General features: G+C 35.8%; 8 protein-coding genes and 1 pseudogene across 8 annotated transcripts; 6 read left to right on the forward strand and 3 right to left on the reverse strand.

Moving 5' to 3' along the window:
- Positions 1-1463: 1463 nt before the first annotated feature.
- Positions 1464-2399, forward strand: LOC106001448 (olfactory receptor 5W2-like). The gene has a single exon (XM_013036540.1). The coding sequence runs from the start codon at positions 1464-1466 to the stop codon at positions 2397-2399; it is 936 nt and encodes a 311-aa protein (XP_012891994.1).
- Positions 2400-8944: 6545 nt separating this feature from the next.
- On the forward strand, positions 8945-9871 carry LOC106001444 (olfactory receptor 5W2-like). The gene has a single exon (XM_013036536.1). The coding sequence runs from the start codon at positions 8945-8947 to the stop codon at positions 9869-9871; it is 927 nt and encodes a 308-aa protein (XP_012891990.1).
- Positions 9872-13998: 4127 nt separating this feature from the next.
- Positions 13999-14931, forward strand: LOC106001436 (olfactory receptor 5W2-like). Its single transcript, XM_013036528.1, has one exon. It carries the CDS (start codon positions 13999-14001, stop codon positions 14929-14931), a length of 933 nt encoding a protein of 310 aa, XP_012891982.1.
- Positions 14932-23225: 8294 nt separating this feature from the next.
- Positions 23226-24161, forward strand: LOC106001437 (olfactory receptor 5L1-like). The gene has a single exon (XM_013036529.1). The coding sequence runs from the start codon at positions 23226-23228 to the stop codon at positions 24159-24161; it is 936 nt and encodes a 311-aa protein (XP_012891983.1).
- Positions 24162-24224: 63 nt separating this feature from the next.
- On the forward strand, positions 24225-28181 carry LOC106001438 (annotated as a pseudogene).
- Positions 28182-35192: 7011 nt separating this feature from the next.
- LOC106001439 (olfactory receptor 5I1) lies at positions 35193-36125 on the forward strand. Its single transcript, XM_013036530.1, has one exon. It carries the CDS (start codon positions 35193-35195, stop codon positions 36123-36125), a length of 933 nt encoding a protein of 310 aa, XP_012891984.1.
- A 5025-nt stretch (positions 36126-41150) lies between these two features.
- LOC106001457 (olfactory receptor 10AG1-like) lies at positions 41151-42095 on the reverse strand. The gene has a single exon (XM_013036550.1). It carries the CDS (start codon positions 42093-42095, stop codon positions 41151-41153), a length of 945 nt encoding a protein of 314 aa, XP_012892004.1.
- Positions 42096-49207: 7112 nt separating this feature from the next.
- Positions 49208-50140, reverse strand: LOC106001441 (olfactory receptor 5W2-like). Its single transcript, XM_013036532.1, has one exon. The coding sequence runs from the start codon at positions 50138-50140 to the stop codon at positions 49208-49210; it is 933 nt and encodes a 310-aa protein (XP_012891986.1).
- Positions 50141-59257: 9117 nt separating this feature from the next.
- Positions 59258-60199, reverse strand: LOC106001446 (olfactory receptor 5D18). Its single transcript, XM_013036538.1, has one exon. The coding sequence runs from the start codon at positions 60197-60199 to the stop codon at positions 59258-59260; it is 942 nt and encodes a 313-aa protein (XP_012891992.1).
- Between the last annotated feature and the right edge of the window lie 2464 nt (positions 60200-62663).

A 62663-nucleotide genomic window follows, 5' to 3' on the forward strand; every position in this document is an offset into this window, starting at 1 on the left:
TAACACAAGGATAAAGAATTAAAATTTCAACCTTTACTGAAATTGAAGCAGTATCCTCAAAGGAAAATTCTTAACCAGAAATCTAATTAATCATAGTTGAATAACACAAAACAGTAAAGGCAGTTTTCAAAGATGTAAATCCCAAGAGTAACCAGGAGCAAATAAAATGTGATTTCCATGTCATTCACAGACCAGGAATAAGACCAGAAAGACTTTTACTTCTCAGGTAAGTTTCTGAATACCTTTTGATTAAATAGTCATAGAAAATAAAATTTTATTTTAATTGGTATAATAAGGAATAAGATTGAATAATGTGTAAATTAATGATTTTGAACCTACATGCTAAATTAAAATGTCTGCAATTTATTAGCCAGTAATATTTTCTTGTTACACTTGTGTGAGATTAGCTGATAACATTTTTTAGTGTTGGTCAGGATTAATTAACTTAAGATTTTAATGAAGATTTTAAAATCACTTTGCATATGATATTGTGAAAGTAAATTTAAATGTGTTCTATTTGCATTTAAATGAGTATAGCTAACAAAATGCAAAGACAAATATATTCAAATAGTAGATCATATAAGTTAAATTCAGTTTTTAAGTCTAGGAAAAAGGACAAAATACAGATTCCCTCCTAATTTTAGTAAAACAAATGAGCAAACATCTATAGTGTCCTATATGTGCACATAAACCCAAACAGAAACATAAGGAACAGAAGATAGATCTCCCCTCAATATCTGCTGGTTGTTACCTTAGCTTAAGAAAAAAGTCAAGTAAAAGGCCAATTTTAAATAAGAATCATTGTAATAGCCTAGTTTTCTTTTCTATGACATGGGTTTAATTTCTTAAAGAAATTTGTCCATTGGAATTGAATGAGTTATACAAAGAGATTGTAAATGTGCTATAAAACAAGTGACAGAATGATATAAGAAATCAAATAAGACTTGTTTGTTTTGTCAATAAATTTTAAATACTAAAACAATAGTAGAATAATTTTCTATTATTAAACTATATGCAATGTTACTGTGTGTCAATAATGTGCAAGTTTAAGGATTATATTTACTTTTGCCTTTAACTTTGGAATTTCTGATACAATATTTTGGGTATCAACACATGTTTAGTTTACTCAGATATTCTACTTGAGAATAAATGAGAGTGACTAAGGTAAGCAGTTTCAGAAATATTTATATATATAAACAAATATACATGTGTACATATACATATAAATATACGTTTATTTGTAAATTTAGGAAAAAGTTTGATCAAAATACATTAGTCATTTGGTTTTAATTTTTAACAATAATGCTCCTTTAAGTAGGGATATATCCTTGGCCTATTTTCAGAGAGTGAATAGTATATACAATTAAGCTTATATGCACAAGCTTAAATACAGAGAGGCATTAATACTTAATTTTTCACTTTCCTGATCCTTTTGTGACAGTGTTTGAAAAGAACAAAGGAGAATGATCACTGGAAATTGCTCCTCAACATCTGAATTCCTTCTCTTGGGAATTACCAATAACCCTGCAATGAAAGTGGTTCTATTTGCTACATTCCTTGTTTTGTATCTCATCAGTTTCATGGCAAACCTTGGCATGATCACCTTAATCAGGATGGACTCCCAGCTTCACACACCTATGTACATTTTCCTCAGCCACCTCTCTTTCTCTGATCTCTGCTATTCTACAGCTGTAGGGCCCAAGATGCTGGTGGACCTGCTCACCAAGAGTGGTAAATCAGTTCCCTTTGCAGGCTGTGTCCTGCAGTTCCTCATCTTCTGCATCTTTACTGATGCAGAGTGCATGCTGCTGGCAGTGACGGCCTTTGACCGGTACAAGGCCATCAGTAACCCCCTGCTCTATGCCGTGGACATGTCCAGCAAGGTGAGCTCCCAGCTCCTGACTGCAGTTTACCTGGTGGGAATAACAGATGCTTTGGTGCATACTACATTGACATTCCGCTTATGTTTCTGTGGGTCCAATGAGATTAATCATTTCTTCTGTGATGTGCCTCCTCTCCTGCTGATCTCTTGCTCTGACACACGCATCAATGAATTAGCAATCTTCACAATTTTCGGTTTCATTGAACTGAGCACCATCTCAGGAGTCCTTATCTCTTACTGTTACATCATCTTATCAGTGATCAAGATCCGCTCTGCTGAGGGAAGGTTCAAAGCTTTCTCCACCTGTGCCTCACACTTAACCGCAGTGGCCATTTTCCAGGGGACTATGCTGTTCATGTATTTCCGGCCGAGTTCTTCCTATTCCCTGGACCAAGACAAAATGACGTCTTTGTTTTACACCCTTGTGATTCCCATGCTGAACCCTCTCATATATAGCCTAAGGAACAAAGATGTGAAACAGGCTCTTGACAAACTAAAGAATAAAATGTGCCTCTAAATAATTGTATTGTGTTTACTGGTACACATTCATCTAGTGGTTGTTTTTAGTGTAAAATTATATTGCATGATATATACAAAATATAGTTATAAATCATGTCGATTGAGGTACATCAAGCTCAGACAGACAAATGGCTATGTTTTCTTTTATGTAACTAAGCTAGACCTAAAATGTACTTGGACTCTATCCACTAACATGCAGTGACACCATTAAAGATTCTTTTAGGGAGAGAGCACAAGGCAAAGTACCTATGTGCCTCTGATCATATAAAATAATTATGAAAATGATCTCCAGGAAATAGAAATAGGTTTTCTTTGTTGCTGTTACTCTTTTCCTTTCTTTTCTTTTTATTTCTTTTGTTCCTTCAATTCTGTTTTTGGGATGATAAGGGAGGGCACAGACATGGAGGGACAAGTATCAACAAATATAGCAGTATTACTCACTGGACACTATGTTGAAAATGAGCTAGTCAGCTTGGCAGTGAGTACAAGAGGGAAAACAGCTGGGAGAGAATGGAAGGGGGGACATTGTCCAAAGAGTTGTAGTCATTACCTGACTCATGTAACTCTAAGCTTTCCATATCTCACATTTATACTAACAATAAAAGAGAAATACACTTTTACCTCATATTTTGATTTCACAAAATATGTAATTGTACTAGATGAAATTATAAGAATATATTGCAGATTTTCAAACATGCCATGCCTCGTGATTGAATTTGTTTTAATATATTTGTTCCTTCATTTTGTAAAATTTTCATGATTTAATTATATACATTTTATTTGTTTATTCTTTTATTTAATTTTAGCTATGATAAAAAAAATTAGGGAGGTACAGCAATCCCACTTTTGGGCATTTACCCAAATGCTTACAAACAAGACCACACTAAAGCTACCACCACAACTATGTTTATTGCAGCATTATTTACCATAGCTAAGATACGGAACCAACCCAGATGCCCCTCAGTAGATGAATGGATCAAGAAAACGTGGCATATATACACAATGGAATTCTATGCCTCCATCAGAAAGAATGACATTGCCCAATTGGTAAGAAAAGGAAAGACTTGGAAAAAATATATTAAGTGAAATAAGCCAAAGAAACATAGGTCTCAAGGTTTCCCTTATTTGCAATAACTAGTATATGTCTGAGACAAGGAGCAAAGGTCAGATAAGTTGATGTTAGGGAAATGAACCCTAAGATATGTACTCAGATGTTTTCTTTTTTCTATCATGCGATTGTTTCTAACACATTTATAAGATGATTTATTTGTTGCTTTGTATGTCCCTCCCCCACGGTATAACCCCTGCTTTCACTGTATTTGATGTTGGTATAATTTGTGGAGGGGAAGGCAAAAAACAAATCGTTTAGCTAGGGATACAGGAGGATCCATTGCAACAATGAGATGTACAAGTCCTTTTGTCGAAAAACGAACTTTACAACTTTGTTGGGAGGGGAGGACTGGGGGGGAGCTGGGGGAGGTTGGGAAGGGATGGGTAGGGGAAACAAAGGAGGAGGCTACAATGCTTGATAAGAAATGTACTCATTATCTTGCCATGTAATTGTAACCCCTCTGTGCAGTATTTTCACAATAAAAAATTACCATAAGACAGAAAAATTAGGGAGGTAAAAAATTAGGGAGTGTTTTCCAACACTTTTGATTTATATTCCCTGAAATTTCAGTGATTTATTTCCTACTGACATTTATGTTTCAATGAGACATATTAGGCTATGATTCCTTAAATAATTTAAAATGCATTGTTGAAAAATAATAAAGACTGTAAAATATATTCCAGGGAATGATAGTCAATTACAATGTGCCAAAGGAAGGCCTCTGCATATATTATATTAGAGGAAGCATTGGATATTAGGGAGATACATAACAAACAAATTCTTTAAGTAGACAGGTCTGTATATAGGAAATCAGGTTCAGGTCTAAAGAACGATTTAAAAGGTTCTTCTGTGTATGACAAGCTTGACCATCACTTCCTCCTGAAAATTTTCTTTTTTCTCTCATAAATTTTTGTCTCAGTCCTGGTGAAATAGTTCACCATCACCCACTTAAATCATTATTTATTGTCACCCTAATGTTTTACATCAATATCTCCAATAAGAGAATAATTAAGATTTTTTAAAAATTACTTCTTATAATTTCAGTGAAGATCCAAAATATTGTTATAAAACTTGACCACAAAATAGTCCATCAGAATACAGTGCCCTTAACATAATGACTTTAATGTTTTTCAGGTACTAATAAAAATGGGCTGAGGGGATTGTATGTTCTTTATACATACATGATTTGAACACACATACAACATATTCGCATATGCATGCCCCTCTATACACTACACTAACATTACTAATAGCAGATAGAATGGACACTCAGTAATGGATCATCAAAGACATAGAAATCAATTTCATTAATTTTAAGGAGTATGTATTTCTGTGTATATCTTAGATATTTCTTACTGTCATTTTTTTCTGTTTGAATTTCTCTGCTAGCTTAAGTGATAATTCAGCTTCTGGAGAAAACATGGAAGCAGCTATGTTTTATGCATTACAATGATAGAAACTAAAAGTCAGTTGGTTACTCAGGTTTTCTGGGGGCCAGTGTTAAATATTCTCTTCTACAAAATTTTCAAATACAAGCAACTTCTGAACATCACTCTTTCAAGTACTTGTGGTCATGCCAGAAAAAGATACCAGATGAAAATATCTATGATTTCTGGCTCTAGATAAAAAGTTCTGTAAGATTCAAACTACATACAATTTCCTCAATTAACATCCAGTCTTCCTAAACTGTACCTTAGAACCATCATTGTGATATCTTGTGCTATATTTTGAGGTCCTTACCTTGAACATGATGGTATGTTAGGATATAAGAGTCTAGGGAGGTAAAAAATTTACAAGAGAAGAACTTTTGAAAATTTAATTAATCTCCATATAAAACAGGTCCACAGAATATCAGCATGCCCTATGTACAGGAATTTAGGCTCCCACCAGATACTGAATCTGTCTGGAATTTGGGACTGTATTGAATCTGTCTGGGATTTGGGACTGTAGTCTCTAGAACTGTGAAAAACATTTTCTTGTCACTATTGCTTATATGCGAATTGATCTATAGCATTTTGTTGTAACTGCTCTGCCAGACTAAGACAAGGAACACAAGAATGCATTGACTGAAACCTGTTAACATGGAAACAAAGGAGGACTGGCCATGACTGGATTGTCCAACATTTCACGAGAGCAAATTTTCCACCCAATTGCCTTATCTTCCACTCATAAATTCACATTTAACATGGAACATATTGAAAATTAAATTATTTGCTTTGAGGAAGGAACTTAGAAAAATACAAAGTCACTCACACAAGATATCTCAGAACACTCATTTTTATTACAGCACTATTCATAATAGTCGGTGTATATAATTAGCTTAGGTAGCAATCAATCATATTATCCTAGAGTGTATAATTAAATCTTCACAATTTCTTCCTCTGTTTGTATTATTTACAGCATTAAATTATGTAAAGTGATCTACATTATTAATTTTGGTTTTAAAGTGACTGGTAGTATAGTTTTGGGGTAATAATAGATGTTACCAAGTAATATTTTGACATGTAGAGGATGTAAGTAATACACTTTATGTAATCTAACTCTGTACATTGTACTTGCTACTGTCTCTTCTAAATATATGAATGAAAGAGATGTCATGTTTGACTCTAGGTAATATACCCTCTCCTTTAATCTAATTTTTATGTTAAAGAGAGTTTTAATGTAGAGTATTTTTATGATTTTCCAAGGTGCAACTCTGTACTTCTAAAAATTATAACTCTACTATCATGAAAACTTGTAACAGTATTGAGAACAATTTGAAATATATGAGTCATTTTACATTTACAGAAAAAAAATTGAGCCACATCTCTGGTCTTTTTGATGTAATAGGAATGGCAGATAGTATCACAAGGGTAAAGAACTAAAATTCCAGCCTTTAGATAATTGCTACAGTACTCTCGAAGGAAAATTCTGAGACAGGAATCTAATTAATTATAGATGAATAACACAAAACAGTGAAGGCAGACTTCTCAGAGCTATAAATCCCAAGAGTCACAAGGAGAAAATAAAATATGATTTAAATATTGTTCAGGTACCAGAGATAAAAACAGAAAGAACTCATCTCAGGTAGGTTTCTCAAATCCTTTAATCAAATGGACATGAAAAATAAAACTATTTTATTGGAACAATGAGGAATCAGATGTTAAGTAGTGTGTAAATGAGTGATTTTCATTCTTCTTGCCAACTTAAACACTCTGCAATTTAGTAACTTTAAATTTGACTCACAAATTTTTTGTGCATCAAGGTTGATTATCTTTATAGTTTATTGAGGATTTATAAATAAATGATTTTTTAAAAAATCCCAATGCAAAAAAAAACACATGGTACATTATAAATATTAGGAACAATAGCAAGCAAGGAAAAAACCCACTTGTGTCCCTATCTTGGGGTTCAGTTCACTTAGCATCATCTTATCTGGTCATATGTACATAGCTTTTGAACTTTTCTGATTGTCCCAGACATATACTAGTAATTGCAAATAAGGGAAACTATAGGACATATGTTTCTTTGGACCTGGTTTACTTCACTTAATATAATTTTTTCCAAGACTTTCCAGTTCTTAACAAATGGGCAATGTCATTCTTTCTGATGGAGGAATAGAATTCCATTGTGTATGTGTGTGTGTGTGTGTGTGTATGTTTGTGTGTATATATATATATATATATATATATCACATTTTCTTGATTCATTGATCTACGGAGGGGCATCTGATTTGGTTCTACATCTTAGCTATGGTAAATAATGCTACAATAAACATAGTTGTACTGGTAGCTTTAGTATGGTTTTGTTTGTGATCATTTGGGTAAATGCCCAAAAGTGGGATTGCTGGATCATAGGGGAGCTGTATGTGGAGTCTTTTGAGGAAACTCCATACTGCTCTCCAAAGTGGCTGAACAAGTTTACACTCCCACCAACAGTGAAGTAGGGTTCCCTTCTGGCCACATCCACTCCAGCATCTGTTGTTATTAGTTTTCTTCATTATAGCCATTCTAACTGGGATGAGGTGGAACATTAATGTTGTCTTGATTTGCATTTCTTTTATGGCTAGAGAGGTTGAGCATTTATTCATATGTCTATTGGTCATTCTTATTTCCTCTTCAGAGAAGTTTCTCTATCAGTCTTTAGCCCACTTGTTTATCGGACAGTTATTTCTTTGAGGATTTGTTGTTGGGGGATTTAATTTTTGAGTTCCAGGTATATTTTAGATATGAGGCCCTTGTTCATTGTATGACTAGTGAAGATCTTTGTATTAATCTTGCTAGTTATGTCCTTTGCCATGCAGAAGCTCTGTAGCTTCATGCAATCCCATTTGTCCAGTCTTTTTTTGATTTGTTATGATTCTGGGTCTCTATTGAAAAATTTAGGCCTGTGCCTAGGAGAACTAGTGCTTCTCCTATTCCTTCCTGTAAGTGATATGGTAGAAGTAAATTTAAATTTGTTCTATTAACATTTAAATATTGTAGTTAACACAATATTTAATAAATGTAAACTCAGGTTCATATGGTCGCATAGTGTATTTAGATCTAGGAGAACTAACAGTTAAAAATGGCTTCTAATTTTCATAAAACAAATGGACAAACCTCGATATTGTCTGAAATATGCGCAAAAATGCAAATAGAAACACTAGACACACACAAATAAACTTCTCCAAAATATCTGTTGTTTGATTCCTTAGCTTAATATAAACTAAAAATCCAATGATATACAAGAATATTTGTTATAACCCACTTCTTCCTATGACTTGATTTTTGTGGGAAATCTCTCCACTGGAATTGGATGAGTTATACAGAGAGGTTATAAATGTACTAGAAAACCAGTGTGGCAGGAATTAATATATCAATAAGACATGCTTGATTTTTCTATAAATTCTAACCCCATAAATAGTAGAATAAAGTTTATTGAGTTAAGTGCAATGTTATTCTCAGTGTTAAAATCCATGAAACATCAAAATGAGTGTAATAAATATGAAACTTCTTGAAGAGTATGAAAGTTTCATTACTACATTTTTGGCTTTTTCTCTTTAACTTTAGTATTTGTGTCTCATCACTTTGGATTTTGAAGCAGGTTTTGTTTATACAAACATACTGAGAATGAGTGAATGTGAGTAGGAAAGGAATTTCTGCTATATATATATTATATATATATTGCATATATATATGCCTGCATTTCTGCATATATATACCTATCTATCTAGCCATATAATTTAGAAACAAGGTTGATCAAAATACATCAGGCATGTAGTTCTCATTTGTAACAAAACAATGATAATGCCCCTTAATGACATATACTTAGGGTATATTTTGAGAGTGAATAAAATAATGTATACATTTTCTCTTACATGATTAAATTTAAATATGCAAAAGTATCAATACCTAATCTGTGACTTTCCTGTTCCTTTCCGGACAGTGGGTTTCTGCAAAGAACCATAAAGAATGGACATTGGAAATTGCTCCTCAACAACTGAATTCCTTCTCTTGGGAATTACCAGTAATCCTGCAATGAAAGTGGCTCTATTTGCTACATTTCTACTGGTATATCTCATCATCGTTATTACAAATCTCGGAATGGTCACTTTAATCCATATGGACTCCCACTTTCACACACCTATGTATGTTTTCCTCAGCCATCTCTCTTTTTGTGATCTCTGCTATTCCACAGCTATAGGGCCCAAGATGCTGGTGGACCTGCTCACCAAGAATAAACCAATTCCCTTTGTTGGCTGTGCTCTGCAGTTCTTCATCTTCTGCATCTTTGCTGATGCAGAGTGCCTACTGTTGGCAGTGATGGCTTTTGACCGGTACAAGGCCATCAGTAACCCCCTGCTCTATGCTGTGGACATGTCCAGCAAGGTGTGTTCACAGCTCCTGGCTGCAGTTTACTTGGTGGGAATAACAGATGCTTTGATACATACTTCACTGACATTCCGATTATGTTTCTGTGGGTCCAATGAGATCAATCATTTCTTCTGTGATGTGCCTCCTCTCCTGCTGATCTCTTGCTCTGACACACGCATCAATGAATTAGCAATCTTCACAATTTTTGGTTTCATTGAACTGAGCACCATCTCAGGAGTCCTCATCTCTTACTGTTACATCATCTTATCAGTGATCAAGATCCGCTCTGCTGAGGGCAGGTTCAAAGCTTTCTCCACCTGCACCTCACACATAACTGCTGTGGCCATTTTCCAGGGGACCATGCTGTTCATGTATTTCCGGCCGAGTTCTTCCTATTCCCTGGACCAAGACAAAATGACGTCTCTGTTTTACACCCTTGTGATTCCCATGCTGAATCCCCTCATATATAGCCTAAGGAACAAGGATGTGAAACAGGCTCTTGAAAAACTAAAGAATAAAATCTAAATCATTGTGTTACTGGTACTCATTCTTCTAGTAGTTGTTGTTTTTTAAAATTATTTAGCACAACTTATAAGAAATAATTGCACCTTGTTGTTTGATTTAATGAGTATTTTTACTAGTCAAATTACAAGAAAATATTTCTGATCTTCAAATGTGTCATGCCACATTATGTTTTATTAATATATGTTAGTCCTTCAATATGCAAATTTTTCCTGATCTACATTGATCCAAATTTTTATTTATTCTTTCATTTAATTTCAGTCATGATAAAATTTGGTGAATGTTTTTGGATTCATTGATTTAATTGATAAATTCAGTGATCAATTTCTTAATGAAATTTTTGTTATAGTGAAAAATCATAGGCTTTAAGTGACTACTTACATACTTCAAAATGAGCCTCAAAACACTACTGAAACACAAAGACTGCAGCATATTTACCAGGTCACAACATCCAACTCCAGCATGCTAAAGAAAGGCTGTTTGGGATAGAGTGTGAATTTTCAGAACCAAGAGACACATATTTGAGAGAGGAATGTACTTTAGTCAGATGTGTGACAAGTATCAAATTCTCGAAGTAGATAGGTTCCTATATATAAAGCAAATCGGGTTAAGAATTTAAAAGATTCTGATAAACTACTGCTGTTTGATGAAATGCTTAACCATTCTTCCAGGAAAGTGTCTTTCTCTCTCCAGGTGTTCAGTTCTGGTGAAATAGTCTTATTATTTTCAGTCATCCAGTTAAATTGTTATTTAAAATGTTAGCATTTGCTTCACATCAGTAACTCCAGTAAGAAAATTATGTTTTCTTTCATTTTCTTTTCATAAATTTCAACGCTAAGACAAGCCACTGGTATAATATCTGGACCAAAAGTAGTAAAAAATAATAAAATAATAAGACAAAATGTAATAAGACAAAATATAAATATTTTTATTGTTTTTAGGTGCTAGTAAACACAAACTGCGGGTATGGTATGCTCTACATGCACACAAACACATATACACTTATTCACACACACACATGCTCATCCATACATTAGCACTACTAACAGAGTAGATAGCATGGACATTCATTAATAAATCATCAAAGAAATAGATATCAATTTTATTAAAATTAAAGAGTACACGTGTGTGTGTGTGTGTGTTTAATGTTTGCCTCTTTCAATGATTTCTGCTTGGATTTTTCTGGTGGCTTAAGAAATAGCTCTGCTTCTTGAGAAACAGCCAGGTCATATGCATTACAATTAAAGAAACTGAAAGCCCATGTGTTATCTTTGGGCATCCGGCTATCAGTGTCAAATATCCCTCTTCCACAATACTTTGAATACAAGTAAAATCCAAGAAACACTGCTTTCATGGGTCATGAGCTCATATCAGAAGAAGGCATCCAGTGGAAAACATCTATGAACCATTATTGTCTTTGATAAAAGACTCTGTGACATTCTGATTAAACACTTTCTTTTCAATCCATGCCTAATCTTTCTAAATTGTACCTCAGGGAAACTACTATGGCATATTGTGCCATACATTGAGATCTGAACCTTCAACATGATGGTAATTTAGGATGAAGATGACAAATTCACAGAAACAGAGCCTTTGAGGGTGGAATTGCTGACCATGTGACACAGGCCAAGAGCTCTCCCCTGCTCTATCTGTTATGTATGGACTAAATATCAGGGGCCCTGTGAAAAGGAATTTAGTCTCCCACCAGATACTGAATCTGTCATCACTGGGATTTGGGATTGTAGTCTCTAGAGCTGTGAAAAATATTTATTTATTTTCCTGATGCTGTTGCTTACAATCCAACTGGTCTATAGCATTCTGTTATACCAGCTCAGATAGACTAAGACAAAGAGCATGACAGAAATCATTGTTTGAAACATGTTCATGTAGAAACAAGATGGCACTGGATTGTCCATAATTAAAGGTGAACAAGTTTCCTACCCAAATAACTCATTTCCCACTCATATGTTCACTTTCAAGATGGCATTTAATAACTTATTTGCCCATTCATTAATTGTACTCTTTGCTCTTTGGGGGCATATATTAGAAGGAACATAAATCAACACACACTAGATATTCCAGTATACTCATATTTCTTACAACTATATTAATATTAGGCTAGATATAGAATCAGCCTAGTTATCAATCATTTGATCATAGAATGTATAAGTCAATCTTCTTGTTTTCTTGCCCCATCTGTATTATTTATATCTTCTCCATATAAACCAATTACTTGATGGCAATTATTATTACTCAAAAACTATATACTATAAATGACTTTAAAACCAAAGTTAATATGCAATGAGCTTACATAATTTAATTCAGTCCACCATTTTTGTTAATGTTTTATTTAAATATATGATTGAAAGAGATATCATGTTTCTGTTCATACACAGTCTTTTTCAACTTAATTTTTATATGAAAGAGAGACTTTCATGCAGAATATGTTTAAGACTTTCCAAATAATATTCTACCTCAAAAATTATGATTCTTTTCAGGCACTGGTGTCTCATGCCTGTAATCCTAATTAGTCGGAGGCTGAGATCTGAGGATCATGGTTCAAAGCCAGCCTGGCAGGAAAGTCTGTGAGACTCTAGTCCTCAATTAAGCACCAGAAAACTGGAAGTGGAGCTGTGGCTCAAACTGGTAGAGTATTAGCCTTGAGCAAAAAGAGCTCAGAGACAGCTCCAAGGTTCTGAGCTCAAGCTTCAAGACCACCACCACCAACAACAATCACACACACACACACACGCACGCACACACACACACACACACACGAGTCAAATTTATACAAAAACATTGAAGCACATCTAGATTTTTTATCTAAGTAGTAGTTTACTTCACTTAATATAATTTTTTCCTGTGGCCCATGTAATTGTAACCCCTCTGTACGGTATTTTCACAATAAATAAAAGAAGTAGCAGTATTGCAAGGTTTGTAAGCTGCACAACATTAACTAATTAAAATTTCAGCATTTGACAAAATTATTGCAGTATTCTCAAAGGAGAATTCTGAGCCAGAAATCTAATTACTCATAGTTGAATAACACAAAACAGTGAAGGCAGAGGGTTTTAGAAAGTAAATCTCAAGAGTCACTAGAAGAAAATTTTTTAATGTGATATGTATGTATATATATATATGTATATTTGTGCAAGGCAAAAACAAGAAAACAGAAAAGCCAACCAAAAAAAGGCAGATAACTAAAAGCCAAGGAAACAAACCAAAAGAAAAATAAAAAAATGAGTAGAAAAATCAGAAAACAGATACTAACAAATGTATAACAGAATGACTTTGCAGCCACGTATGAACCTAAACACACGGCATAACACCGGCCATCACGGTATCTGATGACAACAGAATGAATGGAAGGCAAGGGAAAAAACACGGTCAGTAAAGAGGAACATAAGAACACACAGAGAAAAAATAAAAAAAACAAGACGTTATACCAAAAAAAAAAAATACAAAAAAGAAACAAAGGGGGGGGAGGGAAAAGGAAAGAATGAGCACTAAGAAAGACGGGAAGGCAGGGAAAAAGGAAACAAAAAAGCAAAAAACAATACACAACAAAAAAGCCACGGATCAACCCGCACAGGGAAAGAAAAAACCACCAAAAAATACAGTCAAAAAAAATAAAAGCAACAAAACAAGAATAAACAAACACAAATCCAAAAAAAAGTAATAAAATAACATCAAATATTAAAAGATATCTAATATTAAACCAATGGGCAAAATCCAAAAAGAGAGATGACTACAGTAATAAAAAAAATACTCTTAACAAAAGAAAAACAGGGGTAACACATACAAAAGCAGGCCACTGAAACCATGGCATGTCTAACACATCACCCCGAACCTCAAGCAACAACTAGTTCACAAAAACAAAAAGCTCAAAACCAAAGAGAAAGAGAACAACAACAAAAGGCAGAAATGTAAATATCAAGATTTAAAAGCAAAGCACAGTAACATAGATCGCAAACATTGAAGAGTGACACGCCCAGGTCATACTCCAAAAAAAAATAAAACAAAAAACAAAAGTAATCCCCCAAAACAACACCAGAATACGCAAAAACAAATCCCTAACCCACCACTCTCCTGATGATCATCCGGAAAAGCGTTGAAAAGAACAAAGGAGAATGGACACTGGAAATTGTTCCTCAACAACTGAATTCCTTCTCATGGGAATTACCAATAACCCTGAAACCAAAGCGGTTCTATTCGCCACATTTCTAAATGTATACCTCACCAATCTCATGGCAAACCTTGGAATGATCACCTTAATCAGGATGGACTCCCAGCTTCACACACCTATGTACATTTTCCTCAGTCACCTCTCTTTCTCTGACCTCTGCTATTCCACAGCCATAGGGCCCAAGATGCTGGTCAACCTACTCAGCAAGAATAAATCAATTCCCTTTGCAGGCTGTGTCCTACAACTATTCATCTTCTACATCTTTACAGATGCAGAGTGCATGCTGCTGGCAGTGATGGCTTTTGACCGGTACAAGGCCATCAGTAACCCCCTGCTCTATGCCGTGGACATGTCCAGCAAGGTGCGCTCCCAGCTCCTGGCTGCGGTTTACCTGGTGGGAATAACAGATGCTTTGGTGCATACTACATTGACATTCCGCTTATGTTTCTGTGGGTCCAATGAGATCAATCATTTCTTCTGTGATATCCCTCCACTCCTATTAATATCATGCTCTGATATACAAGTCAACGAGTTAGCAATATTCTTTGTCTTTGGTTTCATTGAACTGAGCACCATCTCAGGAGTCCTCATCTCTTACTGTTACATCATCTCATCAGTGATCAAGATCCGCTCTTCTGAGGGAAGGTTCAAAGCTTTCTCCACCTGTGCCTCACACTTAACCGCAGTGGCCATTTTCCAGGGAACAATACTCTTCATGTATTTCCGGCCGAGTTCTTCCTACTCCCTGGATCAAGACAAAATGACCTCTCTGTTTTATGCCCTTGTGATTCCCATGCTGAACCCTCTCATATATAGCCTAAGGAACAAGGAGGTGAAAGCAGGCATTAAAAAACTGAAGAAAAAGATCTTACTTTAGGGAAATCTTTGCATACTGTAAGTCCACACATATTTAAATGTACACATATTTTGTTGCCTTCAAATACATATTTCAATGTTCTTATCTGACATACCTTAATTTAATACATTACATACTTTGTTAATCTATAGCATGTAGTTTGTATTTTCTTAAATTTTTGACCTCTATATGTCTTCACTGAAATTGTTTTGTGATATTTACTATAATATTTGATATTATAAATTTTAAATAAACTATACAATACCATGAAGCCAAAAGACAAGGTGATCATGGAACATACAAAATGCCTAAATCTACCCCAAAAAAAGGGATTCTTGGATATGACCCATCTAATCATTCAGTGAGCATATATACAATGGAAAGGAGGTGAGGGGAAAATATTTCTTTTTTAATTTTTATTTTTTATTGTGAAAATACTGTACAGAGGGGTTACAATTACATGGGCAAGATAATGAATACATTTCTTACAAGCATTGTAGCCTCCTCCTTTGTTTCCCCTTCCCATCCCTTCCCATTCTCCCCCCCCCAAATCCTCCCCACTACAACCCCCCTCTCCCCCGCACCAAAGTTGTAAAGTTAATTTTTTGACATAATGACTTGTACATCTCATTGTTGTAATGGGTCCACCGAGGGGAAAATATTTCTAAGACTATAAGCTAAGAATAAGCCTGAGTTGAATACACAAAAGCACATAATAAAAGCAAAGTGGTTTTGATTTTACTATCTGTGATGTTTAGTAAGCTTGTATATTTTCTTCATGATTTTTTTTCAAAATTTACTTTGTTGTATATCTACTTAAATATTTTCCACTTTTTATTCAAATAGTGTTTTGTTCACTGTTTTGTTAATTAGTCCATAGTTAAGACAAATCATAGAAAAAAAATTCAGATATTTTTTCCACTCAAGTATGTTGAAAAATACTCTATAATATTACATGTCATATCTCAATGTAAGCAGAGATTTATTTTCTTGTGTGTATAAGGGTTTCATTTTTATATTTCCAAATATTCACAAAGTATAGTTTGATCAACCTCACCTCTATTATTTTCTTCTTCTTTGTCTTCACCTTTTTATATTTAAAATCTAAAGAGCTTCTTTATGCTATTTTCATTCATGTGTATGATATGCATTAATCATATTCACTCCATTACTCAAATTCTAAATATGTGAATAAGCAAATATAGCATTCTCTCTGAAATGAATATTACATAATTTTCCATTAATCTCAGTTGCACATTTTACCCCAGAAACGTATCTGTTTGTATTAACTACTTTTTTAATAATTGCATGTGTAGACCTCAGAGAAATTCAAATTTATGTTGACATTCTCCACTCCGTCATGTCATTTCGATTTAGCCACTCTTCCCTACTTCCTTTTCTCAACTCTGTTTAAATGCCCATCTTTGTGAATCATAAATAATACTCTGTAGATGGCATCACTCTATACAGCTCTGTGCTTTATTAAAGCATCAGTCCTAATATGATACTTGGGACACTAATCATACAGGGTGGGTTTTATACAAGTGGGTTTTATTCCTGTCTTCTTATTACCTGCATTACCACTAAGGCACAAAATGGATTAATATAGAAATGCCAAAACCCATGTATATGCTACTTGGTTATATATCAAATTGTGATTAACTACCAATGATTATATGCACTGTTAATATATATATATATATATATATATATATATATATATATTGTAGCTTAAGTATACAAATAAAATGGTTGTGAGCGTTAAGGTTATAAATGAGGGATTTCACCATACTCTGAAATTCTTGACTTTTATTACAATTGAACCAACAGAACACTGTCCAAGCAAATGGATAGTTGCTACTAAATATGTGCTTGTGTGAACACATTTCAGGCTAGAGATGGAGTCCATAGGCTTCTTTGCTTTCCAGAGAAGCATTTGTTGGGCACTGTCACAAGGTGGCCTAGTAAAGCAGAGTGATAGAATAGATTCTGTGGGAAAGAAGAGTTCTTTGGGAATCCTAGCTTTAGGGCTCCTGTTTCTGTGTGCAGTCAATGTACCCACACTCTTCTATTAATTATGAGCAGAGATCTGAAAGAAAGCATTATTTGAAATAGTATAAAGCTTCAGATCAATGTAAGGGTTCTCAGGATTACTTATAATTGTGAAGATGATAAACATGATATCTCCCTTTCATGTGACATATCAAACACATATCATGGAAAGTTGATTTTGATGTACCTCTTGTTCTTTTCATCATACTCATTAAGTATGAATTAAAAAGGTAAACTAAGAGAAGGCTAATAACAATCAATTGTTTTTAAGTGCAATTACAATCAAGTATTATAAGTGAAAATATGTATATCTAAAATTTGCATTTGTTAAACAAACCAACAAAAACTAATATAAAGAATATTTCTTAGATGATTCATGACTAAAAGTTAGAATTTGGAAAGATACTCCAAACTAACCTTTGCATCCTGGGATCGTTTTATTTGATTTTTATTTTATTGTCAAGATGATATAACGAGGGTTTACAGTCACACAATTCAGGTTGTGAGTACATTTCCTTTTAGACAGTGTCAATCCTTCCCTCACTTTCTCCCAGATTTTCCCTCCTGAATCCCCCTCCACCAGTTGTAGAGTTCATTTTTAATGTAGTGTCTAGTGATCACCACTGGTGCATTTGTTCAGCTTTGGTCACACTATTCTGTACTCGTCCTTATCCACCCCTAAAAAGATAAACTTACATACAAAACAACAGTTTTCAGAGGCAAGAAGAACATGTATAACAAGTACTGCCCCATTCTAACTTGTCATCTTCAACAGCCACCAACTTTTTTTTATTGTGAAAATACCGTACAGAGGAGTTACAATTACATGGGCATGATAATGAGTACATTTCTTATCAAGCATTGTAGCTCCTCCTTTGTTTCTCCTTCCCAACCCTTCTCATCTATCCCCCTCCCCCTTCTCCTTTTCCCCCCTCTTCCGCCCCTGCCCCCGCTAAAGTTGTAAAGTTTGTTTTTCAACATAACATCTTGTACATCTCATTGTTGCAATGGGTCCACCTGTATCCCTATTTAAATGGTTTGCTTTTTTCCCTTCCTCTCCACAAATTATACCAACTTCAAATACAGTGAAAACAAGGGTTATAACATGGAGGGACACACAAAGCAACAAAGAAATCATTTTATAAATATGTTAGAAACAATAGCAAGAAAGAAAAACATTTGAGTCCTTGTCTTGGGGTTCATTTTGCCTAACATCAACTTATAAAACTTTGTTGCCATTGTTCATTTATTTGACAGTAGCTATTCTGAATAGGATTAAGTGGAAACACAATATAGTTTTTATTTGTAATTTTCTTATGGCTAAGGATGTTGAGCAATTTTCCATCTATTTATTGGCTATTTGTACTTTTTCCTTAGAAATGTTCTTGTCATTCCCATTGTAAATTTATTGACTAGAGAGATTGTTTTCTTGTTGTGCAAATTTTTTAGTTTGTTATGTATTATTTATAGTAATCTCTAATTGGATGAATATCTGGCAAAATTTTTTTCCCAGTCTTTAGGCAGTGTCTTTATACTTTTTTCTTATTCAGAAAATATTTCAACGTGATGCAATCTCATTTGGCAATCTTTCCTCTTACTTCCAAGCAATTAGGACCCTAGTTAGGAATTGATTAGCTATGCATGTAATTTGAAGTTTCCTCCTATGTTTTTCTCTTGTAGTTTCAAACATTCAGAGCAAATATTATGATAGCTTATATGTTGACATAATTTATGTGTAGGGAGAGATAAAGGGATCTAGTTTCAGTGATGTCAATTTTACCAATATCATATGTTGAAGAGGTTCTTTTCTCCAAAGATTGTTTTTAGTAAATTTTAGAGCATCAAATATATATTCATAATGTCAGAGCGAGATGAGCATTAAAGTTGCACCCAGAAATGAGATGAAAGTTAATGTGCTATAAGCATTATCTTTACCCAAACCCATGACTGATGTCCAATCAAGAAAAGTGAGACAAAAAATATCACATTGAACCACAAATATGCAAGAAGATGGTACCAAGACCAATTCTGACTAAAAGAGATACACACAGTGTGCACTTACATGGTCTGCAAGTGCCAGTACACAATGGGTCACAATGTCATTACACGGAGCATTCTGGGAAGCACCTCTAATTCAAGCTACACAGGAGACAATGCTTCTTTGTCAGTGTCACCCTTTCTATCCTCTTCTGTTTCTTCTCTTCCCTCCTTCCCCTCAAGTAACAGAGTTCATTTTTTTACATAAAAATTTTCATGGTAATATATTAATGAGTTTTTGTAATGACAAAAACAAATTCAATTTTCTTCTAATTTTCTAGAGAGTCAAGAGGATAGTAACTGGCAAACATGGTCCAATTTTCTACTCTGTGTTTCCATCCCCTCTCCCCCCTCCACTTTTGTATCTCTTCTGATCAATTCATATTCATAATCAATTCATCTTTCCTTTACAGAAGGTAGTTGAAATAAACTTGGAACAGTCTCCAGACTCTGAGAGGCCTTCCAGTTTTATAGTCTTTCTAAAGCTTAAAAGCTTCTGTAACTCAAATCACAAACCTCAAAAGCTAGACCACTTGCCCAAAGCTTGAGTTGCTACCAAACCAATGATCAATGAGTCAAATATGAATCCTCATAATCACCTGACCTATTATTTGATAACACACACAGAAATAAGTTTATATTTCCCAGGAAATAAGGAATAAATATATGTTTCAATATTTGAATATGTATTTGAATATTTGTACATCCCCTTTTTGGTGGTACTGGGTTTGAGTCTAGAGCCTCATACTACTAAGCAGCCAATCTACCACTTGATTCACGTTCCTAGACTTTTTGGGATGCTAGGTACTTTTCACAGATCACTGTTTTGACTTCTGTCAAGGGTAGGCCACAGATTGTGTTCTTCCTATCCACAGCCTTCCACATCTCCGGGCCCTAGGTGTGCATCACCATGCACAGATTGTTGATTGAGGTTGAGGTCTGACATTGAACTTAGCTCCTCACAATCTCCTCCTCCAAGTGGGTGAGGTATAAAGTATCTCATTGAAAAGGAAGAAATAAATATCAGGCCCTACGGATAACACATTTCATGTTGTATTTATGTTTAAGTTTGGGACTTCTGGTTGTTTTATTTTTCTTTCATTGGAACATTTCATATAAGAAGATGTAACTGGATAACAGAAATACTTTTAATGTTTTGTGACATTAGGTACCAAAAAATTCCTTGAAGATTTCTCAAGTTCAACAAATTCCCACATAGATCGATTTTAGGAAAATGGTTTGTAAATGGTTGTGAATTGGGGAACTTATTACTTGTAGCAGATCATTTTCATTGATGTTCATGAAATTTCTGTATTTGGTGTATTGAGGAACACACATATTGGGTTGGAGCACTATATTCAGCTCAATATTACCTCACTAGGAAAGTTATGGATTGAGTTTGGCTGTCCCCATGTAATCACCTCTAGCATTGTACTGGAAAGCGGACCTTCCAGCCCCTTGTAGCTATGCAAGCTAAAAAAAGATGTACATGGCTTCTTTCTATTTTTTTATTGTCAAGGTGATATACAGAGGGGTTACAGTTACACAAGTAAGATACTGAGTATATTTCTTGTCGAACTTGTGATCCCTTCCCTTATTTCTTCCTATTTTCCCTCCCTCTACCCATTCCACAAGTTGAACAGATCATTCCCAACTTATTTCCTTGTGAATATGGCTGTTGCATCGGTTCCCCCACACCCTGGTCCTCTGTCTCACCATTCTGTTATTCCTTTTCCCTTTCCTAATTCAAATAAATGTATATACAACAGTAGGCTACCAGATCAAATACAGTGATAACAGAGGATATACCATAGGGGACAGAACGTACAAAGGAAACAAAAAAAAACACATAGTACATTAAAACTACAATGAAGAAAAACTGTGTCTTGTCCTTGGAGTTCATTTCGCTTAGCATCATTTTATAGGTCACATATATATAGCTATTGAGCTATTCTGCTCATCTGCTAAGATTATCATGGATATATACTACTTATGTCAAATAAGGGAAACCATGGAACCTATTTTTCTTTGGGTATAGCTTACTTCACTTAATATAAGTTTTTCTGTCTTTCCGTTTCTTAAAAATGGGTCAGTGTCATTCTTTCTTATGGAGGCATAGAATTCCATTGTATATATGCATATACCACATGTTCTTGATCCTTTTATCTACTGAGGGGCATCTGGGTTGGTTCCACATCTTAGCTATGGTGAAGAATGCTGCAATAATGCTGATAACTTTAGTATGGCCTTACTTGTGATCATTTGGGTAAATGCCCAGAAGTGGGATTGCTGAGTCATAGGAATGCTTTATGTAGTCTTTTGAGGAACCCCCATACTGCTTCCAGAGTAGTTGAACAAGTTTACACTCCCACCAAGATAGCAGTAGGGTTCCTCTTTTGGCCACATTCCCTCCAGCATCTGTTGTTATTAGAGTTCTTGCTTATAGCCATTTGACCTGAGATGAGGTGGACTCTCAGTGTGGTTTTGATTTGGATTTCTTTTATGACCAGAGGAGTTGAACATTTCTTCAGTGCATGCCTTCTTTCTAGGGGGATTCTGAAAGGGACTGGACAAGAGGTACCAGTCTGTTTCTGAGTCACCTCATTTGTAGAAGAGATTTAAAATTACTCATCTCAGTTTAGCTTCATAAAGATGGACTGTGTTTAAAGTGTTACTGAGAAGAGTCTTTGACACAAGGGCATAGCTCACACTTACTGAGCTACATCAGTAAGTGGAAGATTCATGACCTCCATTCCTTATAGAGTTGATTTTGAATGTGATTTCAGACCCTCCTGTCTTCCAGAAAGGGGCTGTTGACTATAGGACAAACAAATTTTATAAATGCCTTCATTTATTTCACCATGACAAAATAAATGTACTCTCAAAGCAATGCCCACACAGAATGCAGTATTTTTTGTTTGACTGTGAGATCTAGTTTAAATTGAACTAGCTTACAGTAATATTCACTACATAGTTTAGTTTTCCTCAGTTTTAATCCTAAAGTAGAAATAATTGTTGGCATCCCAGGAGAGAGTGGTTTTCTTGATAGCTCCTTGATGTCCCACAGAGATCAAGGATTGTTTTGAAATGCTTAAATGTCACGGGCCCCAGAGAGTCATCTTTCAAACATAAAGAACTGAAACATCTCCCAGAATAGCATCTTCCGGACAACTTGATGTCTTCTGCATAGGCTTGTGGTTTGAAGTTCCCCTATGGTTATCTTTGCAGAACACCTATGAATAGAATTTTCATGGTGCTGGAAGCATGAGCTATTTTCCTTATGGCTGACTTTTGCTGCATTCATAAAGAAATTGTAAAAGAGGTAATCATATGAGTTTATTTTTAAGTTGTGTTTTATCTGTTAATGGGAGAATGTACTCAGAAATGCCAGTCTGAACACTGTTAGACAAGATTCTGCTTCTTATGTAGAAAGGGATGGTTGAAATGATCAATAATTTAGTCTGCAGAATCACAAATCTCCCAAAAGCCATTAGTGTGACAGGAAAAACAGCAGAACCAATGGGGATACCTAAGCACTTTATGTGTCTTATTTCCCCTCTTCCTTTATCCAGTGTCATGAAGCCTGCATAGAGATTCTCCTGCCAGCAACCTCAAGAGTCTGGTGGCCATGAGAGGTCTCCAGAACTGCTTAGGGAGGAAGGTAAACATATGAACCATCTCTGTAGCATAAAGAAAAGGAGTTCCTCTGGATCTGTGCAAAGTTCTTTGATATGACTCTCTAAAGCAGGTTTCTCGCTGTGGCATTAGTGACCTTTTCACGCAGGTGATGTGTTATGTGGTGTGTTGTAGGCAGAGGGTAATGGAGGCAGACTGGCAGGTGCATTGTAAAAATTTTCCATAGCATCCTCCTTACTAGATGTAGTTTTCATAGAGCAATAAAGCAAATTAAATCACTATTGGAATTTGTTGCTTATAAACTCAATACCAACCTGGAAATCATGAAAAGAATGACCAAAATCCTACAAACTTTTGATAAGTAATGATTCTTGTGTAATCTCAGAGTCAAACTATGAATTTAAGCATTTCTAATGCACAATTCCATCTTTTATGATAAATCCCATGAAATATTTGCTATTTTTCTCCAGGTTATATTAAGCATACTATTGCTTCTGATATCTTTTCAAGAAAAGGGCCAGAATTAAATTTCAGATAATAAAATAGAGAGACTTTCAAATTATTTACCCAAATGCCTGTGAAGAGGATAAATGGGAAAAGGAAACTGTACCGCTGTGACGGAGTTTGTGCTTCTTGGATTATCAGACGCACCTGCTGGAAGAGTCCTTCTTACTTTGGTTTTCTTTGTGATCTATGGAGTCACAGTTCTGGCCAACCTGGGCATGGTTGCCTTGATTCAGGTCAGCATTCCACTTCATACTCCCATGTACTTTTTCCTCAGCCACTTGTCCTTTGTAGATTTCTGCTACTCTTCAATCATTGTGCCAAATATGCTGCCTAACACCCTTCAGGAGGACGGAGCCATCTCCTTTTTGGCATGCCATATACAGTTCTATTTGTTTTGCACCTGCGTGGTCACAGAGGTCTTCCTGCTGGCCATCATGGCCTATGACCGTTTTGTGGCCATCTGTAACCCTCTGCTGTATAGGGTCATCATGTCCCAGAAACTCTGTGTGGTGCTGGTGTGTGGCTGCTACCTCTGTGCGTCGGCATGCGCCCTGATTCACGTGTGCCTGGCCCTCAGGATCGCATCCTACAGGTCAAATGTGATCAATCATTTCTTCTGTGATCTACCCCCTCTCTTAAGTCTGGCTTGCTCTGATGTCACTGTCAATGAGTTAGTGCTGTTCATTGTGGCCACCTTCAATGAGACCATTAGCATCGTGGTGATCCTCACATCCTACCTGTTCATTCTGGTCACCATCCTGAGGATGCGCTCTGCCGAGGGGAGGTACAAGGCGTTTTCCACCTGTGCCTCTCACCTCACAGCCATCGTGGTCTTCCATGGGACAATCCTCTCCATTTATTGTGCACCTACATCAGAAAACAGCGGTGATGCTGAGAAAGTGGCCACGGTGTTCTACACTGTGGTGATTCCCATGCTGAACCCCCTGATATATAGCCTGAGGAATAAGGTTGTGAAAGAAGCCCTCAGGAAAGTTCTGAGGTCTAAAACAGGTGCTTAGGAAATAGCCAGGACTCTGAACTGCAAAGGAGAGAGAGTGGGAGCTCCCTGGTGTAGGACTAGAATGAGGAACAAAGTAGTTGTAAGTTTGTATTTCTATTTTTCTAGCCACTTCACTTTGCAAGCTTAAGATGAAATGTATTTCTAAATTCATAGTTCATTGTTTTTCCTAAAGGTGTAACCTTTTTTTCTTAAATGTTCAATGTTGTACACATATGATTATTGGCCCTATTAGGAAAGAGTGGTATTGACTAAGATGCACTGTATTCATAAGCTGATATGTTGAATGGAAAATTCCTTGCGTAACTCTTCAAAGATAATACAACATAACATAAAAAATATCAAGCAAAATACTGGGCTGAAGGAGATCTTCATATGCTAGAGGGCCAGCCTTACAAGCTAGCTAAGCAACCTAAACACAAGGCCCTGAATTCAAATCCTAGTAATAGTCTTCTTCCCCAAAATCACAGTGATAATCTTCTTTAATACAGTGTTTGTTAATACTGTTACAGGTTGCATTGGATGAAAAGAAATGAATAAAGAAAATAAAAGACAGATGTACTTATTTGGTGCAAATCCATCACAAGTTTAAAAGGAAGGGTAAAACCTTTTACTTTATTTTAGAATCTATGAAAGAAACTACAATTACTTTCATTTTTAAAATTTTTGTACTTCTTTAAAAATTTTTAGAATCTATGAAAGAAACTACAATTACTTTCATTTTTAAAATTTTTGTACTTCTTTAAAAATTTTTATTGTGATGGGCAGAGGAGTTGCATTTACATAGGTAATGAAATTAGTATTTTTTTAAGTGTCACCTCTTCCTTCATTTTCTCCCGGATTTTTCCCTCCTGACCCTACTCCCCCACAAATCTAATACTTCATTTTCAACATAGTGTCTAATGAATATCACTGCTGAATTAGTTCATTCTTTATCCCACCATTTCTGTGAACTCCATGCCTATAATCCTTGCTACTCTGGAGGCTGAGATCTGAGGATCATGTTTCAAAACTAGTCTGGGAAGAACAATCCTTGACACACTTTATCTAATTGATCACCAAAATGCCGGATGTTTGTGTGTGGCTCATTTGGTAGATCATTACTAGCCTTGACCAAGACTAACTTCAGGTCCTGACTTCAAGCCTCAGGACCTGTACCATAAAATAAATAAATAGTATAGCTGTATCCCTTTTCTACTGGTTCTTGTTCATTGTGTACTTTGTTTTCTCCTTTTGATTCTATTGTTTAGTGTCCAGTGTTGTTTGAACCTTGGATATCATTTCATCTCATAAAGATTTTCTCATAAAGAAAATTGTTGCAATTATCATACTAGCATTTTAGAAACATTGAATTTCACAAATGAAAACATAGACAAGACCCTTAGAACAATCACTTGAAGATACATAGCTCTTTATATGCCTCACTGACTTCTATTAATATAGACATTAAAAAATATAGTAGATAGCAGCATTTCTGAGTTGACTGTTCTCTGAATTTTCTTTACTTTTTCTCTGTATCCATGCTCACACTTTCATTTGTAGCAGATGGATTTGCAACTCCTGTCCCTGACCTTTGAATTCTAATGATCAACACCAATTCAAAAGAAAAGCATTCAATAACATATCAAAAGAGGAAATCACTTTAATCATATTGTTTGCTCTTCTATAGCACAGGATTTTACTCATTTCTTATGCTGCCAGAGATTAGCAATTATTTTACATAAGGGAGTGAGTCCCCAAAGGTTTCATTAACGTTATAAAGTCTCTTAGTTTGTGGTACACACAACTAACATCTTCAATTCTAGGAAGAAAAGTCTACACTTCAGGTTTGTTCAATAGAATTAGAAACTAGTCACTTAAAATGGAAAGAAAGTAATATATTTTCTTTGGAAAAATTATATCACAATATTCCTAAGTCATCAATGCAATGGTTAGGGAATGTTTGTAAGATCCCTTATATAGTGCATTTACTATTAAAAGTTGGTTTGTCTTTTCCTGGGAAATGTTTGAGAATTTAGAACAATTTTCTCTTTTATTCCAAACATTGGCCTGTAAGCCTATATGAAAAAATATATTAAAACTGATTAATTTTCACACCTAATTTTCACAGTTTCTCTGTGTGTCTCTGTCTCTATCTCTGTCTCTCTTTATCTTTCTCCCTTATACATACAAAAATTCTTCATAGCATCTATAATTACCTGCTAAAGGGTTTCTTATTTCCACGGTTACCCTAATTCTACACTTGATCACAAGGTGTATGATTTGCGTTATTCCTAGATTTCATTCCTCATTTTAGCTTAGAACATTGGATACAAAAATTTCAAGGGGACTTTTTTGGTCTATTTTACTTTTTACTTTTGCCTTATCTTTTTCTTTTTCTTCTCTAGGGGATAAGGAAGTTATGATTTCAACACTTTAATTCCTTTGCAGTTACTTATTTCAGATATTGAGGAACTATTATGTTATCTTTCTTTTCCAGACTATCTTCACTGCACTTTCATTGTAACATTAATGGATTCCCATATTCACTTCTTCAATCGGCTAAGGAAAACACAAAATATCTACTCCACTTCCATAAAGTGTATAAAGTCTGGCTTGGATAGGATTTTTTGTTCGATAAAATCTCCCCAATCAATACTTTAAGAAAACTTGGAAAGTCGGCACTTAGCTCCTTTTTTTTTTTTTAGTGTATTTATATGTCAGATTTGGAATTGAGTTGATGAAATATTCTGTGTGTGTGTGTGTGCATGTGTGTGTTGCATATACATTCTGTTTTCACATGGTTATACGTGTTCCTTCAATGGTTGGGTGTTCACTTGCTTGAATTAGTCACTTCCAAAATACAATTTCAAAAATCGTGGTCGTTGTCTCCCCTCCTTTGAGATACAGGAGAGTTAAGCAATGGTTGCCCTTCTTACCTTTGTGTCTATTGTTGTCACATTAAGTTTTAATTTTCCTCTTGCATTCTGAACCATTCCAAATTTACAGGGTCTTCATGGTCCACTAACCTTAAAGAAAATGTTTGTACTTCTTAAAATGGAATTGTAGAGAATTCTCCTTTAAACTTGGGTTATACATTTTTTCACTGACCTGATGTGTGGTGTGGCAATGGGTGAGGCATCACGGTGACAGACTTCATATTCCTGGGATTATCAGAGGCCACGGAACTCAGAGTTTTCCTCTCCTTGTTCTTCTTGCTTGTCTACAGAGTCACGGTTCTGGCTAACCTGGGCATGACTGCCCTGATTCAGGTCAACTCTCGCCTTCACACCCCCATGTACTTTCTCCTGGGCCACTTGTTCTTCGTGGATTTCAGCTACGCCTCTGTCATTGTGCCCAAAATGCTGGTGAACATATCCAGTGAAGACAAAGCCATTCCTGGGGTGTGTGGTGCAGTTTTATTTATTCTGCACATTTGTGATCACAAAGGTCTTCCTGCTGGCTGTGATGCCCTACAACCGCTTCGTGGCTGTCTGTAACCTTCTGTTGTACACAGTTGTTATGTCCCTGAGACTCCACACCGTGCTGGTTTCTGGGTGTTACCTCTATGCCTCTGTGTGTGCGCTGATTCATTTACACTTAGCTCTTCAGATCCCATCCTACCAGGCCAACGTGGTGAACCACTTCTGTGACCTGCCTACACTCCTGGATCTTGCTTGTGCGGAAGTCTCTATCAATGAGGTTCTAGTGTTCATTGTGGTCAATGTGAATGAGTCCGTTACAGTCATCATCATCCTCACCTCCTACTGGTTCCGGTCACCATCTTGAAGATGCTCTCAGCCAAGGGAAGACTCAAGGCTTTCTCCACCTGCGCCTCCCACCTCACAACCATCGTCGTCTTCCATGTCATTCCTCTCAATTTATTGCCAGTACACTTCTAACAATAATCAAGATACTGGCAGCGACTACCATGTTCTACACTGTGGTGATCCCCATGTTGAACGCCCGGATCTATAGCCTAAGGAGCAAAGACATGAAAGAAGCTCTCAGAAAAGTGATGGGATCCAAAATAATTTCTTAGACAAGGTTTTTCTAGCAGCACTTTGGACTATAAAGGGAATATGGTTATTTGACTGAGAATCTGGCTCAAATTTTGTAATTAAAAAAAAAGAGTTGGGTACAAGGTATGTAAGAATGGCTCTATTTACTTACTTTGAATTTGACTTTGATTTACCACAAAACCTTTGAGTGTTTTAAAATGTGTGTTGCCATGAATGTCTTTCTTAAACGTTTAGTGTTTTAAATTGATTTGGGTTCTTGGACTATGTTTAGGTCATTTTACATTCTCATAAGTGTAGTGAAGAATTCACTTAAGTCACAGAGTTTTCAGTACATTTTCTGTCAAGTAGGAGACTTTTACAGATTGAGATGGTCATATTTAACAGTAAAGAATAGTCTTTTGTATACAGTTAAGGCACACCAACAGAAATTCATATTTATGGACTTTTCATTGCTTTCATCAGGGTTTCTTTTATTACTTTATCAGACTGTGCAACATAAAATACGCTTTTGGGACTTCCTCTGCCATCTCCTTTGAAATACGCAATGTTAATAACTATTAATTCACATGAATCCAGACAGTGTGTTATGTTTCATGCAGAAAGGCACAGAATAAGCTATATAAATGACTATTTTCTTCAGTCTTTTCTTCTGTGTCTATGTGCCTGTCTCAATTCATCATTTTAATGATGCATCGTTTTAAACATGCATTAATCATGTTAGGAGCAGCCACATTTCTGACTTTATGACCATCTTTCATGTTTTCTTTCTTTAACTTCCTATCATCATACTCCATGTGCCATCCAAGAAATGGGGAAACATTTATTCCTAATGCTTGTAAGAAGAGTTGTAGCTTCTCTTTGTGTTCTTTCTGTGTCATATGTCCTCATATAAAAGTCCTTGTTTCTCATTTCTTTATATATACCAGAGCTAATGTAGATTGTGAAGATGATAATATTTACATTTGTTCTATTTATATTTTACAATTTTTTGTTTTGCTTTTGTTTTTGCTGGTCCTGTGCATTGACATGTTGAAGATGCAGTGCATTCCTGCTTTCATAAATGGAAAAATTTCAGTACATAGCCTAAAAAATTAAGAAAACTGAGAGAAGGAGTGGGTGGGGAAGGGTGATGAGAGGGTGAAATTGGTCAAGCCACGCGACATTCAGAAACCATGCAGCATTCAGAAACCACGCGGCATTCAGAAACTGCTTTGTTGAATAGCAACTTCTTTGTACAACTGCTTAAAGACAATAAAAAATATTCAATAAATAAATAATATATTAATTTGAAGAAGACTATTCTAATAGTTGTTTCCATATTTTATTTGAGTTAGGTCAAGTGAGAAAGAATGCAGTCCACTTTTCTAGCTCATCTACCATTTCTGCAAGCCCAACTCTGTCCCTCTGAGGCATTCCAAAGTTGTTCAAAAACACATGACGTCATTTCATTTTGCATTTAATCAGTTCCTCAGAGAAGCTGTATAATTCCCACAGGAATTGGGGGTGCTGGAGTTTGGGATCTTGAGATCTGAACTGAGATCAAATCCTCCTGGCAAGACATAAAAGCTTTTACTTCTGCTTAGAAGCCTCAGCTTTCCTTTCTTCTATGAACACACCAAAGGCCTTTCTATAATGGATTTTGACATAGATTACAGTGGATCATTGTTTGCTGTTTTTCTTTAAGTGTCACATTTTATTTTTTTGGTGGAGGTTAAACTGGCTCTGAAAATAGCAGAGAAAGAAGATCAAGGAGGAAAGGGCTTGATCTGGTAAGTGTTCTCACAGCCCTAGAATATCAGATCTGGATGGAATTTTAAGAAATAGCTTTACACCTAGGAGGCTAATATCTGACAAATAAATGTCAGAAATGAACATAACAACAAGTAAGAACATTGAACACGTTTTTCTTTTTTCCCTATTTCTATTTTGTTTGGTTTTACTTTGTTTTCTGCTACACTGGAATTCTAACATAAGGCCTCAAGCTTCCTAAGCTTACCATGTAAGCCAATCCCTCACTTTTTAAAATGCATCTTTAGTTATTTTTTTTTCAGATAGAGTCTATACTACTTGTCCAGGGTTGAACTGAGATAAGATGAACCTCCAAAACTCCACCTGTTAAGGAGCTGGGATTGTAGGCTTCTACAACATGGCCACCCTTGAACACACTCTTTCTTCTGATGCCCTATTGGGAAAGAGGAATTCTTTCTTCATGTGTGGTTTAGGAGATGCCACCCATGTCCAGCTCAAATGCTAAGGATAATCTCTTCCCTGAGGCTTCTGTGCCCCCAAGAAAAGCCCACAAAGGGACAGATGCTTCATGAATCAAAGGAGCTGAGCACATTACCATCATGTGGCATTTCTTTTTATGTTTAAATGTTGAAGGGAGCAGGGAGATGTTTAATTTGCATTTAAAGATATTTTTACTGAATTGATTTTAGCTATAGAGAGAAACAAATGAGAAAAAAAGAAGTTTTTTTTCTCTCTCTGGTAAACATAGCATGCAAAAATCAGTAGGTTTTTTGTCATGTGTGTGTGTGTGTGTGTGTGTGTGTGTGTGTGTGTGTGTGTGTGTGTGTTTCCAGTGCTGCAGATGAAACCTCAGGGCTTCGAAGAGTGCTAGGACAACTGACTTTATGTACAGGCTTCCAACAATATTTTTATTATTATTAATTTGTTTGTATATCTTTAGTTGAAGTACTGGGGTTTAAACGGAGGGATTCATGTTGCTAGGTAGGAGCTCCACCTTTGGGCCACAGCCCCAGTTCAAATGGATTTTTTTAAACAATATTTTTTCCTTGCAGCAGTTCCATTCACAAGACAAGCAATACTAAACAAGAATGCTGTTCAGTAACAGAGTGACAGATTCTTGTGTGTAGACAAAACAGGCACTTTAAACCTTGATTTACTTGAGTTAGAGAGGAAGATGACAAGTTAGTTGTCCTAGAAATAAAAGCTAACTACTTTTTTTGGGGGGGTGTCCTGTCGTGGGGCCTGAACTCAGGGTCTGGGCGCTGTCCCTCAGCTCTTCACCTCAAGGCTAGCACTCTACCACTTGAGCCACAGCGCCACTTCCGGCGTTTTTTTCTTTCTTTTTTTTTTTTGCTTCTGTGGTGCTGAGGAATCAAACCCAGGGCCTCATGCATGCAAGGCAAGTGCTCTACCACTGAGCCACCTTCCCAGCCCCAAGGCAACTACTTTTGATTGGTAAAACATATAACCCTGTGGCTATCATCCAGTGGCTCATGCCTGTAATCCTACCTAATCAGGTGATTGAGCTCTAACAATTATGGCTGAAAGCCACCCTGGCAGGAAAGTGCATGACACTCTTGTCTACACTAAACCAGGGAGGAGGTGGGGGAGTGGAACTGTGGGTAAGTGGTAGAACACTAGTCTTGAACAAAACAGGTTAGGAACAGAACCCAGGCCTTGAGTTCAAGCTCCAGAACTGTCATACACATACACAAGGAAAGTATCACCCTTCAATCAAATGAAAGAAAATAAAGAGAATACAGGCTAATGTAAAAGAAGATACTAACCTAATCATTTACCAGAATGAAAGAAACACTTTCTGATCATTCATCTGACTGGACATTAATATCCAGAAAACATAAAATACTCAAAAAGTAAACATCAGAATATTAATAATGAGAATATAATAGAAACAAAAGAATCACATAGTGCATTATAAGTGCATTAAAAACAATAACAAGAAAGAAAAAAATCCCTGTGTCCCTGTCTTGGGGTACATTTTGGTTAACATCATCTCATATGGTCATATGTACATAGTTTTTGACCTTCTCTGCTGCAGGTTGACCCATTGTGATGATGAGATATACAGGACACTATGTTGAAAACAAACTTTAAAATATTGGGGGGGGATGGGAGGGAGGAGTAGGGGAGGTGGGGAGGGAAGTGATGGTGGGGGAAAATCAAAGGAGGAGGTAGCAATGCTCTATAGGAAATGGAGTCATTACCCTACTCATGTAAATGTAACCCCTCTGTACAGTATCTTTCCAGTAATATATATATATATATATATATACACACACATATATATATATACATATATATATATAGTGAAAGTATAAACTAAAGAGATACTTTTTCAAAGGAAAAATGTATTGATGATCAATAAATTTTAAAAAATGTTCAGAGACCAGTTAGCCATCAGGGAAATGCAAATCAAAAATCTGTTAGAATTCATTGCCTTGTAGGGAGATTAGCAAGAAAAAAATAACAAAAGCAACACAAAATGCACCAAACATGGCAGAGGATTCAGGAAAAGAAAAAAATATGCTGTGTATTAGAACATGAGTCAGTCCAGCTATTATGAGAGTCAGTGTGGAGGTTCCTTTGGAAATTAAAAATAGTCTTACCTTATAATCCAGCTTAGCCTACTGGTTGCACAGTGAAAGACAGCAAATACAGTACAGAATAGAGACACCGGCATATCCTTGCCTCTTAACACATTTTTAACAGTAGCCAACTTATAGTATCAGCCAAGTGCAGGTCAATGAAAAATTAAACAAAAAATAAGATTTATACAAGAGAATATTAGTTAAAAACACATGGAGATCATGTTGTTTTCACAAAAGTGTGTAGGATGTGAAGCTATCAGGTTAAGCAGAATGAAACCAACTCAGATAGGCCACATTTCTGTATTTTTTCATCAATATAATATTTAGAATATAATAACATCCATAAAATTAGAAAGACTAGTAGAGAAGAGTAAGGGGACCAGACAAAGAAGGAAATGGAAACCAAAGAGAGTAATTGTGGGAGCTGATAAATACGATAAAAAATATTTTATGTAGGTATAAAACAAAATGTATTTTTAAATTTTTTTATCCTCATTATAAAAGTGATTACAGAGGGATTGCATAAATCAGGCAAAAAGCATATTTCTTTTGGGGGCAATGTCAGTCCTTCCTTCACTATTTCTAGTTTTCCCCTTCCATTCCTCACCACAGTTGTATAGATACTTTTCAATAGACTTCTATGCTGCAATTGTTCTAACTCTATCCCTCTAAGGATGCAAAACACTGAAATTCTGAGATTTGTATTAGATTTATAATGATAGATAAACAAACAACAGTTTTGCACAATTAATATAACCTAATTTTAAAAGGGTTAGAAAATAATTTTGCTTAAAGTTTATAAAAGGTTATCAGTAATAGGAAAAGAATGTAAAGGGACATAACCATATCTGAGATTAACCTCAGAGAGGTTATAGTTTTGCCTGAGAAGAAAGGAAGCTCAGGAGGGAGAAATAGAGACATGTACAAGGACTTGATGAGAATGTGAATGATATAGATATACTTATTTGTCCTGCATTATTTTTCCCTGAAACATTAGAAATTACTTTCTTAAAGCATGGGGGCAGTTTTTTTTTGGGGGGGTCCGGTCATAGGGTCTGAACTCTGGGCCTGGGTGCTGTCCCTCAGCTCTTCAGCTCAAGGCTAGCACTCTACCACTTGAGCCACAGTGCCACTTTCGGCTTTTTTTTTTTCTGCTTATGTGGTGCTAATGAATTTAACCCAGGGCCTCATGCATGCAAGGCAAGCGCTCTACCACTGAGCCACCTTTTGAAATGAGGTCTTATATGTATGTGTAAGGATTAAGATAGATCATCTATGGCAGAGTAGTTATGTATGTGGAGAGAACTAGAACAGAAAAGACTATATCACTGAATGTGTATTTTTTTTTGTTATGCTTTTGGGATGTTTTTTGTGTTTTGCTTTTTGCCCATCCTGGGGCTTGAACTTTGGCCCTGGGCACTATCACTGAACTTCTTTGCTCAAGGCTATCACTCTACCACTTGAGCCACAGCCAGACTTGCACTTTTTCTGAGTAGTTTGTTGGAGAAGAGTCTCACAGTCTTTCCTGTCCGGGCTGACTTTGAATGGCAATCTTCAAATCTCAGCTTTCTTAGTAGCTAGGATTAAAGGTGTGAGCCACCAGGACCTGACTTGAATGAGTATATGTACAACCACAAAATTGTAATATTTACACATAGAAAATGTGCTTAATGATTTCATGCAATTCAATTAAACTTTTAATATTGCTACAGAAGAGTCTTAAGACCATAATTTTTAAAAAATGAAATTGATAACTCTTGCATGATAAATTCATGCAAGAATACATTTTTCACAAGGAAAAGAAGGAAAGTTTGTTGTTTCTACTCTTCACAAAATGGGTAATAGCAAGTATTATTGGTATTGCAACTGCTTATCTGCTGCTAACAGAGCTGCAAAACCAGAGGAAGATGTTAGACAACTCTAAGGAATTCCTTGGTTGCTCAAAGAAAAGGTGTATCTCATAACCAGAAATAGAATTCCTATTTCTCCATCCAGAAGGCTTCTCTTGGAAAAGCAGCAGTGTTATCTATTTTACAAAAAGTAAGGTAATGGAAGAGAGCTGGTGGCTCATGCCTGTAATCCTAATTACTCTATAGTCTGAGAGGTGAGCATCATGGTTCAAAGCCAGCCCCATCAGGAAAGTCTTTGAGATTCTATTCCCTAATTAACCACCCAAAATCAGAGGTGCCACCATGGCTCAAAGAGGTAGAGTGCAAGCCTTGAGCAAAAAGAGCTCTGGGACAGTGCCCAGGCCCCAAGTTCAAGTCCTACAATACACACACACACACACACACACACACACACACACACACACACACACACATTGTTAACAGAAAGGGGAGCACAGATACTTTATTCAGAATTTGAGAAATCAAGAAGATGATCCATTATCCCTTGACACTGATGGTAGATGAGAGGGTTAATGGGAGTAAAAGGAAAATAGCCCAGTTCAAAGTTCTGTAAGCATTAAGAAGATAAGAGGTAAGTTCTGTTGCAGACAGAAAATTTAAAACCTGCACTACACTAGGCTAATTGTGGCCATGCCAAGTTAGTGTCAGGATGTTCCATGGATTTGGAACCATTGTCTTACTTATTTTGACCTCTGCTCATCTTTTCCTGGTATCTCAGTCTTGATTCTGCTACAACTCTAGAAAGCCAGAAGCAGCACAGAGGATGAACTTGGAGAATGGCACCGTGAAGACTGAGTTCATCCTCCTGGGATTCAGTGACCATCCAGAACTCCAGACTTTTCTTTTCCTTGTGTTTTTGACCATCTACTCTGTAACTCTCACGGGGAATCTTGGGATGGTTTTACTAATCACCCACAGCTCCCAGTTGCACACTCCTATGTACTTTTTCCTCTGCATACTGTCCTTCATCGATGCGTGCTATTCTTCCGTCATTGCCCCCAAGTTACTTGTGAACTTGATTGCTGAGAAGAAGAGCATCTCTTACAATGGCTGTGCTGCGCAATTCTATTTTTTCTGCACTTTGGTTGACTCAGAATCTTTCCTCTTGGCTGCCATGGCTTATGACAGGTATGTTGCGATCTGTAACCCACTGCGTTACACTGTGATTATGTCTCGGAGGGTCTGCTGCCATCTTGCCCTTGGAGCTTTTTTGGGGGGAACCATGAGCTCGATTATTCACACGACGAATACATTCCTTCTGCCCTTCTGCTCCAAGGAAATCAACCATTTCTTCTGTGACATCTCCCCGCTCTTCGCTCTGTCCTGCAATGACACGTTTGTGCATGACATCATTCTGGTTGTCTTTGCCAGCCTGGTGGAGGCCCTCTGTCTTCTCACGGTTCTTCTCTCCTATGTCTGCATTCTAGCCACCATCTTGAGAATGGGTTCTGCAGAGGGGAGGAGGAAAGGGTTTTCCACTTGTGCGTCCCACTTGCTGGTGGTGACTATTTACCACGGTACCCTCATTTTTATTTATCTGCGTCCCAGCACAGGTCATTCTCTAGATATCGACAAGGCGACCTCTGTGTTCTACACATTGGTCATTCCTATGCTGAACCCTCTCATTTACAGCCTAAGAAACAAAGATGTCAAAAATGCCTTCAAGAAAATGATTAGCAGGAAATTGATCTCTTAGGATATACAATGAGTTAAGGCTGGATATTTCAAAGAATATTCTTTGCCTTCTTTGTCTTCTTATTTATGATTAGAAAAACTAGTTTACCATGCATAGTCCCCGGTTCTATGGAGAATTAAACACCCTATGCAAACATAAGCCAGCGTCTGAGAGCTACCATCTTTCTCTCTTGTTCTGTCCTGTTACATAGGTTGATCTCAATTATTTTATACTGGAAATTTGAATATGTATTTCAGGGCAAGATTTAACTTTCACTTCACCACCTCTGTCTCATATTCTAACAACCTCTCTTTCTACATTTTCCCATTGTTTCTTTCCATAATGGATGATTGCTGTCTGTATCATTCGCCTCTTCTGTTAGAAGAAAATAACTATAATTCTCAAAGACCCTCTGTTTGATTTTCTTGCATTAGGTACATACTTTAACTACTTGGTCAAAATAACAGGCAACTTTGTGAGAGAGAGCTCCCATATTTTCCTATCTTCTTTCCCACAGAAGACTTTGTGTGGCTGGGATAGAGACTTCAGTGGAGACTGCTTTTGTTTATAAACTGTGTCTCTCCAGGTTGCAATTTGAGTTCAGTGCTGTACTGCAGACAATTCATTCACTTTCACTATATTGCCACCCAGATCCCACTCAAAACATGCCACTCTTTCACTAATCAAAACTTTTCACTTGACCAATTAAATTATTCGTACTTTATGTCTTTAGCATCTTGGGATGATGATAACGTTATTTTATCATTTGCTGCCTAAGAAACATATTTTCCTATAATTAAGGGCAAAGAAACAGAAGATTTGATGATGACAATGATTTAAACACAACTGAAAATCACACAGCTTTGACACATAGCTTTTCTTTACTAACTGAGAAATGTGTGGCAATTTAAAACTTTTACACATGTCAATAATTTTTTAAAAAATATTCACATTTTGACTGCCTCTGATCAAAATCATGTGCAATGTTCAATCTTAATTACATATCAAATTTTAAAATCAGATATTAAAGCTGTAGTCAATTATAGGTATATGCTAGTCTTCTGTGGAATTATTCATAAAGTTTTATCATTTAATATCTCTTATAATATTTTACCCAGTGGGTTTGCTGGTGACTTTTTATGAGATGAATATTTTAATATGTTACCTGTCTACTAATGAGTCCCTCTGAAGAACAAGAATCCATATGATTTTTAACGAGTGTATCTTTACCACACCTAATTCAAGCCTCAAATGCCCATTGTCCTGAAACCCTAGAGACAGTTGTTTTGGTTTTGGTTTTTGCAGCCCATCTACCAACACATAGCACATAAATTTGTTTTTGCTTTTGCATCCCATCCATCAACACATAACACATAAATTCTGTGCTTTAGAAGCCTTCAAAAAAACAAGTGTCCATCAAAAAATATGAATTTATTAAACTTTCTCATTTCCCAGGGATCCTGAAATAATAATCAACAAGGCTACTGCCCTTGAAATTTTCCCTTAAAACTCAGTATAGTCATAGAAATATGATTAGTCTTGATTTGAAAATATACTGTCAAAATTTATATTAACTAATTTGGTTTTATGGATACTTTGCATGATAGGGGTAGATGAGAATGTTGAAAGGGTTGACATTGATCAAGACACACTATATAATAATAAACTGCTTTATTGAATGACAACTGTCTTGTACAACTACTTAAAGATAATAAAAAATAATCCTAATTTTTTTAAAAAGAATTGATGATGCAGTTTTTTTTAAAGGTCCACAGGCTGTAGAAGCTAAAGCTTCAGTTCAAATAGTAAGAACAACACAAAGCTGATATTCTAGTCTGCAGCCAACCCAGTATGCAGGCCCTCTCCTTGTCAGGAAGGATTTAGAAGCATTGCTGTATTCAGGCCTTTATCTGCCTGGATATGACTCTCCCACATCAGCAAAAGCAAGGTGCTTTACTCAGTTTCCCAACTTGAGTATTAGTGTCATACTAACCTGCCCACAGGAACACCATAGTAATGCTAGACAAATTATGCAGGCAAGCCCTAGAAGTGCATTTGACACATACAAATGACAAATGATCCTGGAACTAGGGAGCTATGTCTTTTGCATGCTTTTCCTTAATGCCTCCAGTCAACCCTCCTCGCATATTCTGCCTCATTTAATGGCACATGTGATTGTGTGGGGTCTTCTGGAATAAGTTTCTTATCTCTAACTTAATTGTTCTTTTTTATATTGATGTTTTAACTCAGGACCTTTTGCTTGCTCTGCAGGTGTTGGTCCACTTTTTGTTTTAGCTATTTTTTCAGGTATTTTTTTTTATCACTTTTTACCCCAGGGCTAGCTGTCCTCTTGTAGGTAGTATCCTTGGAATAGATGGAACTAAAATTGGGCTCCACCATGCTTGGTTTATTGATGGAGATGAGGTTTTAAAATCTGGTTCATAGTGGGGCTGGGAAGGTGACTCAGTGGTAGAGCGCTTGCCTTGCATGTATGAGGCCCTGGGTTCGATTCCTCAGCACCACATAAGCAGAAAAAAAAGCTGGAAATGGCGTTGTGGCTTAAGTGGTAGAGTGTTAGCCTTGAGCTGAAGAGCTGAGGGACAGTGCCCAGGCCCAGAGTTCAGGCCCCACGACCAGATCCAAAAACTAAAAATAAAATAAAATCTGGTTCCTGAGCTGAACCTGTGCCAATATCCTCCTGATCTCAAATTCTAATAGGTGAGTGTGCATCTGCAAACTCTGTAAGTCATATGAGCTGTCCTATTCATAAATTCTGGTGTTTGAATGTGGGCATGGATAGCTAATATTTATCTGTTGTATGTCCTGATGGACTGAAATGATTATTTTTCTCTTTTGGTCTTCATTTGGTGGATTCCTCATTTTCATAAATCATCAACTATGCTCCTGTGGTATTAGATCCCTTGGAATATCCCGTTGGATTTGAATTCTACTGTGAGCATGTTCATAGAGGCTTTTACATATAAATCTGAAAAATATCTTAGTAGGAGTATTTGAAAAATCTAAAGTGATTACCCAAGAAACAAGTAGCAACCACAACAACAACAAAAAAAAGAAAATTAGGGAAAGTGGGTAGAGTTCTCAGTCATTCCCATTAAGATCAAATCCACTATGTCATATTTTCTCTAATTAGCAACCACATCTTAACACTCTTTATAATAGTACATGCTGAGAACCAAACATCTGCTCATTGCCTTTGTGTGACCATTCAGATCTAAGCCACAAATATATGGAACAGTAAATAAATCCAATGTATTAACAAGTAAATTGTCTCATCTGGGTAATTAATATGTCCAATGCCATAGTATATTTGTAAATATAATCACCTAAATGTCAATGTTTTGGGAAGAGGAGTTAGTCTATTTAACCACTCATTACATTCAATTATCAGAACCCTTGGGAGAGGAAAACACTGTACTCATAAAATTGCTATTCAAATTTTTACTAAATTTCAAGTAACAAATCAATAACACAATCTTTTCCACCATAGTCATAATTTTTATTGTTAAAATTAAAAGTCAATTAGCCTTTTGTATAACATATGCCAAATTATTGAAATAGGTAGACCACTAAATGATAAGTACATATATGTATAATAATGAATACGATTTATAGATCTGCATAGATATGAATTATGTATGTATGTGTGTGTATATATATATATATCATGAAATATATTTTGCTAAATGGCACACGAGTTAAGCAGATTAATGAGAAATATAACTGTGAACACAATCATAGATAACATTGTCTTTAATAATATTTTAAAATAATACCTAGGACTACAGAAGGGAGTCATGGTTAGTTAAAATTGCTGATTTGAGATTCTAATATTGGATGGACAGATAGAAAGTTATGATTTTTTTGATCAATGGTCACTTTCCTTGATAATGTCAGTTTGAAGACTTCATAATTTAACCATTTTAGAAAGAGGTAAAGCTTACAGTAATTCAACCTAACTGTGAAGAATTTGGGGAGTCTGAAAATAATTTAAAACACACTCGGCATTTGCCTCACATTTCTTTTGTAAATATGAGTATTTTGATGAGTAGCTCTTTGGATTTCAGTTAAGAAAGAGTTAAAATTAATAAAAGCAAATAAATTTCATGAGAAAGTTGGAATGATTCTGCACTATGAAAACATTTGAGTCACAGATAGGAGTGTTGGGGATGTCTTCGTAGGAAGAGAGCTAATTGCAAATTTAGTTGTTTGTTAATATGATTATAGAACAATTCCTACGGGGTGAAGACAGCAAAGTAATAGAATTCAGCACTTAACAATGAGATAGTTACTGGGTTTAGGCAGAACTCTGTAGCAATGAATGTTGCTTCAATGTTGTTATCAATGTCTTTGCCAATGTTGTTATCAATTCACTCATTCAATAACTTGTTCAGCACACATTCATTATAAAACCCATATGAGTGACTACTATTCAATACATTATAGAGTCATAGATCAATGTCAACAAACGTATTTAGAAGTATTTAGGTCATAAAGTGTAAATGAAATTGAAAAAGCAAGGCATACAATTTTGAATTTTGCCCATAATAGTCAAAATGTGAAACATGCAGAAATTTTACTTCTGAGAGAGTAATTTTCTTAGCCATGCATAATTATGGCTAGATGGATCTGTATGTGATGCTTCCATGCAGAGTAAATCTCAGGCCAGTCTTTAAATAAATTACCATACATCATAATTGGAGGTAATTCTGATCTCAAAGTGGTAATGGACAGCTGGGCGCTGGTGGCTCACGCCTGTAATCCTAGCTACTCAGGAGGCTGAGATCTGAGGATCACGGTTCAAAGCCAGCCTGGGCTGGAGAGACTGTGAGACTCCTATCTCCAATAAACCATCAGAAAACTGGAAATGGCGCTGTAGCTCACGTGGTAGAGTGCTCGCCTTGAGCTGAAGAGCTAAGGGACAGCGCCCAGGCCCAGAGTTCAAGCCCCACAACCGACAAAAAAAAAAGTGGTAATGGGAAAAATTGGAACATGTCAGTGATAAACAATTCCAGGTTATCCTTGACACTATGCTTTAAGGAATAATTTTCTCAGAGCAGCAATCATGTCCTTGTTCCTCAGGCTGTATATCAGTGGGTTGAACATGGGGGTCACGATGGTGTAGAAAAGAGAGAACAATCTGGCAATTCCCACAGAATGACTGGATTTGGGCCTTAAGTAGGTAATGATTGCAGATCCATAAAATAAAACGACCACCAGCAGGTGGGAAGAGCAGGTAGAGAAGGCCTTACCCCATCCTTGGGCTGTTGGCATCCTCAGAATGGTGGAAATGATTTTACTGTAAGAAGCAAGTATCAAGGAAAAAGGGACCGCTGCAAACAACATAGACACCACAAAGACAGACAGCTCATGTGAAAAGGTGTCCTCACAGGCCAGTTTGATAATGGGAGGTATGTCACAGAAGAAGTGGTCAATTTGATTAGAACGACAGAAATGCAGAGAGAATATCTGACACGTTTGCCCTATCTGGACAGGCATGCCAATGAGCCAGGCTCCAGCTGCCAGCTCAATGCACTTCTTTGGGTTCATGATTAGTATATAGTGGAGAGGGTGGCAGATGGCCACGTAGCGGTCATAGGACATCACCGCCAGGAGGAAACTTTCAGTGGTTGCCAGTATAAGGAAGAAGCACATTTGGGTGGCACACTGCAGCAGAGACATGGCTCTATCCCGTGTCCAAATGTTCAACAGAATCCTAGGGAGAGTAACTGATACATAACAGATTTCCAGGAAAGAAAAATTGGCAAGAAAAAAATACATGGGTTTCTTCAGTGTCGGGTCAAGCCTGGTGATGATGATGATAAGGCTGTTTCCAATTAGAATAATTGTGTAAGCTATGGAGAACACCCCAGACAGGAAACCTCGGAGATTTGGAAGGTCAGAGAATCCCAGTAGGACAAATTGCTTCACTGTGGAAACATTACCTTCAGCTTTCATCTCTTCAAGTTTCATCTTTGAGGATGGTTCCATCAGATAGCCAAGTCATTTCACTTGCCTCAGTTTAGCACCAGACTTTGTTCAGCACTGGATGTTTTTCAACTTCCCTATAAGTATAGAAAACATTAATTTGTAGGTGCTCCAAAAATATCATTGTGTAATCATCATTAGTAAATATGCATATGAAAAATGTTAGTCATATTTGTTCTTCTGAGAAAAGCAGTGCATGCTTGTTTAAGATACATATTTTAATTTTTGGCTTACTTTGGAAATTCCCACATCTCAAAATAGAAATCTATTGTCAATATAGCAGTGATTCCTTTCTTTATCAAAATATATACAGTAGTTTGTTCTCACCACTTTCATGGTTCCATTCTGACATTACCCAGTCGACGTTTATTCTAATGCTCAAGGAACTATTGTGAATGTCAAGTTAAGCTCTGTTGAGACAGATGCATTTAGTATTTTAGCTCTGATTTTGTTTAAATATTTGTAATGCTGTGTGGAGTTTTTATTTAATTCATAATTAGACAACTGTTATTCACAATGACAACTGTTATTCACAATATGCTTTGCCAGTAGTATTATTTCATTTCAAATTATGTTTCCATCTCCAGGGAATATCAATGAAATCAGCAGGTATAAGTTTTCTTTAGATTTTAGAAGGGAAAGTCAGAATTATAAGATGTTTAGTGCTTACAATTCTCCCTAGATTGTTTGGCTTTGAGTTTCATGTTTATTATTATATGAAATGTATATTAACCACACCTGACTCTGATTATCTTAACTCACTCACTTGTTCATATGAACTGCTTCTACTGTTTTCATCCACTCTACTCAGTCTTTTCCATTGTATTTTTCTGCACATTTGCTAGTGTTTAACACTTGATTATCTCTAGTTACTACATTCTTCCCTTTTCTCTAAACCTACAATGTTCTTTTGATAGTTTTTACAGTGCATGTGGAATGTATAGCATACTGACTCACATAATTTGATTTATTCACACTTATTGGATAAATACTAATACGTTTCTTCATTGGAATGCTTCTCAAGCTCTAAGTGATCTTTCAAACTCCAAAGGCAGTCCCTACATAAAGTTTTGTACTGAATGCATTTTACCTGTGTATCTATGGGCAAGTCCATGAACGTAGATGTCTGCAAATGAGGGTGAGTAGGGATGATGGTCATATCTGGAAGAGGTAGTTGATATGTTATTGCTTTTGGAAGAGTTAGAGAACATCCTTAATATTCAATAAGTAATTTGGGAACCAAAAAATAGTAACTCATTGCAGAGAAGGGATAAACCTATGGATGTCCTAAGACTGGGCAGACATAAATGAGGGATGGCCAGTACAGTGAACCCAGAATTGGAGTATCTTAATAATTTTCATTGGTTGAGAAAAGGAAAATCCAAATACACAACTCAACTGTAAAGTTGTAGACAAAGCGCTTGAAATGTATGAAGCATTCAGTAATTAGTAAATTCTTTTAATCAAATTTTAATATTAAAAATTTAAAAGATGCCGTAGCAGGATGGAGAAATGAGAAGATCAAGGTGAGCAGAGGCTGGAAGGCAAGAAGTGATGGGGTGAGTAATGCCAATGGGTATAAAGTTGTAATTCGAAGAAAGACAGGCAAAGCTGGGCACCAGTGGCTCACGCCTGTAATCCTAGCTACTCAGGAGGCTGAGATCTGAGGATCGTGGATCAAAGCCAGCCTGGGCAGGAAAGTCCAAGAAATTCTTATCTCCAATAAACCACCAGGAAATCGGAAGTGGCGCTGTAGGTCAAGTGGTAGAGCACTAGCCTTGAGCTGAAGAGCTGAGGTACAGTGCTCAGGCCCAGAGTTCAGGCCCCACAACCAACAACAACAACAAAAAAAGACAGTCAGGTCTGTCACAGTTGAGCAGGTTGACTATATGATACTGTGCCATATTTAAACACAACAGTAACATGGATTTCCTTGTTATATTTCCCTTAAATTACCAGTGAGTGATTGAAGTGTGGAGGGCTTTTTGGCTTTACAATTACAGGTCTCATACATACAAGAGTGCCCTATCAATATGTCTAGTATTATGTATTAAGGATGAATAAAATGAAGACAAAACCTCTCCTAGACATTTCTGCAAAAGGCATGTTGCAACTGTTTTTTTTCTAAGAGTATCAACAATCAATAGCTGACAAATTGCATGATTAAGATACTATGTCAGACCGCATGTCAATGCATTTTCTACCATGTTGTCTAATATACTTTCACATATTTTTAACAACCAATGCAGTTTAATTTAATCTAGATAGTAAACCTGCTACAATGGTGAGTGGTGAATGGAACTTATGAATATCTTTGTTATTAGTAGAATAGAATGTAAACCATATCAATACTATTTATTCATCATCTTGCTCATTCATTATATGAAGTGCTTTCATTAGAAATTACCCACAGAATTTATATATGTATAAAATACGTTTAGCATCTAAAATCTACTAATGCATGTTAACAATTAAAAGTTAATAATGTTGAAAATGTTGGTAATCTTTAATATATAGCCCCACTATGTAATATTTTGTATTTTTATTTCATGCAGACTAATAATAATCAAACCCAATGAAGTACAAAACCTGACTTAGTTTTTCCATTTTTAAGAAAGATCAATAAATTTTAATTTTTAAAATTGTTGGTAGTAAAATAATTAATGTTGATTCCAAACATACAGGGACTTATAAAAATAAGTTTATATTAGACAAAAGTAGTCCATGCTTACCTATTTGGGTGGAAGTTAAAAATGACTTTTATCTTTACTGCCTTCCTAAAAAAAGTGAGACAGGGACACCAATGAAGTTTTCTTTTAAAGATTAGATATTCTACTTTATTTGAAGCAGAAGATAACTCTGTCTAAAATACATTGCATTATCAACCTTGTCTTTTAAGTACTAAACATTATTGACCCAGGGGATCACCTCATATTCCAAGACACTTTCTAATTGAACAGAACTCTGTGTCTGCCACTCACTCAGGTGTCTTACTTAACAAAATAATAAAATAGAAAAAAACAATAAATGGTAACGGTAACCAAACAACCAATCAACAACAATAAAAAAAATCTATGTTCAGGGGCTGCGAAGGTGTCTCAGTAGTACATTGCTTGCCTTGCATGCATGAGGCCCTGGGTTAGTTCCTCAGCACCACATAAACAGTAAAAGCCAGAAGTGGTGTTATGACTCAAGTGGTAGAGCATTAGCCTTAAGCTGAAGAGCTGAGGGACAGCACCCAGGCCCAGAGATCAGGCCCCATGACCAACAAAAACAAAACAAAAATAAAAACAAAAATCTATGTTCATACTATTTCTCAGACACTCTTCCTTTTTTATTTACTCATCAATAATAAACACAGTGGAAGCTATGTTTCTTTTGTTTCTTTGGGCCTGGCTTACTTCATTTAATATTTTTTCCAAGTCTTTCCATTTCTTAACAGATGGGTGTTGTCATTCTTTCTGATGGAAGCACAGAATTCATATATACATATATATATATTTTTTTCTTGATCCATTCGTCTACTGAGGGGCATGGTCCCATGATTTCCCTTATTTGCAATAACTAGTATATGTCTAGGACAAGCAGAAATAATTTTATATGACCATATAAAATTATGCTAAGCACAATGAACCCCAAGATAGGGACAAAAGTGGATTTATCTTTCTTGCTGTTGTTTTTTAATGTATTTATAATGTACTATGTGATATTTTTGTTTCTTTTGTATATTCTTCCCCCATGGTATAACCCCTGTTTTCACTGTATGTGATTCCAGTGCCCTGCATCTTGTATATACATTTTTTTTAATTTGGGGAGGGAAAGGGGAAAAAACAAAATGCTGAAATAAGGATACAAGCTGACCCATTGTAACAATGAGATATACAAGACACTTTGTTGAAAACAAACTTTAGAACTTCGGGGTGAGGGGGTGAAAGGAGTTGGGGAGGTGAGGAGGGAAGGGATGGTAGGGGAAAAATGAAGGAAGAGGTAACAATGCTTGATAGGAAATGTACTCATTACCTTACCCATGTAACTGTAACTCCTTTACAGTATTTTTACAATTATAATAATAATATATATGAAATACAGTAGATACAAAGGACAACTCAAATGGGGTAATTCCTTAGAAAGACAAAGTTGAACAAAATAAACGTCAGGGTATAGGTATTTCAAAGGGCAGAGGGTGGGATGAAATAGTCAAAAGGAAGAAGAAGGCAGTCAAGAATCCAATATATATTCTACAAAATTAAGAAGAGTGAAGGAAGGGGTTTGTAAAGGAGGGATGGGTAAAAATATTGAAAGGGTTGACATTGAACAAGACATATTGTATCCATAAACTGCTTTGTTAAATTCCATCTCCTGTGTGCAACTAATTAAAGGTGAAAAATGTAAAAAAAGAAAGAAGAAATGTGAACATTGGAAATATGCATCATGATTATTTTATTATTACTATTTTTGTTTAAATAAATGTTCTTTTAAGAGTTGCTAAAAAGTGAAGTCTTAAATTAGAAAAAAAAATTTCTCCCATTGAAAATTGAGATGTCAGATTTCTAATGAAGTTTGGGGATTTCTGTTATCTTCTACATGCCAATGCATGACCCAGGGCAGAGTAGAGAGCAGGAGCACTCAGGTATTTCCTTTTAGGTGTGCCAACTGAAGGGACATTCATAATTTCTATCCAAAGTCATAAAGGCACAAAAAGCAGCAAGAGAGGCTGGACAGCGTAATTATTATCAGAGCTATCATGACACCTTCAAAGATCTCTTTCATTATGGCTCCCAATTGTAAAAAAAAATCTCCAAGTATCAAGTGCATGAAAGTGCACAGTTCAAGATCAATTCATGGGATTGGGGGTTCAGTTCAGTGGAAGAGTATTTGCCTGGAAAATGCAAGGACTTGAGTTTGGTCTCAGCTCTACCAAAACAAGAGCAAAAACAACATTAGTGCAAGTTAATGACCACCTCTCCAGGATTTCATAAAACACATGTTTTGTTTTGTTTTCTTTTTAGTCTCCTGTCATTGGCTCTGACTAAAGAAGCCAATAAGCACAACAGATTATCTTTCCAAAATATTTCTCTCATATATTATATGAAAAGAAGATGCCATTGTTTTATCTTCAGAATCATTTGCAATATGTGGACTCTCTGATTAATCTGAAATTCATTAGAATTCATTAGAATTAGAATGTTTTCTCTCATGTCATTCTGATGCTCCTAAGAAAGAATAAGAGAAGAATTGTGTCTAAGGATGACTTAAGGAATTAAGGAACCAACAAATCACTTTAAAAAAAAACTCTTCTTCATAGAGAACTTTTCCCATTGTGTTGCTTTACTTTTACCTGTAACAGTATGCAACAAATGCCACTTTAGAAAGCAAAAGAACTTCCTGAATTTTAGATCAATTCTGAAATATGCACACACAGAGGAAGATTTTTATAAAGGCAACTGGAAAATTTTTGGCTGTGACATTGTAATCGAAATTAATTTCAGAGGATGTTGTGTTAGACCAAAAATTTATTTTTTATTCACAGTTTCACCGAAATCCTTTTTCAAAGTTTTGGTTCCATACACTGGCAGAGACAAGGAGAAAGCAGGCAAACATCATAAAAGCACATTGATGAGTGATTAAATTATATTCCTTTGTATATTCTTTGCCTTATGTTCCATAACCATTTTATTTACCTTCTCTAACTGAAAAATATGTATTCAATGCATATATCCTACCTGTGGATAATCAAACTTGATATATGATATATGCTTAAAATCAAATTATATTCACCTTTTAAAATTTATATGTCTTTCTATTTTGTGTCATTTTTTGCAATGCAAATTATAAAATGATAGACATTAAACCTGCTAGACTTGTACAAAGAATGTCCACAGTGTCATACTGGAAGTGTTAGATTAATAGATCATCATAACTTATGGACTGTGTTATCTATGAACCACCAAGATAAGCATTTAAACAGGAGCTTGGAAAAGGAGAAAGGAAAAGCAGCTTAGTGAAGGTGAATGAATAGGGAATTTCCACATATGGTTGAACTTCAATCCTCACTATGCAATTCTGTTTGGTTGTATTTCTTTTATTTGAAGTTGACACAAGAGTATACAAATTTATGAGATATAATGGGAAGAGTGATATACATATTTTTCAATGTGTTTATTGTTGCTTACTGGTCTAGTATTAAACAGTATTTATTTCACTTATCTATTTGAACAGCATTATTAACTGAAGTTGTTATGCCTTCTAGTAGAAAATCAGAACTTATTTCTCCCGCACAACTCAAAAGCACTCAACAAAAAAAGAAGACAGAAGAAGCAATTTTAATTAAAAGGTAGCCATGAAAGTCAAATTGACATTAGTGAATTCAAGACATATAAAATGTCAGAGTATATGAGAAACGTGGACAATACCAACAATTACTTCGTAAGTGCAAATTCCAACCACCTTGTTAGCTGAAGGTATAGTTCAAAGGGTAGAGCACTGGCCCAGCATGCACCTAGTTTCCATCCCCAGCTCTGAAGAGAGAAAATGCTTCTTTTCAACACCAGCCCTCTAGAAGACCTGGCTCACTGTTCACTTCTGGCGAAAAAGGTGCTCATTTCTCATTTCAGGCTAGGTTTAGACATTTTGCTAATAACTTGACTAGCTTCCATTTCGCAATGTGTTACTTTACAACTTATTTGAATTCATCATAAGATTAGCTAACTAATGTTTCTAATTTCTTATATATATAGTAGTACCTGTTAGCATGTTCAATGCTCAAAGCAGTGTAAAATTAAGCACTCATTAACCTTTAGCATAATCAAAAAATCTATGCATATACACCTTAAATTAACACTTTGCTACACTGTCAAAAGAAAGGAAAGATTTTGCAAGTAGAGAGGATCTTATTTACATAGAACACATAGTGAAGTATAGCATATTTTAAAGATTACATATTACTTGTATGTTGCAATTCACTAAAGTGCCTATAATGTTAAAGTATTAAAGACAAATTTGTGCTTTATTAACATAAAATATTAACGGCAAAACCATATATGCTTGCATGTATGTGTGTGTGTAATTGCATGTACTCAGAGTGTACAAATATATACTCAAATTAAAACTTTACTTTTTATTTTTTTTATTCCTGCTTTCACCTCTTTGTTCCGAAGACTATAAATCAGAGGATTCAGCATGGGAATCACAAGGGTATAAAACAGAGATGCCATTTTGTCTTGATCTAGGGAGTAAGCCGAACTTGGCCGGAAATACATGAAGAGCATGGTTCCTTGGAAAATGGCCACTGCAGTTAAGTGTGAGGTGCAGGTGGAGAAAGCTTTGAACCTGCCCTCAGCAGAGCGGATCTTGATCACTGATGAGATGATGTAACAGTAAGAGATGAGGACTCCTGAGATGGTGCTCAGTTCAATGAAACCAAAGACAAAGAATATTGCTAACTCGTTGACTTGTATATCAGAGCACGATATTAACAGGAGAGGAGGGATATCACAGAAGAAATGATTGATCTCATTGGACCCACAGAAACATAAGCGGAATGTCAATGTAGTATGCACCAAAGCATCTGTTATTCCCACCAGGTAAACTGCAGCCAGGAGCTGGGAGCACTCCTTGCTGGACATGTCCACGGCATAGAGCAGGGGGTTACTGATGGCCTTGTACCGGTCAAAAGCCATCACTGCCAGCAACATGCACTCCGCATCTGTAAACATGCAGAAGATGAATAGCTGTAGGACACAGCCTGCAAAGGGAATTGATTTATTCTTGCTAAGTAGGTTGACCAGCATCTTGGGCCCTACGGCTGTAGAATAGCAGAGGTCAGAGAAAGAGAGGTGGCTGAGGAAAATGTACATAGGTGTGTGAAGCTGGGAGTCCATCCTGATTAAGGTGATCATTCCAAGATTTGCAATGAGAATAGCAAGATATAAAGCTAGAAATGCAGAAAAAAGAACCACTTTCGTTGCAGAGTCATTAGCAATTCCCAAAAGAAGGAATTCAGTTGTTGAGGAACAATTTCCAGTGTCCATTCTCCTTTGTTCTTTCAAACGCTGTCACGGATGATCATCAAGAGAGTGATAGGTTAGGGATTGATTCTTCAGCACAATGGTGTTAGTATGAGGCAGTACATTGGTTTTTTGATCCATTTTTATCTGAAGTAGGAAAGGGAAGGGGAACAACAAAATGGTTGCGACAAAGGAGAAAGTGAGAAGCTGTAAAACAGTGATATTTAAAAAACAACATGTTGGAAATGATCTATATATCTTGGGCATGGAGCTTTGGGGGATTAGGAAAAAGTAGAAAAATGAGGTAAGGGGTAACAAGTTAGACAAGAAATGCAATCACTACCCTACTTATGTAACTGTAACCCATCTGTATATCATCTTAACAATATTTTTTGAAAGAATGAAGGCATATATCTCTTTCAAAGGGGCACAATCATTAAAAATAAGAAAACTAAAAATATCTAATGCAAATTAATCAAATTTGACTCCAAATGCATTTGTATATAATTCCTGAGATGACATTATTTTTTGTGAAAATATCATAGAGAGGGATTACAATTACATGGGCAAGGTAATAAGTGCATTTCTGATTAAACATTGTTGCCTCCTCCTTTGTTTCCCCTTCCCATCCCTTACCATCTTCCCTAACCCCCATTCTCCCCTCTTCCCCCACCACCCGCAGTGCCAAAGTTGTAAAGTTCATTTTTGACATAACATCTTGTACATCTCATTTTTGCAATGGGTCTACCTATATCCCTATTTAAACAACGTGTTTTTTCCCTTCCCCTCCACAAATTATATCAACATCAAATACAGTGAAAACAGGGGTTATACCGTGGGGGAAGGGACATACAAAACAACAAAGAAATCATCTTATAAATATGTTAGAAACAATAGCATGAAAGAGAAAAACATTTGAATACTTATCTTGGGGTTCATTTCCCTAACATCAACTTATCTGACCTTTTCTGCTTGACTCAGACATATACTAGTTATTGCAAATAAGAGAAACCATGGGACCTATGTTTCTTTGGGCCTTGCTTACTTCACTTAATATAATTTTTTCCAAGTCTTTCCATTTCCTAATAAATAGTGTAATATATGACATTATTTTTGACCACTGTCAACCATTCTCTGGCAGTCAGTTGAATAAAGCCTAGTTCCATGACCACACAATGATAGGAAAAAATATCAAAATTATAAAGAGAAACCTGAAGACTAAATATTTCATATGCTTGAGAAATTGGATCACATTTATTATATTATCCAAGAAATATCACTGATTTTAGGACCAGAATTATACTGCATGCAAATTAATAAAGGAAAATTAATATAGTAGCTTTCTTAAGAGTATAGAGAATATTGAAAATCCAATCATGTTTTAGAGGCATATTATATCATTCCTTACCTTTGTGTACCTCACATAATTCTATTAGACAAATCCTTCTAAAAACAAAAAATATCATCCAAAGAAAAAAGAATGAAAGATTATAACTAATATATTTGAATATCACTGAGTTATGAGTAGACTATTTAATTAAACAGTAAGCTGATAAAATTTCTTAAATACCTAGGTTTTTGTTTCTTGTGTGTTCATACTGGAATTTAATGTGTGGGTCTACACGTATATTCACCAGTATATCTACCTGTTGATACATAAAATTCCAATATGAATGGCTGTCTGATGTGTAATTTAGGTCTATTATTTCTCCTTTGTAGTCCTAAAGTATTTGCATTGACATATCTTTTATATCTGTTCTGTGTAAATTCTATTATTGTTCAAATAAACTAGAACCAGATTTGACAACTACCATATCAGATTAATTAAAGCTTAATTATGAATCCTAACTGAAATATGAGTAGGCAAAACATTTATAGACTTTATATAAATGATAATGAATGTCTAATTCACATATATCTAAGATGAAATTTAAATTGGTCATTAGGTTACAGGGTATATTGAACTAAAAGAAAAAAAATAGATAAAAATCACTCATTTATTCATCTTTCAACATTTTAATCTTCTTTGTTTTTGTAATGAAGGTAGAATTTTACTTTTTAAGTGTATGTAGACATAGGCTTTCAAAAACCTACCTGAGCTACAAGAAGTGTCTCTTTTCTTATGCCTGTACCTGAGCAATTTGTAGATCACATTTTATTGTCTCCTAGTGAGTGTTGAGTTAAATCTCCTAAACCTCTACCTTCACTGTTTTGTCTCATTCAACCATAACTAATTAGATAAATGGCTCAGGATTTTCCCCTGAGAATCTGCAACAATTTTAACAAAGGCTGGAATTTTAATTCTTTACCCTGTGCTATTCCTATCAGCCTAATAAGACTAGAGACATGATACAATCTTATTGCATAAAGATGGCATAGCTCATGTTCTGCAAACAGATCCCAATGACAAGATGCATTTAAGTTGCAGTAGAATCCAATGTTGCAACTACAAAGTCACTGAAATGATTTGCATTATCTCAAAGATGATCAGCGTATAGTTAAGTTCTTTTTTTTTTCAAATCAAGCATAGATAAAACTGAACACAATTGGTTTGTGTAATTTCATTTTTGCCTCAGAAAAAGCCCCAACTATTTCTCACACATCACAAAGAAATGTGTGCTTTTGACTCTTTTTTTTTTTTTTTGGCAGTACCAGAGTTAAAACTCAGAAGGTCATGCTTGTCTGGCAGGTGTGCTATCTCTCATTCAGCTTCCCTCAGCTTCCCTCTGAGGGGAGGTAGTCTCACAAATTGCCCTGCCAAGAAGGCATTGAACCTTGATGTTGTCATTCTCAGCCTCAATATTGGTCAGCATGGCAGTACATATCATTGCCCTAAGTAGAAGTTGGTATGAGTTCTTACAAACTTCCTATCTGGATTGAACTCAAACTTCAATGCTCCAAATATCAGACCCCCACGCTGCTAGAATTGCAGGTGTGAAATAAAATGCCCGGATTACTTTAACTTTTATTATTTAAAAAAATCTGAGATAGCAGTTTGAATTCTTTGAGTGAAATGTGGATATCATTAATGAGGTGTGTTAGGTGACACTGTACATTTATTTCTTAGCACTTCTTCCCCATACTTTAAGCAATATATTAAATTGTTAAATCCCCCAAATAATCTCAATTACCACAGAAATTGTATCAGATGAGACAAAGTATTAGGGATGTGTGAGAATATTTGCAGCTGATACAATACAGATCCACTTAAGAAATTCAAATCGTTCATGGTCATTTGTATACGTATGTTTGGGTCCTAATTTCTTGAACAGCTGAAGAATAGTGATTAGCAAACTATATGGAGCTAATTCAAGCATCACCTATAATTAAAGTTTTCTGATATTATTTAACTAAAAGAATGTTTGTCTCACCATTTTGTAAAAGACAAAATAGGAGCCAATACAACAGCAATACTCACAAGACAGTATGTTGTAAATGATCTGTGCAACTTGGGGGAGGGGATGGAGAGGAAGGATAGAGGGAGAAAAATGAGGGAGGTGGTAACAAGTTGGGGGAGAAATGTATTCACTACCTTACTTATGTAACTGCAATCCCTCTGTACCTCAATTTGATGGTATTTAAAAAAGAAAAAGAACATTTGCAGTCAGGCCCCAGTGGCTCATGCCTGTAATCCTATCTACTCACAAGATCCTAAGATCTTGATTAAAAACCATACTGGACAGGAAAGGTCATGAGACTTTTTTTTTACAATTACATGAGTAAGGTAATGAGTACATTTCTTATTAAGCATTGTTACCCCTCCTTTGTTTCCCCTTCCCAACCCTTTTCATCCCCCCTCCCCCGTTTCTCCCTCTCTCCCCTCCCCACTTCCCCACCCTCCCCCCACCTGCCCTGCACCGCCAAAGTTGTTCATTTTTCGACATAACATCTTGTACATCTCATTGTTGCAATGGGTCCACCTGTATCCATATTTAAACAATTGGTTTTCCCCCTTCCCCTCCACAAATTATACCAACATCAAATACAGAGAAAACAGGGGTTATACCATGGGGGAGGGACATACAAAGCGACAAAGAAATCATATAAATATGTTAGAAACAATAGCAAGAAAGAAAAACCATTTAAGTCCTTATCTTGGGGTTCATTTCACCTAACATCAACTTAGCTGACCGTTTCTACTTTTCTCAGACATATACTAGTTATTGCAAAGCCAGGTCATGAGATTCTTATCTCCAATTAGTCCCCAAAACTGGAAGTGGTAGAGTGCTAGCTTTGAGCCAAAAGGTACAAGGACAGTTCCCAGGTTCAAGTCCTAGGACTGACACACACACAAAATACAAATAAATAAAGGAACAGAGATTTTACCTCAACTATTTACAACTGTGAGCATGCTCATGATGGTACTGGGTCTTGAACTTGTAGCATCAAGATCTCATTTTTTTCTGCTCACAGCTCACGCCTACCTCTTGGACCACACCTTTACTTCTGGCTTTCACTGGTTACTTGAAGATAACTCTTGGGCCTTAATACCTCCGCCAAAGGCTCCCAGTTCTCAATGATTTCTTTTTGTTGAAATATATCATATGACACTTTCTATTCCACAATGTGTCCAGCTGAAATTTTCAGTGATCATTAATATGGAGGATTAAATAAATGATCATTATTAAAATGAATATTTCATGAGCATAGTAGGTAAGAAAATTTAGATGAGTATTCATTATCTGGCCCTAAAAGAGAAACCTTTTCCACAACTATTCTGTTCCATTGGTACTGCTATTATAAAAGTTATGCATTCATTTAATCAACATTATTTCATGAGGGAAAATTCTAGAAGACTATAATGAATGAAGAACTTTGCAGGTTTCCTGTCTCATAATGTCCTTTTCTGGATTATGTCTATTTTCCATTGTCTTTGATATCTTTTCCAATTCTATAAATGGCAGAAAATTTATGTATTGTTAATGATTCTTAATCAAAGAAAAGAGATTACATGTGTGTAGTGAGTCAAAGAAAAGAAAACATATGTGTCCATTGGGCTTCGATTGATTTGTGCCTACAGATGTTGACTGGCCTTGCTTCAATGTTTAGATCTGTAGTAAATGCATATTAATAATCTTGACTGGCTAAAACATATATAGCATTTTCAATTATCTTTTAATACTTATTGTAACATCTTATGGTCTCTTTCAGTAGTTAAGATAAAGTCTGTGACATATAATACCTTATAAAAGCATAGGGGAACTCTATGTGTAGTCTTTGAAGAGCTTCCATACAGTTTCCAAAGTGGTTTACACTCCCATCAACAACGTAGAAGGGTTCCCTTTCAGCCACATCCCCTCCAGCATCTGTTGTTATTAGATTTCTTGATTATAGCTATTTTAAACTGGGGTAAGGTGGAATCTCAATGTTGTTTTGATTTGCATTTCGTGTACAGCTAAAGAGGTTGAGCATTTCTTCATGTGTCTATTGGCCATTCTTATTTCTTATTAAGAGAAGTCTCTCTTTAAGTCTTTTGCCCACTTACTAATCGGGCTGTTGTTGATCAAAAACAAGGCCATACTAAAGCTAACAGCATAACTATGTCTATCTCAGCATTACTCACCATAGCTAAGATATGGAACCAACCCAGATGACCCTCAGTAGAAGAATAGATCAAGAAAATGTGATTTATATATGTAAAATGGAATTCTATACCTCCATCAGAAAGAATGACATTGTCCCATTTGTTAGGAAATGGAAAGACTTGGAAAAAAATATAGTAAGTGAAGTAAGCCAGACTCAAAGAAACATAGCTCCCATGGTTTCCCTTATCTTCAATAACTAGTATATGTCTAGGACAATGAAAAGCAGTCAAAGTCTATGTACATATGACCATATAAACTGATGCTAAGCAAAATGAACCCCAAGATAGGGACACAGAGGTTTTGTCTTTTTGCTGTTCTTTTTAATGTACTTATAATGTATTATGATTTTTTTGTTTTTTTGTATGTTCTTCCCCCATGGTACAACCCCTGTTGTCACTGTATTTGATTCTGGTGTCCTGCATCTTGTATATACTTTTTTCTAATTTGGGGAGGGGAGGGGAAATAACAAACTGTTGAAATAAGGATATAAGATGACCCATTGCAACAATGAGATGTACAAGACACTATATTGGAATCAAGCTTTACAACTTTGCAGGTTGAGAGTGGAGTGGGAGAGGGGAGGGAGGAGTTGGGGGAGGTAGGGAGGAAAGGGTTGGTAGGGGAAAAATAAAGGAAGGTGTAACAATGCTCCATAGGAAATGGACTCATTAACTTGCTCATGTAACTGTTAACTCCTCTGTACAGTATCTTTACAATAAAAATATATATTAAAAAAGCATGAGTGTATTAATTATATGTATGAAATATACAATAAAAACAATGTTTTGTGCATTCTATATTTGAAAGAGTTTTTTGTATTGGATTAGATTATTTCTCTTGAAACACTGGTACATCTTCTAATTTGCTTTGATGTTTCAAAGTTAATTTGATATCAAATTATTATTTTTCTATTTGCCAATCCTGAGTCTTGAACTCAGGTCCTGGGCAATGTCCCTGAGCTTTTTACTCAAGGTTAGCACTCTACCACTTGGCTTTTACTGTGTATGTGGGGATCGGGAATCACACCCAGGGCTTCATGCATGCTAAACAGCACTCTATCACTGAGCCTCATTCCCAGTCCCTGATCCCAAATTGATTGTATAAAGAATATCTTTTTAAATTTAAAATTTGCATTCATTTCTGTGAATTTTAAAGAGAGGATGACAATGATACAACCCCTTGATCTTTCTATGTAAGAAAAGCAAGGACCACACACTTCATCCCAAAAACAATATTATAAAGGAAATAATTTTTGGAATTAAATCAATGGTTTAAGATTTTCGATAAGTTTTAAATTCCCACATTATAGTAAATCATGCAGAATGGAGTTACAGAAGAAAGTTTTCTGGTAAATAAATATGATAAAAATTGATGAAGACACTTTTTTCTAGTCCCTTCTCTCTTTTCCTTCTGAAATACCTAGAAGATCTGTATTAATTGGCAATTAAACACCCAAGAATAATCATTTATCTCCATATTCTAAAGGCATCAATAGAAAAGGACTTTGCAATGCAAAGGCATTGTTTGGACTTCTCCAATTTCTACACAGGAAGGATTGTAAAATTAAAAACAAAATTCTAATATACTTGGATCTCAGAGAGATATAAAATTGCTTACCATAAATATGTTCCAGACATTTACTGATGATATATTATTCTCAATAAAACTATATTTTTGCTTACTATGCACACATCATTGGCTTTTGGTATGCAAATCAAATATTTAAAAATTGGAAGAATTGAGCTATGAAAATTAAACTTCAAAATCATATATAACATTCAATGATTGTAAAGAGAATTCTACAGAAAAATGTCACATAATTTTTACCATATCAAGTCTCATCTATGATATAGTATCATCAGATACACCATCTCTGAGATTAGATTTGCCTTATAACTAATGATGAATACATTATTATGATACACTTTGACATGCAAAATTTTCTTCTTATGGAGGCAGTTACTGATGAGGAAGCTTATAATATATGAACTATAAAATGGCACTTGACAGGACGTGCTGCGACCTGACATTTGTTTCTCATCTCTGTACTTTCCATCATGTGTACGTGAAGGCCTAATTTAAAACTGAAGGAGTTTTATGGTAGTTAACGTACTGTGTTTCCAGATAAATGTCAAAGAAAATCGAAGCCAGAGACTGGGGGAAGGGTGAGTGTGTGTGTGTGTGTTTCTTCAATTGCTGATGTTAACCTTGTCTGTGATAGAATCTATAGTGTTGTTTTAGGTTTGCCTGGTATTTATTGTGTGTGTTCTATACAAAATATTTCATATTTATTTATAGAAAGACCTCAACTTTACCATTGCTATAATTGTTATTTTCATATAAATATACAATGGATATTTTGCTTAAGCCCCAATATAGTCTGAAGCAGATGTGATTCTTGCCTTTTCAGAGAGGGTTCTGCTTAGATTGGAAATACTTCTATAAAATTTAAATATTTATACTAGTTGGTGGATTAAAAGAAAACTTTAGAATATCGTTAATGTTTATCTAGATTTTTTCCTACAGTTCTGAATACAATGGTTTTTGAAATATGCAATGCATTTGTTAAAGCTGAGTTTTGGCTGATAATTGATTATTTGTAAACTGTTATAATCTGTTAATCTGGAATAAATGAATTCTCATAGGGCTGAATTAAAGTATTCTTGGTGTATACATACTGAAAGTGATAAGGAGCTATGCAAGCCCCAGGACTGGCAAAAAATGAAATTACTACATGTATATGTGATTATGTTTTCTATTCTTTCTTACTTGGTTTTATTTATGCTGCTTTGTCCTAGATAAAATACCTTCTTTGATTATACATACCTCCAAAACACTTTGCCCATCTTCTTTTCCCTTAATAAATTCAAATACCAATTTTAGAAAAGAATCTTCAGGTTCCTCAATGGATTTGAATTTATGCTTCCCTCATGCTCTCTGCAACTTCTTTTATTTCGTGCCTTATAAAATAGCCATTTACAGCGGGTGCAGGTGGCTCACGCCTGTAATCCTAGCCACTCAGGAGGCTGAGATCTGAGGATCACAGTTCAAAGCCAGCCTGGTCAGGAAAGTCTGTGAAACTCTTATCTCCAATAAATCATCAGAAAACTGGAAGTGGTGCTGTGGTTCAATTGGTAGAGTGTTAGCCTTGAGCTGAAGAGCTGAGGGTCAGTGCTCAGTCCCAGAGTTCAAGCCCCAAGACTGACAAAAAAATAGCCATATACTTAAGGGGTTGCTGAGAGCTTACCCTATTTCCAGCATCTTGTAAAAAAAAAAAAAGAGTGTTGAACAAAGTATTACTTGATTATATAAAGTATGCCATAAGATATGTATGTAATGCTAAAGGATCTTCCCAGATTCTCACATTATTTCAAAACTATAGATGAAATCTGAGAAATGGTAGTGAGATTGGTGCCAACAAACTGTCATATGTATTGTCTTGAAATAAAAATTCATTTCCACTCCAATGAATTACATTAATTCTAATAACATTCTCGATTTCAGGCTGCATGTAAAAATCTATAAGTGAATAACCCATGGGACAAAAATAATACACTTACGAAGAAAAGACTTTGGTGTCTACTATTTTGCTGACTGTGTTCTTAACGTCCTTGTTTCTGAGACTGTAGATCAGGGGGTTCAACATGGGGATCACCACCGTGTAAAACACAGAGGCCACTTTGACAGTGTGTCTGGAGTTTTTGGAGTTGGGCACACAGTAGAGGAACAGGATGGTGCCATGGAAGATGGTGATGGCAGTCAGGTGCGAAGCGCAGGTGGAGAAAGCTTTGCGACGCCCACTGGCCGAACGCATCTTGAGGATGGTGACAAGAATAAACAGGTAAGACAGGAGAATGATGAGCAGCGTGCTGACTTCATTAAACGTGGCAAAAACGAAGAGCAGCAAATAGTTGACAGACGTATCGGAGCATGAAAGAGAGAGTAGGGAAGAGAACTCGCAGAAAAAGTGATTGATGGTGTTGAAAGGGGAGAAACACAATTTCAAAGCAGAACCTGTCAGTATCAGGGAGCATGTTATCCCCCACCCATAGGACCCCAGCACCAGCATAGCACAGAGTGTCTGGGACATGGCAACCGTATAGAGCAGAGGGTTACAGATAGCCACAAAGCGGTCATAGGCCATCACTGCTAATACGAAGGACTCAGTCACGACAAAGGTGCAGAAGAAAAAGAATTGTATCACACACCCCCAAAACGATATGCTTCTATCTTCTGCAAGTAAATTCACCAGCATCTTGGGAGCCACAATAGAAGAATAGCAGAAATCCACGAAGGAGAGGTGGCTGAGGAAAAAGTACATGGGAGTGTGCAGCTTGGGGTTAATTTTGATAATGACAATCATTCCAATATTCCCTACTACAGTGACACTGTAGATGGCCAGAAAAATCAAGAAGAGTGGCACTTGAAGTTCTGGGTAATCAGAGAAACCCAGGAGGGTGAAGGTGGCTTCACTGTCATTTCTCTCTGAGAGTTGCATGCTTTTCTTCATCAGTATCTGAAAATCCTGGAAAACAACAAGAAGGAGCAGAATGGGAGCTTTGTGGTTCTTTCCCCTTACAGAATGTGGAGGATGAAGATTTTCTTTTCAAAGCTGCACCTTTTTTAGGCAAGCATGGATGTCTAAATTGCTTAAAGCTTACTCATTTAAAAAAAACTTAATGAAGAAAAAAAATGTTGAGTTGGAGCTTAATTATTCCTTGAAAACAGAATAATGAAACCCACTGAAACATTTTTATGAAAGGGAAAGGGGAAAGAGAAGAGAGACTAACAAATTTGACCAAAGTACATTTTCTGTATATATGGAAATACCAGAATGATATCTTTGTAGAAATATATATATACATATATATATATATATATATATATACAATTTCAATACTTACAAACTCTAGAAATTGGTATGAAGTTATTATGAATATTTTAAATCATTTTTATTTTATTGTCAAGGTGATATACAGAGGGCTTACAGTTATATAAGTAAGGTACTAAGTACATTTCTGTTCAAACTTGTTACCCCCTCCCTCATTTTTCTTCCACTTTCCCTCTCCCAAATCCCTCCCCCCAAACCCTCCCTTCAATTGTACAGATGATTTCCAACATATTGTCTTGTGCATGTCGTATTTTCTCCTAAAACTTTTTAAATTCACAGACTATTAGCCTAATATGCTGTAATGACTAGTTATCATGGTTCTATAATCAGTAATGTAAATCCAACATGAATAAACAAATTTATTTTATATCACATATTGCTACAATGTCTTTCAATATCAACAGTCCCAATCTTCACTATGAGTCTTTGATTTTTATTTTACTTTATTTTCTCCCATTTTGCTGTGTGTTTATATTTTTAATTTTATTTTTCACTTGAATTATCACTCTCTAAAATGATAAATATTACATCAAAAGAAATGTTAATTGTTGGCTTAGGAGAATATGTTCTTTAAATTTTGGAGTTAGAATTGTATAATTTCCTTAATATGAAGAGCTAAAAGACAGAACCATTTAGAAAAGTACTCTGCATTAGCTCCTTATTCTAGGCACAGAGAAATGATTAAATTCCTAGTGGCCTGCAGATGAATACGAATCTACTCCTAACACTGTACACATTTTCCAGCCATCAGACTCCGATTTTGTTTTAGTGTAGATATTAGCAAATTACCTCTATGAATGCTTATGATTCTACGGATGAGCAAGTTTTAATATTACCCATCCTATGGAAACTAGTGAGAAACCAGTGAGAAAATATATTGGGTAATGAACGATCAGAAAGCAGTATGTTCATGTACAATCGATTTAAGGAAGTGCTCTCTACTAGGAAAAAATTGATTATGTTTCGGCATAAAAATTTCCTTTCCTCAGCCCTCTTTCTTTGGTTGTTTCTTATTCTTCCTCACTCTCTCCTCTCCATCTCTGTCTTCCTTGGCTCTAGTATATTCAGTTTGCCCCAATGTTACCTGTGAAAGGGAAGGATTACCAATTAAGAGCGAACCAACTTTCCTGTTGTGTTTTCTACTCTTCAGTAAAGCTGCCCCCTTTCATACTTTCCCTCACTTCTCCAATCTCTGCTTATTTTATTTTACTTCATGCATTTATTCATGCATTCTTCTTCTATTTTTTTTCAACCATTTGTGAACCTGGATTAATATATAATCCCCAAATTTTTGAACTTGCTTTACCTTCTTGCCCTGGTCAGTTGTGTAACCTTTTGAGTTGTTTAGTTGAGCCAATCCTCTAAACATGATGCTTAACATAAAAAGTACATGATAATATTTTACCAGAACAATGTAGTTATAAAGGGTGCGTTTCTTTCCTCACAAGTTATTTTCTAGATTGAAATAAATATCAGTTTGTAATTTTGAAACAAACCTGCTGATGTGAAGGCAGGACCTTCCTCTTCAGGTTGGTAGTGAAACCTGAATTTTTTATCTGTAGTTTCAACCAGAGAGACCTAGGCCCCAGAGACTATCAATTGCCCCATTCTCTAGAGGTCAGAAAATAAACAATTAAAATTAATTACCTCAATCTGATGCAATGCTTATATACCAGAAGGCCTGGGAATAAAGGATTAAATAATATACTTATATTAAATAATATAAAAAAGTTAGGAACATTTCATGTAATTTTTTATCAAAGCTAATTTTCCCAGCCTTTTAAGCATGCCCTTAAAATTCCAAAATTATGAAATTTCCACACAATTAAGAAGATCTTGTATGTGAATAATTTTCTTATATCTATCCAAGTTCATTATAACAGAAATTATTTTCAAAGTGTAGCACAATGAGATTGGATACAATAGGAAACCAATATTCAATTATTCACTGTTAGAATTTTGTCTGATATATTAGGATGTGACTTCAGTGTATAATTCTTATCATGCTTGCCTAGCAGTTGCTATACCATTTGAGCCACACAAAATAGCTTTTGCTATTTTGGCGGGGGGG

Source organism: Dipodomys ordii, unplaced genomic scaffold, assembly GCF_000151885.1.
Source record: "Dipodomys ordii isolate 6190 unplaced genomic scaffold, Dord_2.0 Scaffold298, whole genome shotgun sequence".
NCBI classification, from domain to species: Eukaryota; Metazoa; Chordata; class Mammalia; order Rodentia; family Heteromyidae; genus Dipodomys; species Dipodomys ordii.

Bases quoted from the DNA above. Each gene is read 5' to 3' on its own strand.
- LOC106001457 (XM_013036550.1), bottom strand. From the start codon at position 42,095: ATGAAACTTGAAGAGATGAAAGCTGAAGGTAATGTTTCCACAGTGAAG.
- LOC106001437 (XM_013036529.1), top strand. From the start codon at position 23,226: ATGGGAAAAGGAAACTGTACCGCTGTGACGGAGTTTGTGCTTCTTGGA.
- LOC106001444 (XM_013036536.1), top strand. From the start codon at position 8,945: ATGGACATTGGAAATTGCTCCTCAACAACTGAATTCCTTCTCTTGGGA.
- LOC106001448 (XM_013036540.1), top strand. From the start codon at position 1,464: ATGATCACTGGAAATTGCTCCTCAACATCTGAATTCCTTCTCTTGGGA.
- LOC106001439 (XM_013036530.1), top strand. From the start codon at position 35,193: ATGAACTTGGAGAATGGCACCGTGAAGACTGAGTTCATCCTCCTGGGA.
- LOC106001446 (XM_013036538.1), bottom strand. From the start codon at position 60,199: ATGCAACTCTCAGAGAGAAATGACAGTGAAGCCACCTTCACCCTCCTG.
- LOC106001441 (XM_013036532.1), bottom strand. From the start codon at position 50,140: ATGGACACTGGAAATTGTTCCTCAACAACTGAATTCCTTCTTTTGGGA.
- LOC106001436 (XM_013036528.1), top strand. From the start codon at position 13,999: ATGGACACTGGAAATTGTTCCTCAACAACTGAATTCCTTCTCATGGGA.